The sequence below is a fragment of the Schistosoma mansoni genome, chromosome 1 (assembly GCF_000237925.1).
Source record: "Schistosoma mansoni strain Puerto Rico chromosome 1, complete genome".
NCBI classification, from domain to species: domain Eukaryota; kingdom Metazoa; phylum Platyhelminthes; class Trematoda; order Strigeidida; family Schistosomatidae; genus Schistosoma; species Schistosoma mansoni.
This window is the reverse complement of record NC_031495.1, coordinates 44,334,833-44,406,921: the sequence shown is the minus strand read 5'-3', so window position 1 is coordinate 44,406,921 and position 72,089 is coordinate 44,334,833. Positions and strand designations below refer to the sequence as shown.

The 72,089-nt window shown below is 36.4% G+C and overlaps 3 protein-coding genes across 4 annotated transcripts in view; 2 read left to right on the top strand and 1 right to left on the bottom strand.

Moving 5' to 3' along the window:
* Positions 1-5,716, bottom strand: part of Smp_176380 (hypothetical protein) — an 18,866-nt gene extending 13,150 nt beyond the window's left edge. The window contains exons 1-2 of the mRNA XM_018794547.1: positions 5,692-5,716; positions 330-410 (exon numbers count right to left, since the gene is read on the bottom strand). The gene's annotated coding sequence lies outside the window, so the exon portion shown is untranslated. The remainder of the gene's footprint in view (positions 1-329; positions 411-5,691) is intronic.
* A 14,281-nt stretch (positions 5,717-19,997) lies between these two features.
* Smp_173050.1 (hypothetical protein) lies at positions 19,998-52,168 on the top strand (the record flags this gene model as incomplete). Of its 2 annotated transcripts, XM_018794545.1 has the most annotated exons (13): positions 19,998-20,033; positions 20,120-20,221; positions 20,265-20,661; positions 20,706-20,888; positions 31,012-31,118; positions 32,446-32,647; positions 33,694-33,917; positions 39,701-40,042; positions 40,887-41,078; positions 42,898-43,299; positions 46,130-46,151; positions 48,662-48,779; positions 51,562-52,168. In XM_018794545.1, 13 exons carry the CDS (start codon positions 19,998-20,000, stop codon positions 51,575-51,577), a joined length of 2,343 nt encoding a protein of 780 aa, XP_018648947.1. In that variant the 3' UTR covers positions 51,578-52,168. The 2 variants fall into 2 exon arrangements, with proteins under 2 accessions (XP_018648947.1, XP_018648948.1); XM_018794546.1 differs by lacking the exon at positions 51,562-52,168 and having other exon boundaries at positions 48,662-49,438.
* Positions 52,169-53,300: 1,132 nt separating this feature from the next.
* Smp_092990 (hypothetical protein) lies at positions 53,301-59,568 on the top strand. Its single transcript, XM_018794544.1, has 5 exons — positions 53,301-53,361; positions 55,155-55,227; positions 57,025-57,095; positions 58,685-58,772; positions 59,342-59,568. Exons 1-5 carry the CDS (start codon positions 53,338-53,340, stop codon positions 59,401-59,403), a joined length of 318 nt encoding a protein of 105 aa, XP_018648946.1. The 5' UTR covers positions 53,301-53,337; the 3' UTR covers positions 59,404-59,568.
* The last annotated feature ends 12,521 nt before the right edge of the window (positions 59,569-72,089 follow it).

The following is a 72,089-nucleotide window of genomic DNA, read 5'->3' as shown; positions in this document are numbered from 1 at the left end:
TTCAAATAAATAAATAATAACTGAATTACGGTAAGAAACAATCTGAATGATTTTATTTCGATAGTAGCTATAAGTATCCCCTAAATGATAGCATTCTTTGCTTCATATAAACTACACCACTACAGGTGTCAATCTCCCTATGACCAGATCTTTCGAGCTGGCCTCCTTGACATAAACTAAGATCTTTCACCAGTACCATGTTAATTTCTTTTGTTTTTGTTATTGAATATTGTCACTGAACATTTTAAAAACACTGATAAACCTTAGTCGTAGTTTCTCCTAGAAATCGGACTGTCAAGTCAAATATATGAAAAACCGACGACACTCACCAGCGAAACGAACAAGATGCATCTCAACTGTTTTTTTCTACAACAATCCGGAAGACACCAAACTCGTTTCAAGAATTGTACCTATAAGAGAGGTAGAAAGAATAAATATTTCTAAGTACGTAGAGATCTAACCCTAATAAAACAGACTTGATGAGTAACGCATTTATCTTCCTGATGGTAAAAATTGGATATTTCAAGGTTACGAATTTTAGCCGGAATAATTTCAACTTGCGAGAAAGCGTTCGGAAAAAAAGTAGAAAACCAACCGATGAGGAAAAACGACTTGTGGAAAGCTCTTGCAGTTTTATTCCGGTTATTTTCGATACTGAAATGTTTTAGTTTCTCCGAGTTCATAAAGGAACTTATAAAACCAGATAGTCAGCATTCACATGATTTTCCTGAGGTTGATGCTTTTATTGAGCTCCAAAAATTGTTGGAGAATACTGTTTCCATGCTTTAAACGAAGCGACATGAAGCTGTGGAAAATGGGACAAAAGCTCTAGCTATGAAACTGACCAAAACAAGCCCTCTGATTAGCCAGCTACATTTCGGTTCAATATAGGCTATTTACGCAGTTAGCAAAAGGTTTAAGACGGTGAGAAATTAAGAAATTGGAACCGATTTCTACTGCTGATACGAGCACCTATGTTGTTAAAACGGCACTTACGTCAAACACCTTTTATGTTGATTTGCAGTAGTTAACACATTTGCGATTCAGGAACAATATTTATCGATGCCATGTTTTTAGATCTAAGAAAATTCAATCACGTTAGCGGGCGCAGTTTGAGGAACTCATCGCCTTGCAGGGCATATAGAGGGGAAATAATGGCTTGTAACTTGAGATTTCTGAATCGACCCCCTTAGATACATTGGGCTGGCATGAGCCACTACCCATAAATCTTCCGGACAGACCAATTTATTTATTCTTCTTGAGACACATCTTGACCTAATCAATTATTCGGTTGTTAACCCTGACTTCATTATATGTGCAAACTATATTTGAAATAATCTCAGCGATTAAAATTTAAATAATTCCAACGTATCAGCCATCTAACTTGTCTGGACTTCTTTAAGGTAATAATCAAAATCATCAAAGAATTATATGGTGCCTTTTTAACAATCATATCAAAATCTATACTATGTTAAACCAATCATATTTGGATGTTGAAAAGAGTAAATAAGATAATATAAGTCAGTTGAATGAAAATCATGTGACAACTTCACGATGTGAAATAAATTATTTCAAATATAATTTTCACATATAATGACTTCTCTATACTCGGCGCCTAATTTTTGTCAAGCTATTCGTTCTAAACTTGACGAATATTCGTATAAATTAACCGTTTTTAAATGTGCGTATTGCTTACCCGTCACCACATGACTTTGATTTATTTTGTCTGACTATCAATCGAGGTGAGATGTTTGCCTTCCCCAATCTGCTTCGCCGCTTCGGTCCCCTAATAGTCTGTCTGGATTAACGATTTTATGAAATATATGCATTCAAATTTCATTTTCGCATTTGACTTATTGTATTCCACTATTCTCCAATGCGAATCAAGTAGATAATTATATACGAGGGTTGACAGCATGTATAATTCGTTAACATCATCATAAGATTAAACCGGAGTTAGATCAACGGGCCACAGAACTACACTTGGAAGCCAATAGAGGAGCGCTTTCTTTAAAGATGATAAGGTGAGTTAAATTTGAGCTATCGAATGCTTTTTGGATAGCAACGCTTCGCGGTTTATCAATCCAATACTTAAGTTTATTTCTGATGATCCTAGTGTGCTTGTGTGAAAATTATCGACAACGATGGATACAAAGAAACTGAGAACCCTTGAAAGCACTGTTCAGCTAGAACTCCTATCAGTGTCGCTGACAAGTGATTCATTCGGTCTCGACCAGAGATTCGTGAATGAATGAAAAATAGCATGGGTATTTTTGCCTCAATACGAATGAATCGACAAAGTACTTGGTAAGAACTTTTCTGTGGTGAATAAAGTCTAGAAAGGACTGTGACAACAACTTTTTGACTTGCATCTAATGGTGTGACTATATTCTTTTTGCAGTCGACAAATGTTGGGTAGCGAAAGCAAGAGAGGTGGAAAAGGCAGCGGCAACAAGCAACAGCAGACAACTGTTCAGACTTGTTAAGGAAACCGGTATTAAGAAACCAACTGTCAGCGAAACTATCTCGGAAGAAGATGGACATACAATTCATTCTCAATCCAGGAGATTGGATCGATTGACGGAAAACCTTAACAATCAGTTCGACTGGCCTTCAGCCACACTTCGGTTTCCCACTATTCCTAGTCGCCCTGAATGGCAAGTTAAAGTAAATCCTCCAACTCTTTACGAGGTTGAAAAAGCTATGGGAAATCTGAAGCGTGGGAGAGCAGCACGCCCTAATAGGTTTAACCCTGAGATGTTTAAGGATCGCGGTCCAGTACTAGCAGCGAATCTGGGAACTAGACGTAATCCCATCTGACTGGTCCCAATCACTGATTGTACCAGTCTATAAGAAAGGACAAAAGTCCTCTTGTAACAATCACAGAGGAATCTGTTTGACTAATATAGTGTCTAAAATATTAGCATCAATAACACTTCGACGCCGAACTAAAGCTCGTGAAGCTGATTTTCGATCAGGACGTGGTTTTATAGATCATATATCCACTCTATATCAGGTCCTAGAACATAGAAACACATTCAGACGTCCCACAATCGTAGTATTTCTGTGGCAGTTTTTGTCACTGAAAGGAGTACCAAAGAAGTAAATCAACCTTATAAAGGCTCTCTACTCGAACACAACTGGTCGAGTTAGAGCTTATGGCGAACTGTCATCAGAAGTGATTACCTCAAGCGGTGTTCGTCAGGGTTGTCCACTCTCTCCATTCTTGCTTAACTTTGTCGTCGACATGCTTTTAGAGATAACACTTTCATCATCTCAATCTCCACAAGTTCAACTTTTACTGGGAGACTCACTTGTTGACTTGGAATACGCCGATGAAATAGTGTTTCTTTGGTGAAGATGCTGACAAAATTCAAAATCTTCTGACCACTATTAGCAACAATGCAGGCATGTTCAGGATGCGATTCCCCCCCACTCGAAATGCGAAATGTTACTTCAGGATTGGGTTGCATCGACACCTGAACTAATGATAGGAAGTGAAGTAGTTGGGCGTGTTGACCACTCCACTTATCTTGGGAGTCTCATCAGCCCTTCTGGTCTGTTGTGTGACGAAATCTCAGCACGGATACAGAAGGCTCATCTAGCTTTCACCAACTTGCGTCATTTACGGCGTTGGCGATATATCTGTCTACCAACCAATGGACGGATTTACTGAGCAATAGTTCGTTCCGTCCTACTTTATGGTAGTGAAACATGGCCAGTAAGAGTAGAGGATATTCGTAGGCTACTAGTTTTCGATCATAGGTATCTTCAAAGCATTGCCCGTATATCCTGGGACCACTGAGTAAGTAATGCAGTTGTTAGGAAACGGGTATTAGGTAAGGATGGCAAATCGATTGATGAAGTAGTGAAACTTCATCAATTGAGATGGCTGGGACACGTGTTACGTATGCCCAACCACCGACTGCCCCGATGTGCAATGTTTTATGGTGTAAGAGTAGGTTGGAAGAAAGCTAGGGACAGCCAGACCAAAACATAGCACAAATCAATGAAGTCATTGACAAGTGGACTGAGTCATGTTGGTAGGTGTAGACTACCTGGTTGCGATCCGCGAGATGGTAGCAAAGGATGGTTGGAGACCTTGAATGACAGGGCTCAAAATTGTTTGCAATGGCGAAGGTGCATCTACTGTTTGTGTTCTGCCGAATTCCAATCTTCTGAATTCTTTATGTCCCTTCCGTTTTTCTCTTTCCAAATTTGTTTCACTAGAATATATACTTCTTAAACAACATCTTCAAACCCTAGTCTTTCCGATTACTACATATACTTTTACTACCTTCACCACTATAGGATTTGTATCAACAATTGAATCTCTGTAATAATATGGTATGGCAACTCGAACTTATGTACGTACGTGTGAAGTTCTGCGTTGTTGCTGAATGACTGACTGACTGAAATCTTTTGCTCAGTGACAAGACGTCACCTGAGTAATGCAATTTAAAAAAAATTATTTGAAACAACTTGTGAAGAACTGGCTAGCTGATATTACTTATGATCTCAGTTTATCTTGATAAGCCCAAGTTATAAGCCTGAATAATCTTTGGAGTATTTACTTAGATCCCAGTCACGTTCAAGAGGGGTTTTTACTTTTCCTTCATATACTCTAGTTCATCCAGAATCAAGACACTGACAGTGGTTCTACAAGTTGGTTATGAAGTAGAGAATTCTGTCGCCGAAGTTCGCCCTCAGTACTGTCTATAAATAGTCGATGTACCGACTTAGCTCCTACAACTAACCATCAAAGATAAGAGAATACTTTCCAACTCTCCTACTCTTTGATTAAATGTTTCGAAACATACAGGAGATTAACTTAACGCGATTAAGTACTATTGAGCTAAATTACTATCCCCATATGGTTACTTTAATCTAAAACCGTAAGGCATAGGTGATGAAAAATTATTCTCTTGGTCTAATACTCACTTTAGGAAGGACAGTGATTGACAGTTCTCCCATTTCGTTGCTGATTCTAGTGATGCTTAGTAAAGTCAGAATATACCATTGAGACTTCAGTTATGTTTGATATATTCATAGTACTTAGGATAGATCATTAAACACTGAGATGCTCATCACCTTAAAGAGTGCAATGAGCAACGTGGACGATGTGTAAATCCAATTTGGTGGGTCAGCAAGCATGATTACTCACTAGTGCTGTTTGTATTCTCTCTTCCCAATGTCCTACTAATTCGACTCTCCTGGAAGCTGTCCGGATTATTACACTGTACTTAGGAACCAAGATAGCCTGGTTCGATGTGGCATCCGCGTAAGTAATGCAAATACTTAGTGCCCCGCAACTCTAGTAAGCGGTAATCAATTAACAGGTGGTAATTATATGATAGTCACGGCCGTTACAAGTCTACAGCAGTATACTTTCAAACACCTGAAGTAATCTTAGCTTTTGTCCTCAAGTTCGAAAAGGTTCATTTACAAATTGTTGTTGATCCGGCCAAGAAAATACCCGAGATTATTTGATAACGCCAACATTACAACATTGATTTAACATGGGCAGGATACAGGCTCATCATTATACTTGTTTCTATGAAAGCGTACACATTTTAAGGTGAACTTGTGTAAATTACCCGTGAAATCTAAATACAACTGTCATAAAAATCGAATGCAAGTACAAGAAAATGTTTCTTTATATTCAGGTATACAATACATCTATTAGCTTACTTAAAATGATGAAGAACGGTGACCTTGACCTCCAATCCAAAGTTCCCGCGGCGACGTGAGCTAAACAATAACTTCAATACACATTGAAAGACACCTCAGATTTGGAACAGTTAGATTTCATGATAAGGTATTTTGATCAACTATTCTGTTTGGATGGTTCAAGTGGCTGTGAACGGATAAAAATGTTTGCTCGAAGAGTGTTTGTTCAACACCATTAACTAACCAATGTTTTCGGGTATGGATGCATGGAAAGAGTACATATACAAAAGTTTTCAGTTGAAAAATATCAGGTTCCTTCTCAAAGGACTCCAAAAACGTTACTTAAGGACCTTCAGACTGTAGGGTATTTGAAGACCCAACTATACTTAAGGAATAAAATACATGCCTACTATTTCACACTTTTATCTTGAGAGTGCTTACTCAATAGTTGGGGTTTTAATCTAAGTCACCAGAACATCATCTCTAAGACTCTCATATTCCAAGCTTGAAAGATTCAGAGTATTTGTGTACTTTAAACCTCAATATGGTTTTAAGTCACAATTGTAGAGGTAAATAAATCCCTAAAATCAATAGCCCTGTAAGTCTTCGACATTGGATGCTGATCACATTAGTTTTAGAGGACTCACCTAGCTGTAGTAGCTCGGTCATGCATCCGCACCAGATCAGGAGTGTAAACGCCATGCTCAACGTACCCTGCATTCGCTAGCCAGGTTAGACCAGTCGATCCACGATATACTGATAACCTATCAAATATATTTTCGAACCTCCTCGCTGCTGTCCTTGGATTACACTTGGTGGGTGCGGTTCATAATGGTAAATGTTACTGGTTAAAGCGTTGTCAAACCTAGAATATCTAAGGCATTCTTCACTGGTGAGCCTAACATGATTTGGTACACCAATTTACAAACTGTGAGTCTGTTCCTTTATGGAATTTCATAAATAATTACTTTTGAAGATACCACCAGTATTGTAGTTTGACAACTATTAACCAGTAACACCTATATTCGAATCATCCCCCGCTTGATTAAAATCAGAAGTCAGAAGCGAAGAGGTTGAAAGATATATTTGATGCGTTATCAATATATCGAGAAGCGGTTGCTCTAATCTGGCTAGTGAATGTAGGAGATGTTTCCCACGCTGAATCGTAACGTGATCTGGTGCGGACGCATGACCGAACGCCTTCAGCTAGACCAGTCCATTTAAAACAATGTGGTCAGCATCCAATGTCGAACACTTAAAAAGCTATTGATTTTAGGGAATTATTTACAGATACAGATCACTCCCCCCTAGCGAGGTAGTGATGACCCTAAGACGTGACCAACCAGAAGTTTAAACCCAACGAGTTTGTCGTTGGCAAGCACTCTTCTGATAGCTTGTTATGTTTAGCAGCGTCTGATCGTATTTCCTTACACTAAGGGACCATAATTACAACGTAGTAATAAGGAAACAAAGTACGATGAAATTTTCGGTTCCTTGTGAAACTTCGTCGTTCTTTTCCAGCCGTCCTGGAAAAGAGGAAAAATAGAACGTGTGAGTGCGTGTCCAAAATACACTTGTACTTGCGTAAGGACACAAGATGAGAGGGAAAAAATAAATAAATTAATACACTTGCGACAGCGTAAAAGCGATTGGAAAAAGAATTGGGTTTTTTTACAATTATATATATATACGCTCATAAGTAAAAAAATTGTTTCTTTTAAATAAATGTATAAAAGACGAGCATATTAAAAAATTCTTATCTCTATAATAAGTAATACAAAGGGGAATTCGAGATAAAGTTTGTGTCCTACGTGCGATAGTCGTTTAAGTGTTCTGGAAATCTTACTCTTCTTCCAGAAAGTGTTGTCTTATGTTTATTTTCTGACGTTGACGAAGTATCGAGGTGTGTGTCGACTGTCGTGTGGGGTATTTCGAGTGTGGGAGCCATGTCATTCGAGTGTGCTGAAGGAAATTCGATGTAGCTAGGGTTTCCTTCTAAATACGCTGCTTTTGGGCGATCGATACTGATGCTATCGTTAGTGCCGTTCTTATCGACTACATAGTACTTAGGTTCACGTTGAAGAACTTTGAAGGGTCCTTCGTATGCTGATTCGACAGGTCGTCGATGTGAGTCTCGACGAACGAAGACGTGTGTACTATGTCGCAAGTCAGGTTGAACGAAAACACCAGTTGATTGTGGTCGAGTGTGAGAAGGTTTAAGTGAACGCATTGCGTTAGTAAGCCTGCTCGTGTAAGAGTTTAGATCCATGTTCAATGAAGAAGCTGAAGGATCCACGAAATCTCCTGCAAGTCGGAGTGTCGTTCCGTAAACGAGTTGAGATGCCGTGTATCAAATGTCAGCTTTCACTGCATTGCGGATACCTAGCAAGACGAGTGGAAGAGCATCTGTCCACTGTGAAACGTTTGTAGCTGATGGTGAAGCTTTAAGTTGTCGATGAAAACTTTCTACCAACACGTCTGCTTGTGGGTGGTAGGCGGTCGTTCGGAAGCGCGTGATTCCTAATAGTGAGGTCAGACAACGGAAAAGTCCAGATTCGAACTGGCATTCACGGTCTGTAGTGATGGTTGAAGGGCAGCCGAAATTTGCTACCCATCGCTCGACGAAAGCGCGAGCCACTGTTTCAGCAGTAATGTCTTTAATAGGTACTGCTTCTGGCCATCGAGTAAAACGGTCTACGCATGTTAAGAGATATGAGTATCCGTTTGAATCGGGTAAGGGTCCTACCAAATCTAGATGAACGTGGTCGAAACGAGCATCAGGGGTTTTGAGAGAGCCTAAGGAACATTTGTTGTGTCTGATTACCTTAGATTTCTGGCAGCTTACACAGGAACGTGCCCACTCCCTCACGTCTTTATTCATGCCAGGCCAGCAAAACCGGCTATAAGCTTGATTGATGCACGAACACCTGAATGAGAAAGATCGTGCAACGTATTGAAGACGTTGCGTCGATAATGTTTTGGTACTATTGGACGATCCCTGCCTGTGGATGTGTCACAAAGTAGGGTTTCCTTACCTGTTCCCATCTGCTTAATACGTAGTTAAAGAGTTGTCGAGGATAACTCATGCTGTAGATCAATGTCTTCTTTTTGAAGCTGAGCGAGTTTAAGAAGGTCGATTCCTTGGAAACTGTTCAAGGAACTTATTCGAGACAAGGCGTCTGCGACTACATTGTTTGCTCCAGAAATGTGTTGTATATCTGAAGTAAACTGCGAAATGTAGTCGAGTTGTCGAGACTCGCCGGGTGAGTACTTATCTGAAGAGAAGGTAAGTGGTTTATGGTCGGTAAAAAGCGTGAATTCTCTTCCTTCGATGGAATGTTGGAAATGCCGTACAGCACAATACATAGCTAGGAGTTCCCTACCGAACGTGCTGTACCTAGATTCCGTGTCTAGCAACCGTCTCGAGAAAAATCCTAAAGGTTGCCAAGAGTTGTTAACCCATTATTGTAAGACTCCTCCGATTGCTGAGTCGGATGCGTCTACGGCGATACTAATTGGTGCTTGAGTGTCTTGATGCGCAAGCAGGGTTGCCTTAGAGATATGTTCCTTAACTGTGGAAAATGCTTTTCGAGCAGTGTCGTCTAGACTAGTTGATTTTGCATTTCCACGAAGCTGGTCGGTTAACGGTTTCATAAGGGATGCGCATTTGGGTATGAACCGTTTGTAGAAACTTACAAGGCCGTTGAAAGTGCGCAACTGCTTGATCGTGGTCGGTTCTGGGTAATCCAGTATGGCCGCCACTTTGCTTCTAAGGGGTCGGATGCCTTGGGCATCAATGGTGTGTCCTAAGAAGTCTAAGGAGTTGGTTCCGATTTGGCATTTCTGAATGTTTACAGTAATGCCATGCCTTTGGAGTCGATCGAAAACAATGTCCAGATGATGGAGATGTGATTCTCTGTCCGGACTTGCCTTGAGACAGTCATCAACATACGCATGTACGAAGTTGAGACCTCGAAAGACGTCGTCTATAAACCTTTGGAAGGTTTGAGCGGCATTTCTTAGTCAGCAAGGCACTCGTGAGAATTCGTAGAGGCCGAAAGGAGTGATGATGGCGGTTTTAGGAATGTCGTCGGTTGCCATCGGTATTTGGTTATAGGCCTTAACTAAGTCGATTTTCGAAAAGACAGTTGTACCTTTCAAGGTAGCTGTCAAATCGTGAATGTGAGGCAACGGGTAACGATCGGGAATGGTTTTAGCATTCAGACGCCGATAATCACCAGTTGGCCGCCAATCATTGCTGTCCTTTTTAGGGACCATGTGCAAGGGAGATGACCAAGGACTATTTGACGGTCGAATTATTCCTAAGTCTATCACATGGTGGAATTCGTTTTTAGCTAACCTTAGCTTTTCGGGAGCCAATCGGCGTGCTTTAGAGAATACAGTTGATCATGTAGTCGAGATGTGATGTGTAGCATTGCTGGTTACACAGGGCAATTTCGGTTGTGGTTGATATATCCCGGAGTATTTATCGCGTAATGGTTGATATAAGGGGTCTTTGGCGTGCTTAATTGTGACTGGAAATAAGCTGGAACCAGAAAAAGGAGTTACGCAAACAGATAACTTAGTGTTTTTGTCTATTAACCTTCGTGAGCGTGTGTCGATAAGTAGATTGTGGTATTGTAACAGGTCAATATCAATGATTGGCATAGAAATATCTGCAACCCACGTTAGGATAAACGTACCTTTCCCCATAGTGGCGATCGGTTTTCCGTTTGCCGCCTGTAAACTTAAAACAGATTCGTGAAGTCTGTCGTTGTAGTTTGCCAGAAGAACGCTAACTTCTGCGCCAGTGTCGACGAGGTAGAGAACTTTCGTAGTCACATCAGTGACGTATGGCAGACAGCTATGTTCGCCGGCCACGGTCGCCGTTAACGTGTGCCAACTGGGAAGTTTCCCGAGTTGTTTTTCGTGTCGTTCGATTTCGGGTTCGGGTAATTGCAGGGTTTCCTGCAATTTCTAGAAGACTTGCCATACTGGTTATGATACCAGCACCAGTCGGGATTATCTGTCTCTCGTGGTCGAAAGACAGATCGCCTATGAGAATTGCTCCTTCGCGGGGTTTGTGACCGTCTACAGTCACTACGAAATCGAAGGTAGCGTGTGAGTGTGTGACATAGTTCGACTATGTCAGTCGAGGTCGTTTGAGGTTTTTCTTTGACGGAAAAGACCTCAGAGTTATTGGATTTAGTAATTTTTAAAATGCGATCAGCAGATGCAGCCAGTTCGTCTGCGGCGTTGTTTTGAAACGAGACGAGAACTGCTCGCACCTGTTTCGGGAGTTCAGATAAGAAGAGCTGTTTAAATAGGCCATCATCGAACGTTCGTTGTCCTATCACTTCTCTCATCCTTAACAACATGTCCGTCGCGGAACCATGTTGCAGGTCGATATTATTTAGGGGTTGATCTCACCTTTGCCGATCGGTTAGATCTCCACGTTTAAGAATCGCTCGTTTCAGGGTTTCATAAGGTTCCGAAACATCACTAGTAAACACACTAGGTGTGACGTACCTGTTGAATTCGCGCGGTAGTGCCTTAACCACCACGAGGGATTGTGTACGCGAGTGCATGATGCCGTGGCCGTTAAGGTCGGCTTCTGTGTAACAGAACCAGGCTTCGATATTATCACGCCAAAAGGGGGTTGACTGAATCGATGGTGGGGGAGTAGTCTTTAATTTAAATACCTTGGGTGTCTGTTCAGTCATTGTTAAAAATCAGGTTTGATAAAGAAGGAGAAATAAATTATTAAAGTATATACAAAAACTCGAAAAAATATCACATTTATAAAAGTCAAATAAAGCACTGCAATGATTGATGAAGTTCCAAAAAGGAATAGACTCACAGTTAATACGTTTGGTGTACCAGATCACGTCCGGCTCACCACTAGTTCTAGTTTGACAACTATTAACCAGTAACACCTATATTCGAATCATCCCCCGCTTGATTAAAATCAGAAGTCAGAAGCGAAGAGGTTGAAAGATATATTTGATGCGTTATCAATATATCGAGAAGCGGTTGCTCTAATCTGGCTAGTGAATGTAGGAGATGTTTCCCACGCTGAATCGTAACGTGATCTGGTGCGGACGCATGACCGAACGCCTTCAGCTAGACCAGTCCATTTAAAACAATGTGGTCAGCATCCAATGTCGAACACTTAAAAAGCTATTGATTTTAGGGAATTATTTACAGATACAGATCACTCCCCCCTAGTGAGGTAGTGATGACCCTAAGACGTGACCAACCAGAAGTTTAAACCCAACGAGTTTGTCGTTGGCAAGCACTCTTCTGATAGCTTGTTATGTTTAGCAGCGTCTGATCGTATTTCCTTACACTAAGGGACCATAATTACAACGTAGTAATAAGGAAACAAAGTACGATGAAATTTTCGGTTCCTTGTGAAACTTCGTCGTTCTTTTCCAGCCGTCCTGGAAAAGAGGAAAAATAGAACGTGTGAGTGCGTGTCCAAAATACACTTGTACTTGCGTAAGGACACAAGATGAGAGGGAAAAAATAAATAAACTAATACACTTGCGACAGCGTAAAAGCGATTGGAAAAAGAATTGGGTTTTTTTACAATTATATATATATACGCTCATAAGTAAAAAAATTGTTTCTTTTAAATAAATGTATAAAAGACGAGCATATTAAAAAATTCTTATCTCTATAATAAGTAATACAAAGGGGAATTCGAGATAAAGTTTGTGTCCTACGTGCGATAGTCGTTTAAGTGTTCTGGAAATCTTACTCTTCTTCCAGAAAGTGTTGTCTTATGTTTATTTTCTGACGTTGACGAAGTATCGAGGTGTGTGTCGACTGTCGTGTGGGGTATTTCGAGTGTGGGAGCCATGTCATTCGAGTGTGCTGAAGGAAATTCGATGTAGCTAGGGTTTCCTTCTAAATACGCTGCTTTTGGGCGATCGATACTGATGCTATCGTTAGTGCCGTTCTTATCGACTACATAGTACTTAGGTTCACGTTGAAGAACTTTGAAGGGTCCTTCGTATGCTGATTCGACAGGTCGTCGATGTGAGTCTCGACGAACGAAGACGTGTGTACTATGTCGCAAGTCAGGTTGAACGAAAACACCAGTTGATTGTGGTCGAGTGTGAGAAGGTTTAAGTGAACGCATTGCGTTAGTAAGCCTGCTCGTGTAAGAGTTTAGATCCATGTTCAATGAAGAAGCTGAAGGATCCACGAAATCTCCTGCAAGTCGGAGTGTCGTTCCGTAAACGAGTTGAGATGCCGTGTATCAAATGTCAGCTTTCACTGCATTGCGGATACCTAGCAAGACGAGTGGAAGAGCATCTGTCCACTGTGAAACGTTTGTAGCTGATGGTGAAGCTTTAAGTTGTCGATGAAAACTTTCTACCAACACGTCTGCTTGTGGGTGGTAGGCGGTCGTTCGGAAGCGCGTGATTCCTAATAGTGAGGTCAGACAACGGAAAAGTCCAGATTCGAACTGGCATTCACGGTCTGTAGTGATGGTTGAAGGGCAGCCGAAATTTGCTACCCATCGCTCGACGAAAGCGCGAGCCACTGTTTCAGCAGTAATGTCCTTAATAGGTACTGCTTCTGGCCATCGAGTAAAACGGTCTACGCATGTTAAGAGATATGAGTATCCGTTTGAATCGGGTAAGGGTCCTACCAAATCTAGATGAACGTGGTCGAAACGAGCATCAGGGGTTTTGAGAGAGCCTAAGGAACATTTGTTGTGTCTGATTACCTTAGATTTCTGGCAGCTTACACAGGAACGTGCCCACTCCCTCACGTCTTTATTCATGCCAGGCCAGCAAAACCGGCTATAAGCTTGATTGATGCACGAACACCTGAATGAGAAAGATCGTGCAACGTATTGAAGACGTTGCGTCGATAATGTTTTGGTACTATTGGACGATCCCTGCCTGTGGATGTGTCACAAAGTAGGGTTTCCTTACCTGTTCCCATCTGCTTAATACGTAGTTAAAGAGTTGTCGAGGATAACTCATGCTGTAGATCAATGTCTTCTTTTTGAAGCTGAGCGAGTTTAAGAAGGTCGATTCCTTGGAAACTGTTCAAGGAACTTATTCGAGACAAGGCGTCTGCGACTACATTGTTTGCTCCAGAAATGTGTTGTATATCTGAAGTAAACTGCGAAATGTAGTCGAGTTGTCGAGACTCGCCGGGTGAGTACTTATCTGAAGAGAAGGTAAGTGGTTTATGGTCGGTAAAAAGCGTGAATTCTCTTCCTTCGATGGAATGTTGGAAATGCCGTACAGCACAATACATAGCTAGGAGTTCCCTACCGAACGTGCTGTACCTAGATTCCGTGTCTAGCAACCGTCTCGAGAAAAATCCTAAAGGTTGCCAAGAGTTGTTAACCCATTATTGTAAGACTCCTCCGATTGCTGAGTCGGATGCGTCTACGGCGATACTAATTGGTGCTTGAGTGTCTTGATGCGCAAGCAGGGTTGCCTTAGAGATATGTTCCTTAACTGTGGAAAATGCTTTTCGAGCAGTGTCGTCTAGACTAGTTGATTTTGCATTTCCACGAAGCTGGTCGGTTAACGGTTTCATAAGGGATGCGCATTTGGGTATGAACCGTTTGTAGAAACTTACAAGGCCGTTGAAAGTGCGCAACTGCTTGATCGTGGTCGGTTCTGGGTAATCCAGTATGGCCGCCACTTTGCTTCTAAGGGGTCGGATGCCTTGGGCATCAATGGTGTGTCCTAAGAAGTCTAAGGAGTTGGTTCCGATTTGGCATTTCTGAATGTTTACAGTAATGCCATGCCTTTGGAGTCGATCGAAAACAATGTCCAGATGATGGAGATGTGATTCTCTGTCCGGACTTGCCTTGAGACAGTCATCAACATACGCATGTACGAAGTTGAGACCTCGAAAGACGTCGTCTATAAACCTTTGGAAGGTTTGAGCGGCATTTCTTAGTCAGCAAGGCACTCGTGAGAATTCGTAGAGGCCGAAAGGAGTGATGATGGCGGTTTTAGGAATGTCGTCGGTTGCCATCGGTATTTGGTTATAGGCCTTAACTAAGTCGATTTTCGAAAAGACAGTTGTACCTTTCAAGGTAGCTGTCAAATCGTGAATGTGAGGCAACGGGTAACGATCGGGAATGGTTTTAGCATTCAGACGCCGATAATCACCAGTTGGCCGCCAATCATTGCTGTCCTTTTTAGGGACCATGTGCAAGGGAGATGACCAAGGACTATTTGACGGTCGAATTATTCCTAAGTCTATCACATGGTGGAATTCGTTTTTAGCTAACCTTAGCTTTTCGGGAGCCAATCGGCGTGCTTTAGAGAATACAGTTGATCATGTAGTCGAGATGTGATGTGTAGCATTGCTGGTTACACAGGGCAATTTCGGTTGTGGTTGATATATCCCGGAGTATTTATCGCGTAATGGTTGATATAAGGGGTCTTTGGCGTGCTTAATTGTGACTGGAAATAAGCTGGAACCAGAAAAAGGAGTTACGCAAACAGATAACTTAGTGTTTTTGTCTATTAACCTTCGTGAGCGTGTGTCGATAAGTAGATTGTGGTATTGTAACAGGTCAATATCAATGATTGGCATAGAAATATCTGCAACCCACGTTAGGATAAACGTACCTTTCCCCATAGTGGCGATCGGTTTTCCGTTTGCCGCCTGTAAACTTAAAACAGATTCGTGAAGTCTGTCGTTGTAGTTTGCCAGAAGAACGCTAACTTCTGCGCCAGTGTCGACGAGGTAGAGAACTTTCGTAGTCACATCAGTGACGTATGGCAGACAGCTATGTTCGCCGGCCACGGTCGCCGTTAACGTGTGCCAACTGGGAAGTTTCCCGAGTTGTTTTTCGTGTCGTTCGATTTCGGGTTCGGGTAATTGCAGGGTTTCCTGCAATTTCTAGAAGACTTGCCATACTGGTTATGATACCAGCACCAGTCGGGATTATCTGTCTCTCGTGGTCGAAAGACAGATCGCCTATGAGAATTGCTCCTTCGCGGGGTTTGTGACCGTCTACAGTCACTACGAAATCGAAGGTAGCGTGTGAGTGTGTGACATAGTTCGACTATGTCAGTCGAGGTCGTTTGAGGTTTTTCTTTGACGGAAAAGACCTCAGAGTTATTGGATTTAGTAATTTTTAAAATGCGATCAGCAGATGCAGCCAGTTCGTCTGCGGCGTTGTTTTGAAACGAGACGAGAACTGCTCGCACCTGTTTCGGGAGTTCAGATAAGAAGAGCTGTTTAAATAGGCCATCATCGAACGTTCGTTGTCCTATCACTTCTCTCATCCTTAACAACATGTCCGTCGCGGAACCATGTTGCAGGTCGATATTATTTAGGGGTTGATCTCACCTTTGCCGATCGGTTAGATCTCCACGTTTAAGAATCGCTCGTTTCAGGGTTTCATAAGGTTCCGAAACATCACTAGTAAACACACTAGGTGTGACGTACCTGTTGAATTCGCGCGGTAGTGCCTTAACCACCACGAGGGATTGTGTACGCGAGTGCATGATGCCGTGGCCGTTAAGGTCGGCTTCTGTGTAACAGAACCAGGCTTCGATATTATCACGCCAAAAGGGGGTTGACTGAATCGATGGTGGGGGAGTAGTCTTTAATTTAAATACCTTGGGTGTCTGTTCAGTCATTGTTAAAAATCAGGTTTGATAAAGAAGGAGAAATAAATTATTAAAGTATATACAAAAACTCGAAAAAATATCACATTTATAAAAGTCAAATAAAGCACTGCAATGATTGATGAAGTTCCAAAAAGGAATAGACTCACAGTTAATACGTTTGGTGTACCAGATCACGTCCGGCTCACCACTAGTTCTAGTTTGACAACTATTAACCAGTAACACCTATATTCGAATCATCCCCCGCTTGATTAAAATCAGAAGTCAGAAGCGAAGAGGTTGAAAGATATATTTGATGCGTTATCAATATATCGAGAAGCGGTTGCTCTAATCTGGCTAGTGAATGTAGGAGATGTTTCCCACGCTGAATCGTAACGTGATCTGGTGCGGACGCATGACCGAACGCCTTCAGCTAGACCAGTCCATTTAAAACAATGTGGTCAGCATCCAATGTCGAACACTTAAAAAGCTATTGATTTTAGGGAATTATTTACAGATACAGTTTCAATAGGCACACCCTTGTTGAAGGCGTTCAGTTATGTATCCACATCAGATCATGAGTCGAAATGCGAATCCTTTGATACCACCGGCCAGCTTGTATCAAACACTTATTGATATATTTGTGACTTTCCAAATATATCTTTGAACCCCTTCATTTCCCAGTTCTGAATTGACTGGGTCTGTATCCTCCGATTATGAAGGTGTTACGAGTAAAGGCGTTACCAAACACCAAATACCCGTGACATCTTTAGTATTGTTCGACCGAGTTTAAAGTGCATATACATCGTATCAATCCCTTAAGAAGGATAAAAATACTTCCAAACTTATCAATAGGCTAACTAAAAAATCAGTTCACGGGCTCACAGTCAAATCGTGAGAAGAGAACATTAACTTACCGGATCTTTGCTGACTATGTGATAGGGGACTCAGGAGCTATTTTTTAGTGAACTTAAGCACTTTAAACACTCATGGACATGTAAAATACCTACTTAAGCTGAATCCGAACTTAAAGAGCGACATCTATAAACTAGGGATAGAATACGGGAAAATGGACTGTGGGCACGCCTTTTACTCGTCTCGAAAATTCAAGTCCTGGAAATCGCTATTAGTTGTGGTGGTTAAGGAAGTTTTTTAGAAGTCCTCCAAGAAGACACCTGATATATTATCAAGGACATGAATGTGAGACATACGTGCTGAAGACCACAATTTTCTATGAAAACAATGGAGTTGATATGAAGACAAAAATAACTCAATAATCAAGTGCTGTTTGAGTTATGAAAGTCTGTTCTAAAGTTAGGATGTATCATGTAACTGTGTTCCAGTACAAGACACTACAGCATTAATGGAAAGCGACGCACGTTCCAAACTCCCTTGCTACGAATAGAACGTTGATTTATATAGAACCGCGTGAGACCACTTTTATTCATGTTATTTTCTAACACAGATATAATAGTTGAAATCATCAGTCAATTGAAGCTAGACCACGATGGAAAACCTGGAAACACTGGTCGGCCGTTTCGTCCTAGTGTGTCACTCCTCAGCAGTACGCATCAACGATCCCGCCCCTCGAGATTCGAACCCAGGACCTATCGGTCTCGTACTTCCAGTTTTTTCACGGTGGTCAAGCCCCAATTGACTTATGATTTCAACTTTAAAATTACCAAGATCTCCACAAAACCTACTTCTGACAGATGTAATAAATTCTTCAATAAAACTAGTCAAACTGTTTTTCTGAAAAAACTGAAGGAGCGACAACTAAGCTGAAATTTACGCTGAAAGGGACAAAAAATATAGTTTGTGTTACTAGGAATGAATGTTGTGATTTCCAGACATCTGCAGACTATGGAAATATCTAAACTCAAGCCCCTTAACTGAGTGATGCCCGCTGTTAGTCAGGAGTCTTTAGATCATGGATGAGAAAGCGAATAACTACGAAGGTGCTTTACTTTTCTACTGTGCCATACTCGGTCGACTGTGAACAATTTAACAGTCTCGTATAGTACTCAGATGAGAAAGGGTCAGCGATGTATTTGGATTATCGAACATTGATAGGGCCAGATTCAACTACTATGGGAACATGTAAACCTGTGGTATTTTCGTCTTGCACTCCTTATTTGTCTAAAAGCTTGCTAAAGGGTTGTACGATATTTGCGAAGCAAATGGGAATTGTCATACAAAATCATCAGTAAATACTTAAACGAAGTTGAAATTTTTAAAATCGCACTAATACTTATCATCACAGCTGACAGTTAGATTTTATTATCCTCCAAGGACCTGTATATGAGACTACCTAATAACATAATAAGGTTTATTAGACCAAACAATATGCAGTCACAGCCTGTTAACAAATTCCCAAGGTGTATTAACTGTGCAGATCGACTCTCTGGTAGATTTATCCCAATATCCCTTTTATTGGTAAATTTTGGAGTTTTCCCCAAGGTTTGGGGAAATTTTTAGGAAAAGCCCCAAAGTGTTATAGGATTCTGGGGAAATAGCGGGGAAAACCCGAACATTTTGGAGACTTCCCCAAAACTTTTGGGATTTCCCCCAGACCTGGGGAAATTTTGGGGTTTTGTGCCATCTCCTCAAAGTTTTCTATTGCGGCTTTCTCAAAATTTACCGGAGACGGTCAAAAATTTTCCCCAAAATAAGTAGATTGGGATGAAGGGACTAACAAGGTTCTATAGTGTTTTGCTTTTTCAAAAGGGACTGTTCGTATCATCATAGACATTTCCAGCCACACATGTATATTAGTCAATGTTGTCCAAGTTAACCTTGGGCCGTTCGTTTAGATTGTTTTACGAGCTATAGAAAAGTCTTGAGGTTGCTAACTTTTAACTCTCTCAGATAATCTGTCCTTAAGGTTAACGTCGCTGGTTCCATTGTATGCTGTCTTGAGATGTAAGGTAATACAAATGCCCTGGTACGGCCGAGGGTAGGAAAAGTCCGCTCTTCCTCCCGAAATGCTCTCACATGGCCATGTGTATATAGCCACTGACAGGGAAGTCCTACTCACTCCCTCTCGTGTTGTTTACGAAATTGAGAGGACGAAAAGCGAATGTCCGACGCTTTAACCGGGTATGTAGGTACGGAAAATTCACCTAAGGGGGTTGGAAAACCCTGATTTCAAACCGATGGTGCACATGGGCTCCAGAATCCTGGGGAAATGAAAGGCTTATGAACCTATTGTTGGTCACCGGCTACCATGGGACTGCACCTCTTAACATTGCTCAACTTCCTTGTGGATTAGACCTTTAAGTCAAAGGCTCCGGATGTGGCCTTCTGAGAAAACCGCCTGCTTCGGTCTGGGCACCTGGGCAGTTTCATAGTCCACACACAAATTAATGATAACTGCTACTGGTCTCATTGTTATTGTGTGGTGCATATGTGTTTGTTGCCCCCTTGTACCAATGTTTATGTGTTCAAAGTAATGAATAATAATAATAATCATACAAAATTCCGAAATGAATGTAATAGCTTTAAAATTACTCAAATTTTTTTAGGTGAGCGGTCAAATATTACGAAATATATGTCGGTTCATATTGACCACCAAATCTAAAATAGATATATAGTTACTACGGTTGATTTATCCACTATACTGGACCTTGCTGTGGTCTATTAGGATTAAAGATCTAAAATTCATTTCTCACTAATCATTCCTGTTTATCAATTCTAGGCTCATGTTGAATATGTAATGCAATGGATTCATTTTTACGTCATTCAGCCGAAGCCCTTGTGAGTTATTCTTTATTTGTATTGTTGAACACGATAATGAGATTTCGATTTAATTTAAGATGACTATTATTGTTCGATATTTTTAGCGTTCAAGTTGTAAAAGTAAATGGATTCTTGTTGTTGGAAATGAAGCATGTGATCTAGATAGTACAGCATGTGCACTTGCCTATGGATTTTATAAACAAATAGTAAGTCGAATTACTTATTCCTTTCTTATATAGATTTATGTAGAAACTTGGAAATGAGTTCATTGTTATACCTGTATGTAGTATCAATAGAGAAGATATGGTTCTGCGCACTGAAGTTACCTTCTGGCTTACTCAATGTGGTCTCAAATGGGATGACTTGATTTATCTGGATGATGTTTTTAATGAAACCTATTCAAAAGTGAATGAAAATGAATTATCTTTGGTTCTAGTTGATCATCATTTACCAACGAAAAAGTTTAATGAATGGCCAATCATTGAAATAATTGATCATCATCAGTTAGTTGATAATGAAACCGTTGAGAGTTGTCCTTTTAAGCAAATTGATCTTGTCGGATCCTGTGCCACTCTGGTCACATTCGAAATTTTGAAAGGGATGGATGGTAATTGTTTACCAGGCAATGTATGGAAGTTGCTTTATGGTACTTTAAAAAATGTATGTATACTTAATATTATATTTTTGTAGGTGCCATACTTATTGATACAATCGGACTTTCTAATGCTGGTCAAATGGCTGGACGTTTAACGGAATTAGATCTTCGCATGGCTAATCGTATCGAAGATATTATTTACAATCAGATTTTCACGCCGAATATTTCAAGAAATTCCTTATTTACTCGACTGGAAGTAGCAAAATTTAATGTTAATGGTAATATTATATTATTAGATACACAGCTTATTCATTAATCTAATCATTTGATGCAAAGTATTCAGAAAAAATTGATTAGTGTATCATATAATTAACTAAATAGTATACTTAGCTCTTAGCGGTTAAGTGGACACATGACTGTTTACACTATCGTTGTATGGGTTTGTAAATTGTGATAATGATGATGCCATTAATGTGGTTGCCTAAGTTCATTAGCCGACCGGGATATTTTTAACTCATTATGATGGGCTTGTGTAATTCTTGATTGCAAGAGTTTAGTGCTTAAATATAACAGTCAGTCAGCTACAACGTAGGACCAGGCACACATATGCATCGGTCCAAGTTGCCATACCTCGTTAGCACAACAAGATGGACACCGGATTCATTGAAATAGTTAATTTAGTGGTGGTAGTATATAAAAGATAGGTTGTATATAAGGATATAGTATAGGAAGGAAGAATGTTATGAAGCAATTTTAATCTTAAGGTTTAAGGGAAGATAAAGAGTGTATACACCTACGCCATTGTGATCGATTCTGAGCCATGTCACACAGAGTCTCCAACCATTGGTTACGATAGTCACGCGGACCCCAACCAAGTAGTCTGCATCTGCCAACATGGCTCAGACTAGAAGTTAGTGACTTCAAGCACTGATGCCATGTTTTGGTTTGGCCGCCCCTAACTCTTTTCCAACCATCCCTACACTAGTCAGCATAGCGCGTCGTGGTGATCGGTGTTCAGGCATACGTAACACGTGGCCCAACCATCTCAGTCGATGAAGATTCATCACCTCACCAACTTATTTACCGTCATTTCTTAGTCAAACAGAGGGATCAGTTTGACTAATATAGTGTCTAAAATATTAGCTTCAATAATACTAGGTCGCCTAACCAAAGCTCGTGAAGAGCAGACTAGAGAAAACCAAGCTGGTTTTCGACCTGGACGTGGTTGCATAGACCAGATATTCACCCTACGTCAGGTCCTAGAACATAGACACAAATTCAGACGTCCCACAATAGTAGTATTTCTTGACCTTAAGGCGGCATTTGACTCTGTTGATCGTGAGGTTCTATGGCAATGTTTGTCACTGAAAGGAGTACCAAAGAAGTACATTAACCTCATAAAGGCTCTCTACTCGAGCACAACTGGTCGAGTTAGAGCCTATGGCGAACTGTCATCAGAACTGATTACCACAAGTGGCGTTCGTCAGGGCTGTCCACTCTCCCCATTCTTGTTTAACTTTGTCATTGACTTACTTTTAGAGATAGCACTTTCATCAGCTAAACCTCCAGGAGTTGAACTTTTACCAGGAGACTCACTTGTCGACTTAGAATACGCCGACGACATAGTTTTACTCGGTGAAGACGCTGACAACATGCAGAGTCTTCTGACCACTATAAGCAACTATGCAGGCATGTTCGGAATGCGATTCTCTCCCTCGAAGTGCAAAATGTTACTTCAGGATTGGGTTGCATCGACACCTGAACTAATGATAGGGAGTGAAGTAGTTGAGCGTGTAGACCACTTCACTTATCTTGGAAGTCTCATCAGCCCTTGTGGTCTGGTATGTGACGAAATCTCAGCACGGATACAGAAGGCTCGTCTAGCTTTCGCCAACTTGCGTCATTTATGGCGTAGGCGAGATATCCGTCTAGCAACCAAAGGACGGGTTTACTGTGCAGCAGTTCGCTCCGTCCTACTCTATGGCAGTGAAACATGGCCAATAAGAGTAGAGGATATTCGTAGGCTACTAGTGTTCGATCATAGGTGTCTTCGAAGCATTGCTCGTATATCCTGGGACCACCGGGTAAGTAATGCAGTTGTTAGGAAACGAGTACTAGGTAGGGATGGCAAATCGATTGATGAAGTAGTGAAACTTCATCAGTTGAGATGGCTGGGACATGTGTTACGTATGCCCGACCACCGACTGCCCCGACGTGCAATGTTTCATGGTGTAGGAGTAGGTTGGAAGAAAGCTAGGGGTGGCCAGACCAAAACGTGGCACAAATCAATGAAGTCACTGACAAGTGGACTGGGCCATGTTGGTAGGTGTAGACTACCTGGTTGGGATTCGCGAGATGACAGCAACCGATGGTTAGAGACCTTGAATGACATGGCTCAAAATCGTTTGCAATGGCGAAGATGCATCCACTCTTTGTGTTCTACCAAATTCTAATCTTCTGAATTCCTCATGTCTTTATCTTTTTCTCTTTCCAAATTTATTTCACTGTACTATACTCCTTCAATAATTTCTTGAAACCCCTAATCTTTTGGATTTCTGATTATACTCCTACTACTTCTACCACTATGGGATTTGAATCGACAACTGCATCTCTGTGCTAATGTGGTATGGCAACTCGAACTGATGTACGTACGTACGAAGTTCTACGTTGTGACTGACTGACTGACATTTCTTAATACCCTGTGTCTAACCTCACTATTACTTACCCGGTGATCCCAGCAGATGCGAGCAATATTTCTAAGGCATCTGTGGTCAAACACTAGTAACTTGCGAGTATCTTCTACTCTTAATGACCATGTTTCACAGCCGTAAATTAGAACAGAGTGAACTGCTGGGCAGTATACTCGTCCCGTAATTGATGGACGAATATCTCGCCTACGCCATAATTGACTCAAGTTGGCGAAAGCTAGACGAGCCTTCTGTTTCCGTGCTGAGATTTTGTCAGACACAATCCTATTAGGGCTGATCAAACTTCCAAGATAGGTGAAGTTGTCGAAGCGTTCGACTACTTCACTTCCTATCCTTAGTTCAGGTGTTGACGCAGGCCAGTCCTGGAGTAACAATTTACATTTAGGTGGGGAGAAACGCATCCCAAACATCCTGGCATTATTACTCAGTTCTAACAGAAGACTCTGCACTTTGTCAGCGTCTTCACCAAACAGGACTATGTCATCTGCGTGTTCTAAGTCGATTAGTGAACCCCCTGGTAGGAGGTTAATTCCTAAAAATTCAGTCGAAGAGTGTTATTTCCAGCAATAGGTCTATAATGAAGTTAAACAAAAATGGGGATAGTGGACGACCTTGTCGGACACCACTTGAGGTTGTAAAATCAGATGACAGTTCTCCATAAGCTCTCACTTGACTGGTAATGTTTGAGTACAGAGCCTTCACAAGGTTTATGTACTTCTCAGGTACACCTTTCAATGACAGACACTGCCACAGAACCTTTCGGTCTACAGAGTCAAATGCTGCTTTTAAGTCAAGAAAAACCATGATTGTCGGACGCCGATAAGCATGTCTGTGTTATAAAATCTGACGAATAGTAAATATGTGGTCGGTGCAACCATGATCAGGTCTGAAGCCAGCCTGATTTTCTCGTGTTTGCAATTCACGAGTCTTAATTAAGCGCCCGATAATTATTGAGGCTAGTATTTTAGATGCTATATTAGTCAGACTAATCCCTATATGGTTATCACAGGACGCTTTTGGCCCCTTATATATTGGGACAATCAGTGATTGTGACCAGTCGGACGGGATTACGTCCGTCTCCCAGATTTTAGCCAGGATATTAGTCAACCTAGTCGCTAAAATTGGACCACCATATTTAAAGACCTCTGAAGCCAATCCATCAGGACCAGCTGCTCTTCCTCGTTTCAGATTAGTTATAGCCTTTTGAACTTCAGGTAGGGTCGGGGGGCCTACTTCAATGTTCCATTCAGGTTTTCTGGGAATAGTGGGTAGTTGTGCAGTAGCTGAAGGCCAGCTAAACTGCTCCTTAAAGTGTTCCGCCCATCGTTCTAAACGTCTGGGCTGAGAGCAGATAAGGGTTCCGTCTCTTTCCGAGATCGTTTCACTTACACTTGACTTATTAATTCCGGCTTCTTTTATTAGTCTGAAGAGTTGCCTGGTGTTGCCTACAGCCGCTGCCTTTTCCATCTTTTGCTTTCGTTGCCCATCACTGCTCACGATCGTTCCTTAAACTTTTAGTCAACCTAGATCTGATTTGTTTACGCTCTTCGTCGTGATCAGAGCCTGAAGGGGTGAGTTTACGCGAATTCATCAGTGAAATAGACTTGAAGGAAATCCATTGGTTTTTTGGAACCCTATGGTTTAAATAACTAATAGATGTGACTGCTGTTTCCACAGCTGTTCGTATGTCTTTCCAAGCAGCATCTGGGTCAGTCTCGTTTACGGAACTGTCTAGATGTGAACTCAGTTGTTCCTGGAATTTACATTTGGATTTCTCGTCCTCCAGTTCAATCCTAATGGGTCTTCGTAGTGTACTTTTCCTGCGTCCAGTGAGGCGCAGACAAATGCGTGCTCGTATTAAAATGTGATCAGAGTCTAAACAAGTATTCCAATACGAGCGACAATCTTCTATCGAGCCCTTCTATTGAGTCCATCGTTGGTTTGGTGCAGGTGGTCGCCATGTTAGACGATGTCTCTCCTTATGCTTAAAATTAGTGCTTGCTAAAAATAAACGATTGTCTGAGCATAGTTGCAACAGATGATCACCATTATCTGTTCGTTGAGCCGGAATACTAAAACACCCACCTAAATGTCTTTCTGTTTGATTTAAGCTGCCTACCTGGGCATTAAAGTCACCCGCTACGACTACTATGTCTGAGCACTTAGCTTTCTGAAGAAGCTCAGAGAGCTTTCTGTAAAAGTCATCTTTCACTTCGTCATGGCTGCAGTCAGTGGGAGCGTAGGCAGAAACGACGGAAAGGCAACGACGTGTGTCCCTATCGTTCCGAGTTCTTACGGAGCCATTTAGCCGGTCAGCACACAGGCGACTGTTAACGGGGATCCATTCTAGTAGTGCTTGTTCTGCCCTTGTACTAAGTGCTATGCCTACACCTGCAAGTCCACGAGAACTAGCCAACGGGTCGCCAGATACACGGAGGGTGTATTTCGTTGGCTGTCCATTTTGGCGAGGTGAGGTCAAGTGAGTGACCACACTGGGATCCTGTATGCGTGTTTCGGAGACACAGCATATATCAATGGCACGAGATTCTGGGGTCTTAGCCAAGGAGGTCTGTTGACCGATTTGACTTAGGGTACGTACGTTGAAGGCTCCAATGTGTAGTTTGGAGCGAGGTTTTAGTAGACCTGGGACAGTTTCGCGCACTAGAATCGTTGGCCATGGTGACACTTGAGGAGGAAACCGAGAGAGGAAGTTTAGTGTTGAAAGTCAAGGTAGAAGGAATAGTAGGAATTGAAGAAGGAGATTGATTATGAATACAGTGGTTTTGAGTGCTGTTAGAGGTTTGAGGGCAGTTATCACTTCCCGGTTACCCACACCGTGGAAGGGTTCTTTTAGAGGTACCTGAAAAGGAAATTGGGTTAGAGGTGGTCTTAATGGCCTGAGAGCGTGACCGCGGTGCCCAAGGGACAACTGCTTGAGGTCGGTCACACACGACCTTTTTGTGTTAACTCCGTGTGCATTTTTAGGGTCGACCTTTTCCAATCCCACCCCTCCTTGTGGGAAGGCAGCATCGCTGTCATGCTGGTTGTCTGAAGGAAACACCTTACTGCTGTCACACCTCTGTACAGTCAGCACTACGACTTCGCCTTCAGACCTTGGGTTTGCTGCTTTTAGTCTTACCGCTCTTCAACCGACCTGTCTGGCATGGTAGGACCTTGAGGAACTATTGTTCCAGCCAGTATAGCCCGATTGGTTCATCACGATAGGCAAGCCCGACCACCACGTCAAGGTAGCAGCAACGGTAGGGATATAACAATCAGATATTGTTTTTGAACTTTTCGAAAGAATCAAACTTTTTCTATAGTTCTTGAAATATCAAATAATTTCGAAAAAGTTAAGTTAACAAATGTTATTTATGAAAGGAATCTCATGGAGTTAATCTTTTAGATTTTAGACGGTAATTTATTGTTAGTTTTTTGAATACATATTCCACAGTTGGAAGGTTTAAACAACTTATTATAATTTCTTGATACTTAGTTGATAAAGACAAACTCGATTTGCAATCAGAAAATATGATCAAAATACGATGCAATCAGCACATTTATCTTGTTATTATACCCTTTATTCGACATATTCTAAATGTTAGATCGAGGGATGTAAATAGATGTCTTGTGTTGACCAAGTTCAATATTTAAGGCTTTCTAGTGCATCAGTTTACTGATGTTAATTATGATCGGCTTATTCAGTACTATATAAATGTTACGATAAGGTATTCTCATCACACTGTACAAAATACTGGAACGAATTTTTATGCATTTACATCTTGATTTCAGTAATCGTGTGAGTATATATATATATATATATATATATATATATATATATATATGGGAATGAATTCTAGTGTACTTGTGTCGTCTTACTCTAGACGATAGACTATAGAATAGTTGTGAATAAAGCAGATGGCTTTTTGTTGATGTAGTATTAGTTGTTAATTGGTGGCAACATTTCAAAGGTTGTTTCATGACATTTACTAAGGTCGAAAGGTTCATCACTAATAGGTCATATATAGGAATTGACAAATTTGAAAAGTGAATGTTGGGTAAACTGAGAGCCATCCTCTTTATAGTAATACTTAAACGGTAACATTTCTTTCATATTGGTAGACATAAAAAGACGATGAGAAATCAAAAGAAAATCTAAGATCAAAATAATTAGTTGTGAATATAACTTTTGTCAGAAAGTCCTCAATTGTACGGAAGTCACGCAACACTAACGCGTTTCTCATTTTCATTTTATTCATAAAACTACAATTAACAGTGTTACATTCCAAGCAATAGAATATAAGGTCATTGAAAGGAGATTATAAGTATCCACCTGCTCGTCTCAACACTGGCAAAAGCTGATATATAGGCAGTAAGATAATTCGCATATTTAGCATTTTATTTTATTTATTTGAACACATAAATATTGATGCAAAGGGTCACCAAATATATATGCCCCATACAATAACAATGAGAATATGAAGAGATAGAGAATGTTTATTTTGTTTATTTATTTATTTTAACACATAAATATTGGTACAAGGAAGCACCAGATACATATGCGCCGCACAAATCTCATTCGATTTGTGTGAGGGCTGTGATACTGCCCAGGTGCCCAAACTGAAGCAGGTGGTTTTCCTAGGGGGCCACACCCGGAGCCTTTGACCTAAAGGTCTGATCCATAAGGCAGTGGAGCTTTGTAAGGAGATGCAGTCCCATGGTAGCCGGTAACCAACGATTGATTCATACGCCATTTGTTCCATTAGGATACTGAAGCCCATGCACACCATTGGTTTGGAATCAGGGTTTTCCAACTCCCCTAGGTGAACTTTCCATGTTCACCAACTCGGTTAAAGCACCGGCCGTTCGCTTTTCGTTCTCTCAATTTCGTAAACAACACCCCCGCCATGAGAAGGCAGCGAGTAGGACTTCCCTGACAGAGGCTGTATACGCGTAGCCATGTGAGAGCATTTCTAGAGGGAGGGCGGACTTTCCCCACTCTCAGCCGTACCAGGGCATTTGGGGGCGATAGAGAATGTAAAGTGCGTATAAGAAAAAGGGGAACAATAACAACAGTATGATAGTGAAATAATAATAATGGGAGAAGCAGTTCAGTTAGCAAAGGTACAACCAGAAGGAATTCCTTCAGTTAGAGAAATTACGTCCGTTTTTTATGACGACAGTAAAATAAAGTTACAGCAGGATCGTCACTAGCTTCTATTCTGAGCCATATCTGATAACGTCTCTAGCCATCTCTAGGACCCCAACTGGGGAGTCATGAAGGTCCAACAGAAGCCAGCCCTGTACAACTTTCTTTCATACGATACCGTATCATACACAGATAGTCTCTCCGCTTTTTCCAACCAGTCCCAACGTCAGAGAATCATGCACGACATGGAATTCTCTGGAACGACATTCGTGGAACATGTCCAATCCACCGAAAGTCGATGTTTCAAGATGATGACACCAATTGGATTATCGTCTCTGCACCCGGACACACGATGCCGAACCTGTGTATTACTAACATGATGTTGTTACTGGGTGTTAGTATTCCTACGGAGACAACGATGATCAAACACCGGAAGTCGTCTAACATCCTCAACTCGGAGAGGTCAGGTTTGAAAAGCATAGAGCAAAACTGCTTTCACCGACGCGCTGTAGATCTGACCTTTTACAGTCAGACTAACATCACGAAGGCGCCAAAGATGACCCAGATTGGCATAAGCCACTCTAGCTTTCACTGTACGTGCATCGATCTCATCACTCATGCCACCACCTGCACTTATGCAGTTACCAAGAGTGAGTGCAAGATCAGGATCCTGCCAGTGGTGTAAAAGTACTTTGCACTTTTAAGGTGCAAAGCACATACCATACCTACGGACATTAATTACCAACTGATTAAGTGCGGATTGCATGGCTTTGGCATTATCGCACAGTAAGACAATATCATCTGCATACTGAAGGTCGAGAAGTCTTTCTCCAGGCAACAGATTCACATGACCATTACCTGCATCCATCAAAGCTGTTTCCTGAACGTCATCGATGGCAAGGTTGAAGAGAAGTGGTGAGATTACGTGACCATGTCTAACCCCACTGCTTGAATTGAACAGTGGAGAGGTGTTTGTATATACGGCTTTTCAGTTGTTAATACACTTCTCAGGCACACCGTTCTTTGATAGACAATCCCAGAGAACATTCCTTTTGAACGAATCGAAGGTAGGCGTAATGTCAAGAAACACTACGATTGTTGACCTGTGATAAATATGACGGTGTTCTAACATTTGGCAGAGGGTGAAGCTATGATCAATACATCCTCGGTCAGAACGAAAACCAGCCTACTCTTCGTGAGTCAATCTTTCTCGGGTTTTGAACAACCTACCAAATGTGACAGTAGCCAATAGTTTGGACGCAATCGGAAGTAGACTTATCCCCCAATAGTTGTTACAGGAACGACGTGAACCCTTTTTAAAGGTAGGGACAACTATCTACTCATTCCATGATGTTGGAACACTCTGACTGCTAAACGTTTGTAAACGACGTTGTCAGTTCCTTAATCATAAAGTCATGAGCATCTTTAAAAGGAGCCGGAGGTAAGTCATCTGGGTCTGTTGATTTGTAGCGCTCCAAGAGTCGGAGTTCCTTGGGGACTTCCGCCTCATTCGGCGGATCAGCCATCACAGGCCATGGAGGTCAGGATAGTCTGGTCGATGTTGCCGGAGCAGCAGGCCGGTTGAACTGCCCTTCAAAGAATCCTGCTCATCGTCCAAGACGTCGATGGATGTTAGTGACTGGCATGCTGTCATCTTCGCAGATTGTTTCGCTCACATGTGAATTCTTGCTGCTAGTGGCTCGGATAAGTTGAAAGAGCTTCCGGCAGTTACCAGATGCAGCTGCTGCTTCCAGCTCATTAGCACTCTCTGACTACCAGGCTTCTCTGTCCTTACGCAAGGTTTACCTAATTTCATTATGTAGCAGCCTTTGTTTGTGGTCAAATTCACGGTCACCTGGAGTAGACCGTCGGGCTTCAATGAGTTGTAAGGAGCTTGAAGAAACCCAGTGCTTATAAGCGAGACGTTTGGCGAAGCCGCAAGCGAGTTTACTCACCATTTTCATGGCGTCATGCAATTGCAACCAATGCTCATCAATACTTTTCGGTGGGATGGTAGCTAACCTAGAAGGTAGCTCGGTTTGATATTTAGTTGCAACAAAAGTTGAAACCAATTTACTAACATTGATCCGTTTAGGACGATGAATTTGTTGGCCACTGAAACGTAAGATTAGTTCAAGCAAGGGCATAATAAGAGTCCAGATAGGTAGTCAAAAAGTAGTTGAAGTCTTGTGTACAACCGCGCCAGCGGTAGCTGATCGCGATATGATTAATCTTAGTCCAGGCTTGAGATGCAGATGGAGGACGCCAGGTGGCACATCGGCGATGACTATGCCGGAAGTTAGTACTAGCCAGAAACAGGTTGTGGTCTGCCCACGGTTGCTACATTATTATCCGTAAAGTTTATAAGGTCTAGCGTTAATTATATGTTGGTGCAATAAAAGTTCATAACAACACTTTATTCGATAAAAATTAAAACGACTTTTAAATAAATTTAGGAAAATCCTACAATTTCCCTACATATAAGCAGTACTTACGATTAATTCTAAAATTGTTCATTAGTATTTATGAATTATTTTTGTACAGGGCTGTCTACATGGGATTTATTACGTCGTGATATGAAAATTGTTTCTAGTCCAAATAAAGATGCGTTTCAATTTGTGTGCTCTACTGTATCTGGAGTTGATTTTACGGTAAGCTGTGAGTTGTATGACGGTGTTTATTAGTGCCAACTGGAAGTTGTCTATCGGTTTAAGCTTTTTTATAGGTTTACATTCAAAACTGTTACAAAGTATTTTTATCATTTGATTGATAAACAATAAGCAGTAAATCTATTTGGTTGATGTAAAACATATTTTCCATTGGTTTCCACCACTCACGAACATCAGTTACAAAATCATTGGAAATTAAGAAATGATACTGGACAGATACTTTTTTCTTGTTTGGAACTCGGTATTAGTCACTTAAAATCATGTCAGGAAGTAAACTGAGGACTTATACGTTTTTCGATAAGCGCAATACGTTTGGGTCCTGTCGTTTTGAGTTCACTGATCTACATTTTTAACTCCATTCATTTCACAACATTTTATAACCATCTGTCTGGATTCTGATACAGTGATTAAGCTCAGTTGACTCAGTCAATCACAGTTTTCTTTTAAAACTTCGAGAATACATCTTAAAGCTGGGCCATTATTCGGAACACATCTTAGCAACATAAACGATTTGTGGAGGTTGTTCATTTCAGAGTTAGTTTTCATCCTGGTCTGGATAAGGACTAGATATGGAATCCCATACTAAGATTAAACATCTAGCCGGTATTTTTTGGTTTTCAATGGTTCACCAATTGATGTCAGTCTGTTTACTTGTTAAAGTCCATTTTACTCATTTATTCTTTGGATTGAATTATAGATTTTAATTAAGGGTGGGAGAATTCATAAATCATGTTTCGTGGATTAATTACAGCACATTAAAAATCGTCCACAATTGTTTGTGCTCAATAAGGTTTGCTTAAAGTTTGTTAAGTCTCCAAGATTTCTGAATACTATTTTAAAAGCAGTTTTTTCCTAAATTCTGGAAAAATGTCACTAGTGGTAAAATCAAAACATTTCTGGGTATAAAATGTTTGCAAAATGACCAAGGATAAATGAGGAAGTATACAACTAAGTTGGTTCAGTTTCTATCTATATGTTAGACTTTCATATAAACAAGAAAGTGCTAAAAGAAACTTGGAGATATATGATATTAGTATCACTTTGGGACTCAATAAATAAGAATAATACTTTGATGTTCAAGTCATTTGACTTCCTACCACTGATTTGGATGTTCGAAACATTCTCTGCCTATTTCGATTCGGACAGATAAAGGTTACGCTATTTTTCTAGACATTACGTCAGTGATACTTTCAAATAAACTCATTCTATTCGTGAAATTTTCTGCTTCATTAATCATAGTTTTTTTATCTGAATTCACCATTGTAAAGCTAAATTTTAGGCTGTTCTCCGAATTATTTTCTTTCATTAGATGTTAATCAATTCTCCTGACTTTACTGAAGCAGCCAATCGGATTTGTGCTAAATATAATGCCAATTTACTTGTTTGTCTTACTGTTGGTTATCCCCTATCGGAAAGTTTATCGATACCTTCATCGGAGTTGACAACTTTTCGAAGAAGAGCTCTGATTTTGTATAATATGAATTTTCCTGCTGGACGTTATAGTGATGCAAGTATTTACATTTAGTTTCATCTCATTGATTCTCGTCTGGGTTTATTTGTGGAACTATGTATATGGAGTTTGTACTCAATGCAATTTATTTTAAGCTTACTAAATATAACACTTTAAGTCGATAGTAGAAAACATTTCTCATCAGTACTAGGATTACCTGTCACATTCCTACATACTGTTCTGTTTCATAGGTTTTATAGTCATATATCTATTTTTTTACTTTCTACAGAGAGTCCTTGTGAAAATCAATTATTATTGTTGACTGATTTTCACAGGACTTTTCAACCTTAATACTGAAAATCGGCAAGATAAATGTTTTCAGCTGTTTGCAACAGTTTTTATACTCAATAGTTTGAGGTGTTTAAAGTATTGCCTTCCCTCTACTTTGTTTCAAAGTACTTATTTAAAAAAAGAATGGAAATAATTAGTGAGTTACTTCTCACCTTTGAAATTTAGTTCACTTTCGTTTTTCAAAGTTTAATTCTGTAGATCATTATTTATACAATGCATGTCAGTCAATAATGTACTGAGATTTTCCTATAATAAAACCTATTCGAGTTATAAAGTTCTTAATGCATTAACATAATTTGCTGTTCAAGTTTCTACAACCGAATGTCATAGACTGCTAAACGATTCTTATTCTCAATTACCACACTACATTACTACAATTTCTATCACTTCCATTTATTGTTTAGTTTCTGCGGTTAATGATTAAGTTCATTTAAAAATCTAAGGTTAGCTGTCAGTTCAAATTTATTTCTGAAGTGTAGGGTGCGTAGCCATTTCAAGCTGCTAATTTCAGTAATTCATTGATTCATTGTGTACAAAAGTACGAAGAGGCTATTAAATGATCATCACCAGTAAAATAACGATAAAGGTTAATTGCTTTTGAATTGTCAAATCAAACTTTAGTCTTTTGCACTTAACCTCACTTTTATTCATTATTTATTTTTTCCTATTTATTATAGCTGATTAAATTTCTCCTGGATCCGAAGCTTAATCTAGAATTAATTCCTCAGTCTATCCCTAATTTCAATCGTTTTATAGCAGTTGTGAATAATGTCAAAATGACACGTAAAATTCTACTACCTTTATTGGTACAGTTTATTCAGCAATTGGGGTCTCCAAGTGATACTGGCACTTCTGATAACAATCCCAAGAATGATATCGACAGTAATGATTGTAACAATGTTGTTATGAAGTCGGACACAAGCATCAATATCTCTTCAACAAACACTAAAAGTTCACATTCACTTGATACAAGTCCCAAGGTGGGTCTGTTTTTGGTGTAGCCGAATAAACAATTAGTACCCAACTTAATCTTTCCGAAAAAAAACCCTGAAGAAGTCTTTTGCCTTCGTATTTCAACTTACAGAAATATTCATTCATTTATCGTGATGATTTAATGTATAGTGATTCAATGGTTTGATAAAAAGTCTTGTTTTTGTACTGGCTTTTATCCTCTATCAGTCTGTTGAGAGCTATTTATCAAGAAATAAATATATTAAACTGCATAACCAAATATGTTAACTAATATTTTTATTCATGATCTTAAATGATGTGATCTGATTAGTCTGTAAGAACTATTATAGAGGGCTTAGTTGTGTATTTTTTTTCTAACTTAAGTTTTTCTGGACATTGTTTGAGTACATAAAATTAAGCAACTTATTATTCACATGCGAAATCATACAACTAACTGAAAACCTTATAAAGTCAGGAACAACGATCTTAATAGAGCAATACTAATTGATTAATTTTGTGGATTTTTTCACCTGCTTACAATCTGGAAATAGTAGTATAAATTATTAAAGTCAAAATAAGTATACATACTTTATATAAGAAAATTTTTGATTAAATCTGGATTGTAAACAATAATTGTAAAAGAATGAAAAATTGTTTAAATAATTATTTGCACATAAGCTAAATATATGAGTATAGTTTAGGCAAGAAAACTGAGAAGAGAATAAAAACAGAATTTTTTCAAACGAAAAATTTATGTCATAGTCTATAAATTATAGTTAACATAAATTCTGACAAATGTTACGTTAATCATCCAAAAAATATTATCTTTCGATCGAGTGAGGAAATAATGAATCAGTATTGATTTGAGAACATCATGGTCTCCAGATAACACAAATTTCCTGTAAATGATATAAATGCACGATTGCGAACTAAATCAATCATAGTTATGTATGATTAGTGTTGGGGGGAAACACTTCTGGTACTATTGTCGCATTTCTTCATCAAATAAGCTTTCATTTTGTTAATCAGGGTTTTCATTAAAGTTGAGACAAATTCACTTTGTATACTTCCTCTCTCTCATTTCATAGTTTTTTTAAAATAAAATGTATTTAAATCTCACAATTATTTTAAGATTGTTAAATACATTAAGCTTCTTTAACATTTATTGGGGAAATTTTATTTTTAGATTTGCAGAAATAAGATAACATGTGGCTTGTGAGTGTAAGGTTACTTCTGAACTAGGGTTAATTAGAAATAGCTTTTACCAAATGATTCCACGACAATATTCAAAATCAGTGACATATCTTTTACCGAGTTTCATTCACCTAACCGTCCCAGTACACTTTGTGTAATGTATTTATTGCACAACAAATCAGTCTAAGTTTTTTTTGCAGAGCATCGATTAAGCTCTTATGCTCAGTCATTTCAAATGCACTAACAAAAGTTTTATATATCTATCACAAGATCTGTCAAGTAATCTTTCCGTTTGTAACTTTAGATGTGGGTCAGTTGTCAGTTTTCTTCAACAATAACTAATATGATGTATACTTTATAAACAGTATTGATCGTACAGTCAGTCATTCAGCAACAACGCAGAACTTCACACGTACGTACATAAGTTCGAGTTGCCATACCATATTATTACAGAGATTCAATTGTTGATACAAATCTTATAGTGGTGAAGGTAGTAAAAGTATATGTAGTAATCGGAAAGACTAGGGTTTGAAGATGTTGTTTAAGAAGTATATATTCTAGTGAAACAGATTTGGAAAGAGAAAAAAGGAAGGGACATAAAGAGTTCAGAAGATTGGAATTCGGCAGAACACAAACAGTAGATGCACCTTCGCCATTGCAAACAATTTTGAGCCCTGTCATTCAAGGTCTCCAACCAACCTTTGCTACCATCTCGCGGATCGCAACCAGGTAGTCTACACCTACCAACATGACTCAGTCCACTTGTCAATGACTTCATTGATTTGTGCTATGTTTTGGTCTGGCTGTCCCTAGCTTTCTTCCAACCTACTCTTACACCATAAAACATTGCACATCGGGGCAGTCGGTGGTTGGGCATACGTAACACGTGTCCCAGCCATCTCAATTGATGAAGTTTCACTACTTCATCAATCGATTTGCCATCCTTACCTAATACCCGTTTCCTAACAACTGCATTACTTACTCAGTGGTCCCAGGATATACGGGCAATGCTTTGAAGATACCTATGATCGAAAACTAGTAGCCTACGAATATCCTCTACTCTTATTGGCCATGTTTCACTACCATAAAGTAGGACGGAACGAACTATTGCGCAGTAAATCCGTCCATTGGTTGGTAGACAGATATATCGCCAACGCCGTAAATGACGCAAGTTGGTGAAAGCTAGATGAGCCTTCTGTATCCGTGCTGAGATTTCGTCACACAACAGACCAGAAGGGCTGATGAGACTCCCAAGATAAGTGGAGTGGTCAACACGCTCAACTACTTCACTTCCTATCATTAGTTCAGGTGTCGATGCAACCCAATCCTGAAGTAACATTTTGCATTTCGAGGGGGAGAATCGCATCCCGAATGTGCCTGCATTGTTGCTTACTGTGGTCAGAAGATTTTGAATTTTGTCAGCATCTTCACCAAAGAAACACTATTTCATCGGCGTATTCCAAGTCAACAAGTGAGTCTCCCAGTAAAAGTTGAACTTGTGGAGATTGAGATGATGAAAGTGTTATCTCTAAAAGCATGTCGACGACAAAGTTAAGCAAGAATGGAGAGAGTGGACAACCCTGATGAACATCACTTGAGGTAACCAATTCTGATGACAGTTCACCATAGGCTCTAACTCGACCAGTTGTGTTCGAGTAGAGAGCCTTTATAAGGTTGATGTACTTCTTTGGTACTCCTTTCAGTGACAAAAACTGCCACAGAAATACTACGATTGTGGGACGTCTGAATGTGTTTCTATGTTCTAGGACCTGATATAGAGTGAATATCTGGTCTATACAACCACGTCCAGGTCGGAAACCAGCTTAGTTTTCTCTTGTCTGCTCTTCACGAGCTTTGGTTAGTCGTCGAAGTGTTATTGAAGCTAATATTTCATACACTATATTAGTCAAACTGATCCCTCTGTGATTGTCACACGAGGACTTTTGTCCTTTCTTATAGACTGGCACAATCAGTGATTGGGACCAGTCAGATGGGATTACGTCCAGTTCCCAGATTCTACCTAAGACCTCAGTCGATCTCGCTGCTAGTACTGGACCACCATCCTTAAACATCTCAGGAGTAAACCTTTCAGGGCCTGCTGCTCACCCTCGCTTTTGATTTCCTATAGCTTTTTCAACCTCGTGGAGAGTTGGAGGACTTAAATTAACTTGCCATTCAGGTCGACTGAGGATCGTGGGTAACTGAAGTGTGGCTGAAGGCCAGTCGAACTGATTGTTAAGGTTTTCCGTCAATCGATCCAATCTCCTGGATTGAGAATGAATTGTATGTCCATCTTCTTCCGAGATAGTTTCGCTGACAGTTGGGTTCCTAATACCGGTTTCCTTAACAAGTCTGAACAGTTGTCTGCTGTTGCTTGTTGCCGCTGCCTTTTCCACCTCTCTTGCTTTCGTTACCCACCGTTGTTCGCGATCATTGCGTAGGCTTCTTATTAACCTGCGCTTAAGTTGACTCGGCTCTTCGTCATGTTCAGAGCCAGATGGGATGAGTTTTCGAGCATCTATCGATACGGTGGATGCTGCTGAGATCCAGTGTTTCTCCCTAACCTTGTGGTTTACCGTACTAGCAGATATCACTGCTGTTTCCGCAGCTTTTCGGATGTCATTCGACACTGCCTCGGGGTGGGCACAACTTACATGGCTAGCTAACTGTTTTTCTAATTGTTCCTGAAATACATTCTTAGCTTGGCTATCAATAATTAGAACCCTAAGAGCTTTCCTTGCAGCGTCTTTTCTACGTCCAGTAAGGCGCAGACAGATATGTGCTCGCACTAGAGCATGATCTGAATCTAAACATATGCTCCAGAATGAGCGACAGTCTTCTATCGAGCCCCCCCATCGGTGGCTGATGGCGATGTGATTTAGTTGGGTCCAACGTTGGGACAAATTCGGGGGTGGCCATTTCAAAAGATGTTTCCTTTTGTGCTTAAGGTTAGTATTTGCAAGAAACCTAAAGATGACAATCAGTAACATTGCTAACGACTATCAGAGGTTAGTAGATCTTGAGTATCTATCAATAAAGCTCATAAAAAGTTTGACCTGTCTTTAGTTAGCGAGGAGTAAGAACGTAGTGGGAACCAGTCTTATTCATCACCGCTGAAGTTGAAGTTACAAACTGTTAATTTAGTGCACAAACGTATTGTTTTAAAATGATTTGGGAATATATTTTTACAAAATGAAAATATTTTTATTGATGTAAACATTTTATTTGATTAACAAGGTGGTTTTACCACTGGTTTTCAAAGTTGGCGTAATGGATTCTGTTGATGATTCAGTGATGGGAATTGCGTTCCTTAAGTCTTTTGTCTTTCGACGTATATATATATATATATATGTATATATATATATATATATATCGAATATGCTATTGTGTTTTTATCGTACATGTTGTCAATATGCAAATGATTCAAAGTAAAGGGCTGTAAAATTCATGACACTTCTTGAGAGGTGGAAATCCTCTCCAGATTATCTTTATGAAGTTTTTTGAAGTTCAAAATATTAATTACATTTTCGACGAGACTATAATTTATGGACGGACCAATCAGATTTAGGATAACACGTCTTGGATTTCGGTGCGAAATTTACTCATCCATTTGGCCAAATAGCGTCTTGGCATTTTAGCTGATGTCAGTTTGTGATGAAAAACCATAAATCTGTTTCTTAACCCTAATCGTCAGCTGTGAATCATAATCCTTATTCTTCAGACTGCTTTATAACTCTCATTTAGCCCTAGTAAGTAGGTAGACACTCTCAAGGTCACTTTGGCGTCGCTCAAAGGTCGTCCATAAATTATAGCCTCACCACATTTTCTTTAGAACAGTTCACTAAGCAAGTTTTCATCTTAATTCCATTTAGTTGAAGTTCAGCTATATGCGGAACTACTAATAAAAACAGGTATTTTTTTGTCTGACACTTTTAAGACATTAAAGTTTTGGTTATCTGTATTGCGTGTGAACTCAGTATTTGATAGTCAACACGATGGTTATAAATCACACATTTTTAGGATAGATTGTGAAACAGGGTCTTACAATTTACATTTCACATCACTCATTTTTTTCTATAACCATTTCAGGAAGGTCTACTGGAAAGGATAATAACCTACAATCAGTAATGAGATGTTAGACTGTACTTCAGTAGATGGCTGCGTATGAATTTTTATGGAGGTTTAAGCTACTTTTAAATGGAATATGTTTTTGAGTTAATATAATTTAGTGATTCTCCATCTAAATTACCAGAAGTGGCTGATAAATGAAGATTTGTGTCATCTGAAGTCTATAATTCTATTCCAATATCGGTTGTGTTTTTTCCTTGATTCTTTGAAATGCGGAATAGTCTCTTGGAAGATAAATATATCTTTCATGCCTCCATTGTTAGGTGTTTGTTGAATGATACTTGCAATTGTGTTATCCCCTTATATCCATTGGACAAGTTAACGTGTAATTATTCATGTCCTACTTTTATTAAAAGAAAGTCTTTTTGCCAATAATAAATCAAAAATCAATAAATACCTTGCAACATAATTTTGCTCTTAACAATATAGGTTTATTTTCACCACATTCTACAAATCTCATGTTTATTACTTTGTTTTTTCTAATTCTCAGTGTTCATCGGATCTGAAAGATAAGGCGAGGAATGCTACTAAATTTGCTCTAAAAGATGTCATTCCTTCTCTGAAGAAGTGGCTTTTACCTTTGCCTTCTCATGAGCGATATGAATTTCTGAGATCCTTTTGTCAAAGCTCTCTAAAAGAAAATGATAGTCCATCATTGGATTTACTAAATAGTTTATGGACCAGTATTTGGTGTGAAACTAGAAAAACTTCTAAAACTGTTAAATCTGCCGTTGGTACACAAACACCTCTACCGAAATTAATGTGGTTGAAGTCACACCATACCCGACGTGTTGCGAGTATGGTTCAAGGTAATAGTTCAGCAATGAGAGCAGTAAGTTAATTTAATTTACACATTAAATTCACCCGTAAAATCTATCAAACTGACATTGTTTCTGAGTCTATTATTTTTAATTCCACCAAATGTCATATCCATCAGCTATGTCTTGTAGATACTTATGTACAATCCTAATGATAATAATTTCTTTTTAAATACAAATTGGATGATCAGTTACTGTTATACAGTTAACTAATGTGAATGATCAAGAAACTAATATTTTTTGACATTTATTTCTTTGGAGCGAGTGTATTTGTATTCATAGTTAATCGTCCTTAGATTTAATTCTGTACAATATTCCTATAAAGTTACATCTTTGTAATTCCAACCATGCGTGATTACCCTAACATTTTGAATCATTTTGATTGTCTACATCTTCTAGTCGGGTCATATAGAATAGTATTCTTTTCCCTTTAGCGAAAAACATTTTGTTACATAAAATCAAATGAACGTAAAGGATTTTATAGTGATCAGAAATAAATTTTATAAAGTTTATAGAGCAGTCTTGCTTTCTTCTTCCATAAAATTTCAACCGACCATCAACTTCTTAAGGAAAACCCAGAACCTTTTAAGTACCTAGTTTTATATTCATCAAGCTAGTTTATTGATTTTTTCAGTATTGTTTTCTTATTCGATGTACTAAAGTACTGTGGTCACTTCCATGGAACTAGAAAGATGTATTTGTTGTTAATGCATTACGTTCAAATTAAAAATATATTAATTACTATTCTTTATTTGGTGACTCGATACCACACAAATTCGTCTTTGGACAATAAAATATATATTCTTTGCTGAGATATTCAATCTACGTAACATACTCATAACAGTCATATGTTTTTAGATTTCAGGTAAAATGGGGGGTTTCAAATCTACTCGGCGTTTTAGCTTATCAGATACCAAAGATCTTACACTGTATAGTGAAAACATATCTAAAGGTCGATTGGATCTCTCATCATCACGTTTTATCCATCGTATATCTGATGAAAATTTATGTATTTCCGATTCTGAAAATACTAAACCCAGTTGGTTAGAGGTAAAGCCAAGTTCACTTATTATTATGTTGAAGCATTATATCTATAACCTATTCTTTTTGACAAGGTATTATTTTCTGAATATTTGACACATAGAAATTCGTTGCATAAATTTGTATTTGAGGAATGGTATTTTTATAGTTTTTATATTGAGTTTTACATAGTTATCTTTCGTATAGTAAATTGTACTTAAAAAACAAGGGATAACTGTATTGACCCTTGTAAATTTAAAGAATTGGTATTGAATACGAATATGTGGTGTTATTCAATGAGCTAATTTGATTAGTTAATATTAATAAACTGATATATTGTGATTACTTACAGATTTATGGTCTTACACTAGGTAATATTCTTCCAGAAAGTCGAACCAGTCTCATGTAGTGCCTTACTTATAAATATTTATTGTATTTTTATGAAATGGATGGATTTTTCGTTAGCAGGACAATCTAGGACGTACGTTTCTTTCCATTTGGAACTGGTAACCTGGATGTATTCAACGTATCCTAGTGTCGATGTTCACTCCGAGACTCGAACCTCGTGTCTTTCGCTTCAGATGCCCAACACGTTATCCACTGGGATATTCACTCTAGATAACCATCCACTTGTGGAACAGATATGACATATCGTTATTAAAAAAGACTTGAGTAATCCTCTTCTTAATAATTCATCGCTAGTGAAAAATCCATCTATTTTATATAAACTTGTGATAAATGGCTATATCGAGTTAATCCGTAAAAAAAGATCAAAATTCACTTAAGTTTATAAACAACGGGATAATTAGAATCTTTTTTAATAATGATATATTTATTCTATTATTTATCTATTCAAACATAAAGAAGCCAAAAAATGAGATGACGGTGTTAAGAATGATGGTATTAGAGAATATTGCTCAGATAAAAACTCAATATAGGTAATGCTTTTATCTATCACTCGTATGCCTTATAGTTTACTCCAAACACAAAACAAAACCCCTTCAAAATAACCTCATTCGGGAGCCTGTACAACCTAGTTCAACACTCAATCTACATTCCACGGTATCGCACAATAAATTGGTTGCCTCTTCTTTTTGTACTGAGAGCTAATAATACTCTCTATGGAAACTAGTGAGGTACCTCAAGTAAAAATTGTTCAAGCCATCCAAATATGTATTTCACGATAACTTAAATTATTGTGGTCACTAGTTGCCGAATGTGAGAGTTGTTTAGACGGTGTTACTACTGAATACCGGCTGTTATCAGAAAACAACACTGTTCGAACACAAAGCCGTTAAACATTTTAATGCTCAGATTATACTTCTTAGTGATCTGTTTTCCTTTTTCTCTATGTCCACCTGTTTAAAGTCTTCTACTGTCATGATCGTTTAAATGTAGTCGAACAACAACCTTATATTTTTTACGATCCTGCATGTAAATTTCCACAATGTGACAGCAGCTGTTTCAAAGTAGCCGACTTTCTTTTTAAAGTGATTATATCGTAAACAACCCACAACCAAAATAGGTTCTGTGAAAAGTATAGTGTCATTATGAAATCAAGGTAGCAGTTATCTAGGTGCGGGAAACTTTTTTCCGGAATATAATTTACTGTTTACATTTATAATCCCCTGTCTTAAGCTTAAAAAAGTTCCTGTTATTAATTTTAAGGGATTTATTTTATCCTTCTTTTTAGTTCATTAGACTTTCTGTCTAAGCAAAGTTTTATGACATGTTTACGTTTAATAGACTAAAATACAGCAACACTTTTATTCTTTATTTTTTAGTGCTAATAATTTATAATATTCTCTTTGCTAACTTGTATTTCTCTTGTTATATTCCTTTAATTCAGACTGAATATTTAACTCGCATTCCTGCCTGGTTACCGTCTACTTTTACATCAACTTCCTTAGATTCAGCTGAAGCAATCAGTTATAGACTTTATCGTCGTTTGTCAGGAATGCCGTCGTCCAAGGATTACGAAGATGAAGTGTCTTACGACCATACATCGTTTCAAAGAGATAATCATGATGTTCACATCATACATAATAAAGATCAGGACAATGATTATAATAAACTTGAAGATGATGAATTAGCTTTACTCCGAACATCTTTTACAGATTGTCGACAATTATTCTTAGATAAACAAACATCAACATCTAATTTATCCAACTATACTAGCTGGCTTTCTAGTCATCCGGATCATATCACCGAACAAGGTCTTAAGTTTCTTAAATTAGGCTTCGATCTTCAGGTTAGTTAGTTATTTTACATTTTTAAAAAATTAATAATGACAATATTAATTGGCGAGGATGTAGTAGATTAATAAAAATGATATAATCGAGGTTCAAAAAAGTACTCCCTAAACTATCTATCCTACAAATACTACGTACTTAACATTTTCTGCCAAATATTATAAGTGTACTATACTCTCTCTTGGAATCAGTTAATCATAAGCAACGTAGAACGTAGGACTTGTGCATCGGTTCAGTTTGCCACACCGTATTAACATAGATAAAACTATCAAGAGAAATCCCAGAGTAGTAGAAGTAATAATAATAATATCAATGGTAGTGGAAAACATTAAGTATAGACAATATGATTTGAGAAAGAATTAATTTGCGGAATAGAAAGATATACGGTAATTTTAAAACTCAAGATCTAAGGGAGAATGAAGAATGAGTGCATCTGTGTCATTGGGACCAGTTCTTAGCCATATCTCCTACAATTAATCACGATAATTACGCGTTCTCCAATTACCTAAACCGCTCAAACCAACAACTAGTGACTTCTTGAAGTGATGCCTTGTCTCGATTTAAAATGTTTCTGATTATGTTGCTAATTGTTTGTCTTCTGTGTTTGTCCTTATAAGTAGGAAGTCATCATTTTTTCTACTATGGAATCGTAACATACACTATTTTAGCAAAATTTTCTCACTTGGTACTTTTGGTTTCTCAGTAGTACTCAGATAAGTGTAAACTTCTGTACGATCAAATGCACTGTTTAATACTGTTTTTTGGTGATGAATGCGAAATAATATAGTGTGTTGCTGTTACATAGTAAGCTACACTTATGCAACCATGTTATTTCATTCTAAATGACAACAATAAATGCAAGTCGTAATACGAAAACAATCTGTATCTATGCCCCTTGGAAAATAGTTGTAAAATTGTTTCAACATCAAAGTATCGTTTTTCCTTCCAATTTTGACCAGTCATTTATTTGTTTATTGACACATTCAAGTTTCTTTAATTTATCTTTGTAAGTGCAAGGTTTATTTTCCATTGATAGTTGATGATAATCATTTACTTTTTACATAGTATGTGATCATCTCTAAGGCTCTTGGTACTTGTGTAGTTTTGTCACAGGATTAAGCTGTGTTGATAGAGATGTAATGAACATGAACGGCATCTAGTTCTTTTGTAAACCAGTGTAAGATTACTCTTTAGCAGTGTATATTTATAGTTGTGAATGGTTTCTCTAGCTTAGTGGTAGAATGTTCACTTTTCACTCGGGCTCGATTCCCAGCCAATACACACCTTGTGTAGAGTGGTGAATCAGTGGTTAATTCGCTCGACTCTCAACCACTAGGTCTCAAGTTTAAGTCCCGACATAATTACTTCGCTTAAGAAGGCCGGTTAGTCACTATTACCTCTCAAATATAAAGCCTGACAAAGAACAGTACACGAATCTAAACCTGATGAACTGTATCAGCTGATCATCATAAAACTAGTGCTTAAAATATAAAATTGCAATTCTTAAAACCATATTTTGGAAAATGTATAAATATCAATTGTGATGCTTTTATAACGGAGAGATATAGTAGGTTTAATGCCTCATATACAGTGAATTTTCTGAGTTGATATGAATTGGTCAATTGCAGTCCTAAATAACATTGAAAATATACAAGTAAACAACAAGTGAATTTGACTTTTGTATTGCTCAATTTCATCCTACTAATTTTAGTTGTATCGAATTCATTCCTGAAATATACTGTATCTCTGTAGATTCTGGCGAATCTGTTAACAGTAAAGTAATCCTTTTTTTAATGGAATATATTTCATTTTTTGACAGTATCACAGCAATCTTTGTAGACACTGTAACAATATTATTATGAACACTGTGTACTCCACATGAACACAAATATTTCCCAACAAAATAATAAAGGAAATTAGCTACTCAACTTAAAAAAGATTAGTTGAGTCTTTGTTGTAAAATCATTTTATTTTTTATCCATTCAAACTGATAATTTGATTATTATATGCAAGTCAAGCAACATAATTTATAATGCATCATCATTCAGTCATCATAACTTTAGTTTGTATTTAAACAAAAAGAAGCAGTGAAAAATCAGATCACTGTGTTAATAGCCAAGTTACTTTAAAGTTGTCATCCAATCATATAGTATGTATCAGAATGTATCGGTTGTGTATAATACATATATTAAAAAGTGTAGATTTTTTCACAGATTTTTCTGAATGTAGATAAAGATATGATGTTGATTTATTTGGAAATAATAGCAATACAAGTCTTATAAAAATAGACTACTCGGTTATTTGAAAAATAGTATCGACTTAATCGTACATGTCATGAAATTGTAAATATTCTATTTAACTTTTGTACTTTTAATAGTTCCTTTTTGATTGAGATCATGAACCAATTGATGTTAAACCATAATTAGAAACCTGGAAGCACTAGACGGCCGTCTCGTTCTACTGTGGGACTCCTCAACAGTGCGCATCCACGATCCCGCCCTCCGAGTTCGAACCAGTGGAGTTAACTCTTGTCGGGTAGAGACAAGTATCTACCCCAGTACAATGAAAGATGGTCGCGCAATTCCATGGATTGGTTGAAGTTAGACATTAACACCGTTGGATGCCGGCTCAGTGGTCCTGAGGTTGAGCGTTCGCGTGCGAGACCAAAGGCCCTGTGTTCGCATCCCGCGAGCGGGATCGTGGATGCGCACTGTTGATAGAACTGTTAATAGAACAATTTTCTAAAGTTTTCTTTGGTCGGTATTATACAAGTTTTCTAATTTGAAATACCTGTCTTTCGCTTTCTTTTTTAAACATTTCATATTACAGCCTGCGAAAACTGAAGATATAGGTAAGCACTTTTTTATCCATTTTGTCTGAGTATTTTTATTCATCTTTACCGTTATTTTTTCTTCAAATGATATACAGAAACTTGAAACAGTAGATCCTTTCCCAAAATTTAATGCACTCTTAGTTAATAAAACCTAAAATTCATTCATTTTGCAATAAAGCCTAGTAAATCTCGTTGACCAGTCAGTATCCTTGTTCTCGGACTTATTCACTACAAGTTTTCTGTTATTGATTTTAGTTGTATCACGGACTCCAATATCCTACAGTCACTATCATGTATTAAGAGTGGAGATTGTGTATTATTAATAAAATGTGCTTCAATTACGTTAATTGGTTAAAAAATTCACCATGATCAATTAGCCTATCTCCCTTATCAAAATACTCTAATAACTTTATAAAAGCGTCGTTGGTTTTTAAATTAACCTTAGATTTAGTAATCTACTGACTAATGACAGTCGGTGGTTTTACGTACTAAGTTATAGTTTCAGTCATTTCTCTGACTAATTTAGTTTTGGCGATCGAGCACTATCTCCTATCGTCATGCAACAACATGTGTAGGTGAAAAACGTTTTCACGAAACTGTGGGTATTCAATTATTGATAGTGAAATTTATTATTTGCATCTTAAACAGTTAATCACTGAGTAGTAGTAACTAATTGAATGTTTATTTTTTTAGTCATTATTGTTGATTGAATTACATTGTGGTCAGCTCTTTAAGTGATGCTACGGTACTTGTGTCCCCCATCTTTTATCAATATCTGTGCTACCAGATTAATTTTATGGAAAAAAGATTAATTTATATAAGAAATGTTTGTCATTTTACATTTGGTGTGAATTGATCTATAAACGAACTGTTTGTTAGTAATTTCATATTTTTATTCATTGGATTGCCAGTGAAAGGTAGCATTTTATTAGAAATATCCTATTCGTCGTGAATAATTGAAGTACTTTGCATAGTCTGCTATATCACTAAATATAAATTCTATCAGAATGTTTAATAATCGTTAAAGGTCAGTTATTTAGAGAACTGGTGTTATAAGTCTCAATTATATCTATTTTGGATCTAGATGAGTATTTATATTTCCTGACGGGTAAAAAATTGGAATTGAACAACCTTACTTTTTTACTCTCTTTGGTACTTTTAAGGAAAATATAAATAAAACTCGTAATTTTTCATTAGGAATATCTAATTGTTAATCTTCTAGATTTCCTTTTCGTTATGTGATTTTTAAAACCTTATCTTCTCATTATTCTTTTTGACTCGTTGCTTTTGTGTTGCTTTTCTTTTACGATGCTTCAATTGGTCCTATTTTGACCTTTTATGGCATTATTATTCTTTTCGTTTATGAGCATCAGTTGGCAATTTTTATGTTAAATAACACGCTGTTTATGGAAGACTGATATAAATAGTCTAGTGAATATCTATTTTCTGTTCTGTGTTAGATTCTTAGTTGGGAGATATGTTGATCATTCAACTTTCTCTTTGGTTTATACTTGTTTCATTTTAACATATGAACTTATTTCTTATTATTAGTTTGTAAATGTTCATCGAGTTACACATAATTACCAACAGTTCACCGTGACACATTACATCTTTTAACTGATGGTTAGGTATTTTAAGTTGTTTACATGAGAATTTCTGTTGGTAGCTCCGATTTGTCATATTTTTAACATTTATTTGTTGGTTATTAACCCATTTCGCTTTAATTCTTGCTACCGTTTGTGTTATTTCTCCCGGATATTATTATTTTATACATTCATTGCACTGCACATAATTGTACTACTAAACTGTTATTTCATGCTCTATGTTCTCAAGTAATTTGTGAATTCGACCATAATTCCGGTTACTGCTTAACGAGACTGGGTTTATTCTGTACATGTTTTGTAATGTCAATTAACCCAGGAATGAGCGATTGCTTAATGAATAAACTCACGTCATTAATTCCTCCCACTTAAAACAAAAACCAATCAGCAATATCTTATAAGCATGAGCAAATATATGAGATGGCTAATACTGAGGTTAGCGAAAGTATAAATCACAATTCATATATCCCTGTTCTACTGTCTTCAACCGTTAACTAATCATCGTTTACTTACGCCGACGCAACAATAGGTAGGCACTTTTTTCACACTGGGTGCAACAATTAGTTTTTTAATAGTGAGGTATCTGCTAGAATGGTGGTCTATTTTTAATCTGTACTCTTAGGTGTACAAATATGTATTGATCCACTCAAGGCTTTGTTACAAAAACCATCCAAATAATAGAGCTACAAATTTATATTCTTTCAGAATCAACTATACAATGGGGTTTTCATTCAAATATTTTCATTTTATTCAGTATGTATGACTAGGTGCATTTGAAGTTTTTACTTAATTGCTACGTTATAGAAACTACTAGACACCCTATGTATCAAAGCTTTTTTCTAAATATGGTGTTCTCATTGATTATTTTCAGTAATTATTCTCTTAAAATATATTTGTGTAAATGATATTCTCTGTTATTACTTCAAGATATGACACTAAAAATGAATAAATCAATACTTACTAACGAACAACAAAGTCACCAATCTTTTCATGTTACATTTGATCTTGGCTGTACAGAAAATTCCAAATTAATGATATCAGGCGAGTAAGTTTTGATTAAATATATCATTGGAATTAAGTATTAAATCATTTATTCGTTTATATTGGTGTTTTCCAGCTGTCTACATCTTATTTTAATGTTCTATCCAAAGAGATAATGTAATATTTCACGGTTTTGCTCCGTGTATTGGGTACATTACTTTTTCCGAGTATTTTAATTATAGACTAATAAACAGATAGTCGATTGTGAATTTACAACTGTTTTACACCGCTTTTATGTGAGAAATTGAGAAACTAAGCAAAGTTTTAGGGTGAAATAAATTGAATATTTATCTTTTTATTTTGGGACTTTGTCAAATAACCTAATCTATCTATTGGTCAGTGGTTTGTTTTTAACAATTAGGTCTTTAGTTCATATCTTTTTACCCATACTTTGATTAGAATATGGATGTAATATCTCTAGTTGTCTTACTTTTAACCACAGTTATTTTAAGTAGACATATAGATCGCACCAAAAGACTAGAGTATAGAGTCGATACAGTCAATCAAATGTCGGACAACTTGGTAGAGGAAGTACTGTTGAACAAATAGGGGAATTATTGAGATTAGGATCAGGTCTTTCTGACTTAGGGGAGACGAATTGACTGCCCACTTTAACAATCTTATTGTCTTGTTCCGTGTCAGTAAATACAGTGATTGTAAATAATATTCATCTTGGCGTTCTTGTTGATGGTGAAACAAATCAACAAGGCCAGCCACCTAAAATAGTCCTTCATACGGTGGTTATAACGGCTTATGAAGAGGGTCAATATAGACAAAGATAAAGTCTCAAATTATGTACTTGTGGTTCGAAACCACCTCACCTAGCTTGTATGATGCCACTAGTTGTCCCATGGATCTCAGGAATTGGGACTATGTCCTGCCGCGTAAGGTACAGGCAGTTAACAACTGTGATCGCTTCTCACCCGAGTTCAAGGTGTGTTGTATAGCTGTTGTTCCTCAAAGGGTGTCTCTTCGAGAACATGGTCTACTAGGTTTCCCATCTGTACCACTATATTGATGTTGGGGATGCTAGATCCCCACAAATCACTTGGTAAAAGTTTTATTTCTGTAACTATTTTGGAAATTTGAATTTCTCTTTTTCACGCCAAAAGCTCCCATTTTTACTTTCAGATTGTATTTCCTACTTGAAAAAGACTCTAAATATCATTGGTTGGTTGCCTCCTTTAATATGCTGTTTTGTGACGTTTCTCAAGCACATTTTCATGTTTTATATATACGCTTGAGTTGTGTGCTTGTTGTTCTTGTTTCTGGCTGCTTGTGGAATATTCCTTTCCCTCATCTAAACCAGGTCTTTTCCCTCTAGTTAACTGGGCTGAGACGCATCGGAATAGTTATCTTGTTTTGTCGTTGTGTCACTGGTCCTACTTTCCGTTCGCCGATTTAGGTGATTTCGTAAACTCTTCAAACATGGCAATCGGTCAGCAGCACATCAACCAAAGGTTCCCAACGTGAAGTTTGCGGTCGAATAGCATAGATTAAGAACTGCTTGAACCTATACGAACCACGTATGGACGTTATTGGGATCGTTTGTAGATAGTTTTAATTTTCCACTGGTGTCCGGTAAAGCACGTCGTATGCTTTTATCTTGAGGAATGTCTAATGATAGCGATAGTAATGTGGATTTATCATGTTCCATAGCGAATTGGAAACATTATTACGTACAGGAATATGACAACAATATCATGTATATAAAATGCGGCCGAAAATAGAACAAGTTTAGGTTATAATACCAAACGTTACAAACTTGGAGTTATCACAAAAGTTTCGGTAAATGAATTAATTTCATTAAACACGTGATTTATCTTAACCTTTTAGTCATTCTGTTATTTATGTGCCTAACTTTGGGTTTATGTGTATGATAGAACTTGTGTCAGTATACCTGTATCTCTTCCATGCTTGTAAATACTGAGCTACTCATCATTCATTGAGTAGACACGTTTACCTTCTCCGTTTTTCATCTTTCATTGGTTGTCTACACTGAAAGATGTATGGAATACATATATCCATAAGCACTTTCGTATTTGACTTGTTTTATTCCGATGTATACAATAAAGCGATGTGGTCAACGAAAGAGAAGAAAGTTAGTTAACGAACTATATTTTATCTTTCCTTATCGATATCAAACACAGTTAGCCACAGACACAACCGAATCAAACGGAAAATGTCACAAAACATATATTATCATATATGGAAATATGTTAAAAGTTAGTTTTAGAATAATCTTGAAATAGTTACAATACTTAATTAAATGCTTGCTCAGAATTTAAATAAAGACGATTAAACAGAGAAGTGACCGTTTTGTTGTCTCTTCTAAGAAGTTATCATTTGACTTCATTATTGATTATTGAATATCATCAAACACATTATTCTTCGCATTGCTTGTAAGCTCAATAGAGGTGTTAGTGAAAATTTATATTACAGGTAAATGTATATTATTCTTTATTAAGTTTACTGAAGATATGTATCATGTATCAATAATGTTCTATATTTCATTTAGGCCTTAATTATCAATTTATTAAATCATTTCTTTCTAAAATAATTAATTACTCATATGTATTTGTGTATGTATACCTGATTCGGTTTGGGCACCTGGGCAATATCACAGCCCTCACACCAATCAAATGAGATTGGTGTGGCGAATATATATATCTGGTGCCTTCTTGTACCAATATTTATGTGTTTAAATAAATAAATAATAATAATTTGTGTGTGTGTAAGTGTACTTTTTTTTTCTCTCTCTCTCTCTCTCAATTTTTCTACTTTAGGCCAATGGATGAATAATTTCATAAAACCAAATATTATTCAATTATTATCAGTTCATCGAAAATCGAATATTGATTATAACATGAATTGGTTAAAACAATTTCTTTCAAATTACCCACATGTTATTCGTTTTAATTTTTCAAAATTTACTTTAGATTTCTTTTCAAAAATATAATCATTTCCCTTATTGTAGTTTTGTTCGTTTGTTTTTTTTTTGTTTACCTTTCTGAATATGTTAAATGTTTCAATATATTTGGTTAGTTTATACTAATACTCTTCTAATTAGATACACTATTTTATTATATAATCATTAGAGTTATTTCATGCTTTTCATGTTGTTTATAATTTCACTTATCTCTTGAATTCTTTTGTTGTTGTTCTCTTTTTTTTTAATTTCTTTTCCTTCTTTCTCCTTAGTCATTTCACAAATGTTTTTTGTCAATTAGATCTATATTTGTTTTGACAATTGTTGTTTATATTTTCAAGTCAATAATTTTAGTTTCCTTTTGTTTACTTTAGTTGTTTATATTTTTATGTTTATATCTAGAATATTTATGTTTCATATTCATTGTTAACAACAGTAATAATAATAAAAAATTCGATGTTATTAATTTCTTGATTATGTTCTTTCATATTTTAATTTTATTTTTTAAAAAATGTATCACATTGAATCACTATCATTGACCTAATTTAAAAGTTACATGGATGAAGTTTGAGTATAGTGTTATATTCATTGATAAAGTTCATGATTGTTTTATCTCTTGTTCGAATAATATTGAGTTCATGTTTACATATTTCATGATCGATAATATTAGCATAATTAAGGATATTGATGTTGTTTTAGGAATTATCAGTGATCTAATTGTTAATGCATTTATATTTTAAGTAATAAGTTGCAAAGTTCGGACCTTTCACCATGTACTTCATTTCGGACAACAGGGTATCAATGCTAATCATCACACAAACATTGTGACTAGAAGTAAGATAAATAAACCGATAACTGGCAAATCAACCACATTATACGCTAACAAGATATCTGATCTCATGTCATCGTATAATCGGTTTCCTATTGTTTCCTTTTCCACTTATGTTTTGATGTATGTTTATAGTTGTGACAACATAACTTAATATCTCATTTTAGTAATGGCAATGTAAATAATCAATATTACTTTTTTGGCATGTTTATACAAGAACACATTACATACGTCTTTTGGTTTAGTGTTTGGAAGTATATATGATGATAGTGCGCAAATACCTAAATGCACTAACTGGAACAATAAACATACTAGAAGATATCCAAATATTATCTCGAAAATGGGATAGAAAATTCATAGATGCTTCCAAACTAAAAGCATAATTGTTTAGTAATCCCATCAACATTCCTGGGAATTGTATTTTTCCATATGGTTTCCTCCAATTTTAAACTTTTTCATCACCAAAACCAATTTTTCGCATGACACTGACCCAGTTTGAATTTATGTCTTCGGCTTAGATCTTAAGTTTGATTGTATGGAAACTGTTGACATTGCCTGACCTGACAAGTCAAAGTCAATAAAATAGTTCGAGTCCAATGCTCTCAAAATAATTGTGCAGTTATTTTCATGCTACTAATCTACACCGTGAACTAGTGGTCACCTACTGGAATTCCTCTCTTATTTCTTTACTGTGAAGTAATAAAATCATCATTCATTAATTATCATAATTATCTAGTTCGAATTGATTAGTTTTTTGCTAATATAACTGTACTGTTTACATTTTTTCTAGATGTCATCTTATATATGATTGTAATGCAACGTGCACGAGTAAGTTTTGAATTTTTGTGATAAGTGAATAAATAATAATTGTTGGGTAATATATTATAAACGTTAGTGCCCTGATTATGTCAGATTTACATATTTCACTGATTTATGAATTATCCGTTATCAAAATAAATATACCAGATTGTTTAGTCACTTAGTTTACTGACTACATTAATAACATAACTGGTATGATTTAGTTACTTATAAATAGTGTATGTGATTGTCGCTTTTCCCAACGGTTGACTGATAAAGCTTTCATGTTTTTTGATATTATAGACCGATTTGTTACAGCGAATTCTACTCTCCGCTACTATTTGCTTTTTTTGTTTAGTTTACATAATCAAAATTATATTACTTAGCTCCGAAAAGTGTCTCTTATCTCTTCAACTGACAAGGTCTATTTACACATATATGATGAAAACAGATAACCTTATGTTTATCGCACATGCTTGTTTTGTATAATCTATCAGCCACTATTTTTGTAATATATTAAATGACTGTTTAGTTTTTGGTCAAATACTCAATTTAACCAAACTGAATCTGTATATTTGCAAAAGTGTTAGTGTTGTTTAACTTCACTGAAGTTAACATATACATGTACATTCAGTCTTGTTTAAATATGTATCTTAGATAACATTATAAATAATAGGTTAACTAGATTTTAAGAATTAGTATTAAGACAACTTTTTTAAAAACAGGTTTCTTGTATCTCAGCTTGTTATAACAAGTACTAGATGTTATTTAGGTTCATCTTGTAATACTAACTGTTTTACTTATTTATTTATTTAAACACATAAATATTGGTACAAAAAAGCACCAGATAAATATGCGACTCACAAATCTCATTTGATTTGTGTGAGGGCTGTGATACTGCCCAGGTGCCCAGACTGAAGCAGGTGGTTTTCTCAGGGGGCTACACCCCGAGCCTTTGACCTAAAGGTCTGATCCACAAGGCAGTGGAGCATCGTGATGAGATGCAGTCCCATGGTAGACGGTGACCAACAATAGGTTCATACGCCATTCGTTCCATCAGGATCCTGGAGCCCATATTCACCATTGGTTTGGAATGAGGGTTTCTCAACTCTCCTAGGTGGACCCTCCATGTCCACCGACCCAGTTAAAGCGCCGGACATTCACTTTTTGTCCTCTCAATTTCGTAAACAACACCCCTGCCACGAGAAGGTAGTGAGTAGGACTTCCCTGACAGAAGCTATATATTCGCGTGGCCATGTGAGAGCATTTCGAGAGGGAGAGCGGACTCTTCCCACTCTCGGCCGTACCAGGGCATTTAGGGGCAAACCGCTGAGCCCGACGTGATCCGAACACGCAGCCTCCTGATCTGGAGTCAGACGCGCTACCGTTGCGCCACGAGTTGTTTGGCGTGCTTCAAACTTCATTTACAACTGCAACCTATTAGTTTTTATTTCAAATAATCTGATTTTACACTGGAATGTGCTAATAAACCTTTCTTAGTTAACTAATAATCTTGACTGAAAAATAAATGGTTCTCTTTGATCGTTATGACTCTTTCTTCTGTGTGTTAAATAACTTCCAGATAACAGCAGAAATTTCAATGTGATAGTTTATCATCTTTTATAGAAGTAATTATCTAGAGTATGGTTTACTTTTAGTGTAGGATAGTTAGTAACAAGTTTCAAGTATTTTTTTTTCATAGCCTTTTCTGTTTATTTTTGTTGGTCAGTGCATAAAAGACATATATTTGATTATTCCATTAATTTATCCTTTTATTTTTGGTATTTACAGAATGCTAAACTAATTTTCTTTTTATGATTTAGGCCTTGAATATATTTAAAAAACTTCACCGTACATGTGAAAATGTATTTAAAGATGATATCGAAACATTACAAAGTAAATTCCAATATTTATATGGTTGGTTTGTGAGTTTATTCACGTATATATATAAGTTTAGACTAGTTTACAACTATCATGTTGAGTTAATATTTTAGGTTAAAGTATCAGGGAAAACACATAGCTTTTTATTCCAAATTTTTACTTTCTTTATGTCAATGTTTATCAAAAAGTCAGCGGAAGTTAATGTTCCGTATATTCTGATTACCTCTGAAAATCTGATATCCAACTGTTTATGGACGATTTTGTTTTACTAATTTCACTGTCATTTAAACTATTGTTGGAAAGAAGGGGTTTTTGTGGAGATTTAATATATTCATAGTTGAAAGCGTGAGTCAATTGAAGCTAGTCCCACAATATTGTTGGAAAGAAAAAGAACTTTTGAACACCGTTATCATACAAATTTATTTGACTAAGGATATATATTGATAATGAATAAATGGATGGATAGGTTAGTTGAATTTCCTACAAACCTATGAATTGATGACTAAGTAGAAATTCTTTTTATCAATCTTTTCAAATGAAATAGGGCACAGCTCCCTTTATTTTCTATCGCCATTTAAATCTTTATTCAATTATTATTTACAGCTTTCCATTATTCGATTATATTTGTTCCTTTTCTGAACTATATTCCTCATGTTTATGTTTTCATTAATTTCGGAAAAATTTCCCATCCTATGTTTCTCATCTTGTTTATTTCTCCTCTTATTGTTCTGAAGTTAAATATGACAACGTAGACTGACGCACACTCTCCAAGTTGTGCATTAACATAAACTGACTGACTGGTTGATTGAAAAGCTGCTGAAAGACCATAATAAAAGTAAAATATATACTTTCCACAGTTGTGAACTTAAAGTGTAAAATTCTGTGATGGTTTACACACTCTGAATCTAATACTTCAAGTATCTTAGTGACAAGTTGAATTTTATCTTTTGAACACCACAACGTGTTTTCCTTCTCTGTGAGACTTTAATCTGTGGAAGACCTTTGAGTGATACTTAAGTAGCCTTGAGGAACTCCAACCATTCACTAGGGTCAAAGTAGGTTTATGAATTAATGCAAGAAATTAATGTTAGGAGTTAAGTTTGGAACGAGAGTTGGGGTTTTCATTGCAAACTGACATCCTCTACAGTGCTAGTATCGTGTTTAGGCAATCGTATGAATGAGTTTTGCAGGAAATTTCAAGAGGCATTTTCGTCGATCTAATTTGTTTATCCATGAATTATAGTGCCGCCGATTTTGGGTGGTGACATGGTTCGGAGTTGGTCACAGTAGCGTAAATGCTTTTGCTACCTGTATTCTGCCACATCTCAAGCTTCTTAATTACCTTAAGTATTTGTTTTTTATGACATTAATCTATATTTTCGTTCTGAATTATTTCTTATCTGTCCAATATTTTTTACTATAATTTATGCTGTTAATATATCTGCTACTATGCGTTCTCTATGCTATTGTGTTGTGGCAGCTCGAACCGATTTACATATTTGCCGGGATCTATGTTAGGTATGATATATGATGTTTATTGTAAATCATGTATGATTACAAATATTGAAGGTGACATCATTGACTTCTCTGGAGTAGTTAGTATATAATGCCATACTGAGAAACTAGTTGAAAATAAAGTTCTTCAGTCTTTTTGTCTTTTATTCTAAATATCTAAGTAGGAACTTTTGATATGAATAATCTAGTTTATTATTAATCATTCATATGTATTTTATATGTCAGGTATAAATTTTGTCTTGCTTATTTATAAAAACATTTGTGCCTATGTGTGTGCTTATGGATGTTTTTGTCTAGACGCCAGAGAAAAGATTAATTCGGAGTTTCGAGCTAATCGAAATGAAACTGATGCAGAAAAAATAAACGAAGTGAGTCATTTGGTATCAATTATGGATCACATTCATGGTGATTATTTTTTCGGTTATTTTTATTTCTAATGGTTTAAAGTGACATGATCTTATTGCTTTCAGTCTAAGTGTTAACTGAATGACAATCGGCATGTTAAGTGATTTTTTTCCATTTTTTAAAAATCTATATTTTAATCACTGAACACTTGCTTTTTATCTTCAACATAACTGAAACTATTTATTTACATTGTTCAATCAATGAACAGTGACCAATGTCATAATTGCCTAGTTTTCTATCGATCAAGATGCGATGTAGTCACTAGTCTAAGTGACCCGAAATCGCCAGTACTATGTTGGAGGTAGTCAACAGAAAACCCTGCAACTTGATCTTTGGTATTCGATCAACATTAAGATTTAGAAAAAAATAACGTTGACTACTACTCAGTGACCAGTCGATGTAAATATTTCAGTCCTACAAGAGATAAGACTATGGGACTGGATGATACGGGTTTTAACCCACCAGGGAGCATCAGTTGTCTCAAGATTGCAGGTACGCTATGCTAACGACTGCCAGCTATCGAGAGACGAATATTCAGGGCATCTTGTTGACTACCTTCAACTTACGTACATTAAGATGTATATTATGTTGAGCCGTAATTTGGTGGTCAAGATACATAAATCTGCACCATTAAGTTAAAGGTCAAAACTTACTTTAATACAACTAGGTAGTATAAATAACCCTTATGGACGAAAAATGCAGCTCAAAACAGTAAAAAACTTGAAGTTGGCTGCTTAATTTCATTTGTTATGATAAACATTATGAAACTGTAAAATTTAATCCTTTTCAGTATACAGCCACACTGCCAGGGAAGTCCTACTCACTGCCTTTTCCCCGGCAGGGTTGTTGTCTACGCAATTGAGAGGATAAAAGGCGAATGTTCAGCTCTTTAATTGGATTGGTGGATATGGAGGACTCACTTAGGGGATTGGAAAACCCTGATTCCAAACCAATGGTACACATGGGCTCCAGGATCCTGAGGGGAAAATGGCGTATAAACCTATTGTTGGTTACCGGCCACCATGGGACTAGATCTCCTTACGTCGCTTCACTTCCTTATGGGTTAGGTCTTTAGGTCAAAGGCTCGAGATGTGCCCCCTAAGAAAACCACCTGCCTCGGTTTGGACGCCCAGATAGTATTCTGGCCCTCACAATAATCGAATGATTTATGTGGCACATATATATTTGGTGTCTCCTTGTGCCAATATTTGTGTTCAAAGACATAATTATTTATAAGTCCTTTGATCAAACTGCAATTCATTATTTCTTACTTCCTAATGTAGTTGATTATTTCTACGTTTATTTCGTTATAATAAACAGTCTTCGTATTATGTAGTTGAAGATAACTGACAGGAAGTTCCGTAAGAGTTGTCACCCTTCAGTATTTACGAAGGAACTGAGGTTTTATGGTTGGATCTGAACCACCGTTATTCAATAACAAATTTAGAGATATTTTCGCCTTGGTTATTCTGTACATAATTGGTCTCTTAGACTAATATTTTTACACTGTACATATATACATTTTTGTTGTTTTATCCTACATTTTGTATAGTTATTGGTAAAAGCAGAAGATTGTGAAATACTAATCAGAACAACAGTTATTCAAATGGAACTCATCGATGCTGAGAAAAATGTGTATAGTAAGTGGTGTCATAATAATATCTTCATATGATGGTATCATTCAGATAGTCAAAAGTGATCTGTGCCCTCAAATGCCTTGGTATGGCCGATAGTGAGGAGAGTCCGCTCTTCCTTCCGAAATGCTCTTACATGTTCATGCGTACACAGCCACTGTCAGGGAATTCCAACTTACTGACTTCTGGTGGAGGGGGGGTGCTGTTTACTAAACTTTTGTTAGTTCTTAGAATGAAACAATAATCCTTGATGAAATGGTATTGAACTACGACTGAATAGTTATAGTCAAGTACAAAGAATATCTATCCATTTGTTCCCTGATTCTAAATGTTTTTTTAGCTGAAATCAGCCTTTCATGAAAATGATGTTATACGAATCATTTCAGTTGGACTTTAATATTTATGTCATTTTCACTAATGGTTTTCTTTCTGACCTTCATGAAATGAAATGTAACCTTAATGTAAAACTAAGATTTTGATACAACAACTAATTTGTACATGAACTTTTTTGTGGTTTATTTTTGAATTAACTTTCCATTTTTCCTTATAAACAAAATTTTTTTTCTTTTCTACAGGAATGAATCTACGTGACGATTTAGCATATCAAGATAATGAACATTGTATCAAAGATAAATAATAAAAAAGAAAAACATGAAAGAAAAGTGTAGCAACTCAATGCCAGTAAAACCAAAGCGGTTTATTAGAATTTTGTTTTATCCATATATTTTCAAAGAAAAGTTTGAACCATTTTAATAATCTATTTATTATTGGATCTATTAAGTAAAATAAAGTGGATTTATTAAAGAAATTATTGATTGAAAGCTTTATATCTTCTCTTATTCTAATATATTAATTCATGTTTTGTATTATATCTAGTTCATTAGTATTTATTCTTATGTAACAAGGTAGTTGAAACAGTTTGATAGATAAATAATTGAGTGCAGTTGTTATTAAACACATTTATTCAGTGTAAGTAACAGCGTTGAACATGGCTTATCCATCTTTGGATAATATTAATTAGCTTTACTCAAACAGTTTGGTCTGAAGCTAAGTCGATAAACGTGTATTAGGTAAATGGGTTATATTCATACAAAGTAGTGATGTTCCCTAAAGTTGTTATATCGCATTGTTACAAAACAGAACGGTCTAATAAGATTGTTCACTAATTTGTTTTCGGTTTTATGATGCTTTTCAATCTAAATGAACTACGCATTTTGATGTTACTGCATCTATGGGTGCCTGTGACTTTGAATAGACTCCAAACGTTACAATTAGATATTGAGTGATTTGCAGTTTCCGACTTGATTTGTTTTTAGAATGATGGTTCTTCAAAATGTTTCTGATATCTGTTGTTCATTACTCAAATATATTAATCATGTTTCGAATGGTTTTACTGTTTCTAATACTTTAATTATTCTGAACATCAAACAAATAACTACCCTGGCTTTCTTTAGACGAAGATCATTGTTATTGACCAAACTACCACTAAGTAATACAATAAATATTTTCTCAAATATTCCCCACTGATCATCATAGAATATAATCTTTTATCATATATATTTTATATTATCTGTTAAAAACCATGGTACAAAACACACACTGTTCACCATCGTCTTAATAAACAATTTTTACCAACGCCAATCACTTTCGTTAAGGCAGTTTGACGAGTGTGATCACAGGCAAATGAAAGAGGAACGGTTGAGTAAGGCAAGTCTGTGTAATCTAAATTATAGATTATAAATTATTGTTGATGAACCTTGTGAGAATAATTTCCGAGAAAATGTGTATTTAATTCCGGCTAAATGATCTAGTGATTATGTGCTTGCGTGCGAGATCTTGGTTGTGAGATCGATTTTTGCTTGGGGGGTCGTGGATGCTCCCTGCTGAGGAGTCCCGTAATAAGACGAAATAGCTTTCCAGGTTATCAATGGTTGTCTAACTCTGACCGGTTCGTGATTACAGTGAACCTCAATAGTCTCCACCACCCATAGTGAGAGATCATCTTGAGGGGCCAGTTTCTGAAATGACTCTTTTCTATTAGATTCTACTAATATTAACATGGGCGATACAACTTCATGACGAACTGCTTTTAGTACATGGTAATTGGAAGCAGTTATTCGAAAGCTTAGTAGAAAGGTTAAATACGAGAATAAAATTGTCAATGGATTTGTTACTTGCCAGTTAGATGTACCTGGAACCATGTTGATGTTAATGATTCTCAAACATCATACCTATTGATTTATATTTCGCAGTTGTATATATTAAACTACTGATTTTTCTTACTTATACTTTATTCAACAAGTGAATATAACGGATTATGTACACTGGTTTTGCTTTGTTGTGTATACTATAGCTGTAGCGTAGTGTCAAAAAGAGTTTTTAGTATTCAATAATGTTTTAAAGAAAATAGTCACGAATGTGAAGATCCTTCCGATGAGAAATTTATTTGAATCATAATAAAAATGGTGATACATAGCTAAGCGAAAGAATAATAATCAAAATGCATAGTTAAATAAGTCTACTTAGGTTCTCTTCTCTGTAAGATTAGAATCCATGAATGAGAAACAAAGGTTTAAGGCAAATGGAAGTTAAAATTAATTAGCAGGGTTTATTAATGGGTATGTGACTAATCAAAAACATGGATAGGACGATTTATTTTTTCATGTAAATAAAATTTTCATAACAAACGCCTCAGCTTATGTATGTCAGATCGTTCCAAATACAAGTAACACTATGAAAAATTGAACAAAAATCTTATTACAGTATTCCGAGTGAATAAAACATTTTTCGACAACTGATTTTCCATGAAAGTATTTTCACAGGGCATGAGGCTGATATTATGTAACACTGGAGGTATCATAAATATCTGAAATGAGAGATTACTAGGACACTAATTCTCTATCTGTGGTTAGAAAAATAGTAGCATGAATTTCTAACAGGATCATTGCATTAAACGAGAGATTATTCATGAACACTGGTTACACACAGCAAACTCTTCAAAAGTTTTCATTGACGGTGACTAATAATTTTAATTCAAATTACTAAACTGGGAACACGGGATGTAAAGTAGTATATAGTTGTAAAGAAGATAACTAGGTTGGTGAATCCGAGTCACCACTGTGATGTCTGGGGTGTCTTCTCTGTTATGTACTTATCGACTCTGTTAGCTCCACAGCTTTATGCCTTATTCCACGATGAGAAAGGAGGATCGGATGCAAACGTAAAGGCGAGGATCGGCAAAGCAATGTCCGCATAACTATAATTGGACAACATATAGAACTCAAAACAACTGTCACCAATATCAAAATCAGAATCTCCAATACGAACGTCAAGACAGTTCAACTTTATGGATCTGAAACGCGGAGAACTACTTCAACCATCGTCAAGAACGTATAAGTATTTCTAAACAATTGTCTAAGCAAAATACTCACTATCCATTGACCGGGTACCATCAGCAACAACCTGCTGTGGGAAAGAACAAACCAGCTGAAGAGGAAATTAGGAGAAGACGTTGGAAGTGGATAGGACATACACTGAGGAAATCACCAAACTGCATCACGAGGCAAGCCCTAACATGGAATCCGGAAGGGAAGCGGAAAAGAGGAAGGCCAAAGAACACATTACACCGAGAAGTAGAAGCAGATATGAAAAGGATGAATGTTAACTGGAAAGGATTGCCCAGGACAGGGTTGAATGGATAGTACAGATAGGCGGCCTATGCTCCTCGACGAGATGTAACAAGCGTAAACAGACAAACAATTCCACGATGCTACTGCATACACTCGGAGATATGAGCCTTTGTAAATTCGATGAACCGAAGTAACAGCACGAAAGACTGGTTCAATGAAGAGTTATTGGCTTTTAAAAAGTACGTCCTAACAATAAACGTAGTCATTAGATTAAAATACAATTCTTTATATACTAATTTCTATACGTAGTAATATTGTGGTGAACAAGAACACGAGTGGGGACAATCGAATGTATTTGCCACGAAAATTACAAACTATCTCAATAAAATCTGACAACCATACAGTAAATAATTAATTGCAAACTATCAATCAATTGTCTCAATCTTGACCATTCCTTCTGCAAATATAAGTCCATAGTCTTCGATTATTATTGTACATGTATTTTCATACCAATTGCGTTCCGTTTCCGTTCTTTCTTTATCCATCTTCTACTGAAATACATTCAATGCCCGACCATCGTTATGTTTAAGTAGCCCACACCACAACATCACATATAAGGGAAGATTCAAGGAGATACTGTAAATGGACTCTGAATACAGCTCACCTGAACTGATACAGGAAATTTAATTATCACACTGAACGAAGTTCACATCCATCGCCCTGACAGAAATTGATAGTGAGTTGATACAAAAAATATTGACATAAATCATGTCATCCTTTCGTTCTGTCATATCACAGGATATCTAAGCTTACATTTAAACGTAACTGTTTAACAACTGAATAGTAATTTGAGAGATTCGACTACTTTATTGGGATTTTGTTGTCGAAATTAATAGAATTCAACAGTAAATTCGTGACTGCTATTATGCAAGTCGGAATTGTTGGAATAGGTTATACACTAAGCGACAACAAGGAATTTCTCATTGATAAATAAACCAATGTTCTTAATTTATTCTTCAATAACCAGAAGTTAAAATGCTCAAATAACTTACATTCATAATATTTAAGTTATAGCAATAAAAAAGCAGTTATTTTCATTCCGTATAGAATTGGAAATTTCTCATTAGAGAATTTCAAACAATATTATCATTTATGCATACATTATCAGTGACCTGAATCAGAACCGATTCGAACAATGTAGTGTTTCCTTAACACCATCATAATCATTCCGACACAATATTAGCATACAGAGACAAGTGATGAAATGATATTCAAACAACAAATATCATTAACCATTAATGCAGAAACAATTGTCTGTATATCCTCAATCTGACCTAATCATGACAAGCGATATGTGTTGTGTTCTGTTGCATTAAGTGTGATATTCATAATCCGTGAATATGGGACAATTAGCTTTTCAACTCTTCATTACTGGTCAAATAAACATTTCACAATTTGTCAATTATAAATGTACATCAGTGAATAAAATTTTCAATCAATTAGAGAAATTCACAGCAATATCCTTATGAAATATGTTCACCAATAATTAGAGCATGTTAATATGGTAACTACTGAGTTAGAACATTGAAATTCCTTTTGGTATGTAAGCGGAAGGATTTCCATGTTTCAGAAAAGACTCTCCCTTTCTACAACAGTGAATTTAAGATTACTGAGAATTTAGTGTTTTCAGTTTGTTTGACTTCGAATTAAGTTAAAAATTTGAATACATTATACAGATATCACTTGCTTTAATTTAAAGAGAACTCTCATGACGACAAATTTATAGAAGTGGAGAAACAGAAGACGGAGTTTTCTTCGTAAACGTTTCAGTCAGCAGGACAAAGACAAGAAGTGCGGAAATACAATTATACAGGAAACCAAGTCACTCGAATTAACTATTAAACAACGACAGTAACAATCCAATCATGTACTAAAACCGTGATGTCAAGACATCAATCAGAAGATCTGAAACCACAACAGGACTCTCACACTACAAACGATTCAAGAAGCTCATTTTCGGTCCGTATTCCACGAGATTGTCAATCCCGATAAATTCATCAAAAGATGACCAACGAATAAATATACAGGTAAAAAATCAACTCAAGAAACCAGGAAACAGATCGTCTTATAGTGAGAAATGACTCAGAAACCCGTATAAGGATTCTGTGGTCCTTTTAAATTAAAATGCATTAAAAATCCTTACAATCACACCACTCCATCATATCCAAACTAAAAAGTAGCACAAAAAAGATAAACCCAATATCATCTACAAAATAAATTTCAACAGCTGCAAGAAATGTTACATTGAAGAGAGAGGACTCCTTAATGCACCTAGGCATTCATGAACACAGATTAACAGTGAGGCCACACGATACCAATATATACAGATGACTATGCCTAAGAATTCGATTGAATAACATCTAAATTCTGAATCGGTGAAGTTAAGAACCATAGAGATTTTAAGAGGTATAACATTCAAACCATTCAGCAGTCAACGGGCAAACAAACATAGACAGTCTACGAATGCATTATGAAGAAGATAATTAGTCATAAGTCTAGAGAACAATAGTCAGTATAAACCCAAAAACAAATGAAGACAACAAAATCTACCAATAAAGCAAATCACAAGCTAGGCCATCAGAACGAACTGATATAATACTTGTAGTGTAGTGAACAAAACACTGGTTGGGGACAATCGAATGTATTTAAGCAAAAATTACAGACTATCTCAGTAAATTCTGATAACCAAACAATGAACAGTCAATTTGCAAATTAACAACCAATTGTTTCAATCTTCTCTGTTTCTTCTCTAATTTCATTGCTCATGCATTTTCCAAACGATTGCGCTTCATTTCAGTTCTTTGCACATCGGTCTTCTGGCAAAATACATTCTATGTCTGACCAACACCATATACTACTTATATAGATATAAGTAGACCACATCACAGTAGGATATCTGACAAGTTTAACTCTACATAAATTGGAGACTGAAGTTGTCCGGGATGAAAATATACTCTCATCAATTAAAACTATTTAGCTCAGATGACATATTAAACTCAAAAGCAGAATATATTTGTGTATGCACAGCTGAAATATATGCACAGATAAAATCGACAAAAACAATGTCTTCGTACAATCACTGTTAATATACGTCTGTGTCCATTTCTCGTTCAACTATTCTGTTAATTCATTTAGGCTACTCATGAGTAACACGTCTTAGAAAGAATGGATTTTAGTGAAATAACACTTATAATACTTATAATTACAAAAGAACGAAGAGGTAAGTAAGAAAAATCTCGAATCAGTGTGAAACACTTATTATATATTTCATTCTATCCCTTTGCCTAAAATATTAATGGTTGTTGAAATTGAAGTTCAACTTTTTTCATAGATCTTTCATTCATTTACAAGTGGTTATTCTTTGATTAGCCGACTGAGTAAGTAATAAATAAAACCTACTCATTGTAATGCTAACATTTATTTGTAAAAATGTAATATCTTATGTAATCAACTTTGGCATATTTTAAAAATCCCTATAGAGCATTGAAATATAAAGAATATTTAGGCGAACAATAATTTTCAATAACTTCATCATCAGGCACTACAGTCCATAATTATTGTGATATTTTACAATGACCAAAATAGGGCAGCCATTATTGAATTTGACGATGTGACATGTTAGAAATAGTGAACGTTTGCATCTGTTACGAAATAATTATTTCAAAATTGTGTTATATGTAAATGAGGAAGGTCATTTAATGAAGGTCAGGATAATTTGTAGTAAAGTGTCAAGACCTAATCAATATAATAGTTATATAATAGAATAAAAATCTTCTGAACAAAATGCATAGTTGGAGATTTTCGTCTTGTTGATCGAGATAAAAATAGTAATATTGTGTGAATATACCACATAATAAGAGAGGTAATATCAAGGTAATTACGATGAAAAAAATCATGTTAATTGGGAAACATTTGGGTGTGAGTTACTTATATCCACATATGTAGTAAATAACGATGGTTGGGTATTGAATATATTTCAATAGAAGATGGATAAAGAAAGAACGGAAACGGAACGCAATTGGTATGAAAATACATGTACAATAATAATCGAAGACTATGGACTTATATTTGCAGAAGGAATGGTCAAGATTGAGACAATTGATTGATAGTTTGCAAATTAACTATTTACTGTATGGTTGTCAGATTTTATTGAGATAGTTTGTAATTTTCGTGGCAAATACATTCGCTTGTACTCACCCGTGTTGTATCCACTACAACATGAATGTGTAGATTAAGGCAGATTGCAAAAGCAATAAAGAGAGGGGATAAGTTTAAGTATCTGGTGGACCAAGCATTACATAGAAGCTGGTTATAGCTCTTCTGAACACATTAGTCCAGTTTTCTGGAGTTGATCCAGATTGCTTTAGGACTATCGAGTAGCCGTAATCTAGCTCCTTTAGGTCGATTGTTTGGAACTTGATATAAAACAGAGGAAGCTTCATATTGTTTAATATGATATTCATTATCTACCAAGTGAGGAAGAATGGCACTAAAAATCGATTTAAAGACTCTTCACAATCATGCTGGTATATGTTATCGAACACCTTTATACCATTATACAAATTGAAAATTCATAATGTCTCGTGCGACAATATTTGTAAGACTATTTAGATTGTAGCTAGATATTTTTGGAGATATATAAAAGCATACATAAATAGCTGAATGGTTTGATTGACTGAAATTCAATGAATTCACACATGCAATTGAATTGTTAAATTTTTTCTTCTAATTGATTGAAAATTTTATTCACTGATGTACATTTATAATTGACAAATTGTGAAATGTTTATTTGACCAGTAATGAAGAGTTGAAAAGCTAATTGTCCCATATTCACGGATTATGAATATCACACTTAATGCAACAGAACACAACACATATCGCTTGTCATGATTAGGTCAGATTGAGGATATACAGACAATTGTTTCTGCATTAATGGTTAATGATATTTGTTGTTTGAATATCATTTCATCACTTGTCTCTGTATGCTAATATTGTGTCGGAATGATTATGATGGTGTTAAGGAAACACTACATTGTTCGAATCGGTTCTGATTCAGGTCACTGATAATGTATGCATAAATGATAATATTGTTTGAAATTCTCTAATGAGAAATTTCCAATTCTATACGCAGTTCATCCATTCTTAGTTTTGGATTGCAAGTAACACTGAATGCCATACTTAGGAGTTACTAGTTAATTGAACCTCCATTTTAGTTTTGATCGTTTAACTGATAGCTATAAATGACACTATGATACACATTGAGTGTTCCAAGATTCCTAATTTACTGAACTATTGTCACGAATCCCATTGTTATAATAACTTAAAGATTGATATTGTTTATGTCTAGACAATCCTGAATATCATCCACGTATGTTGGTGAATAAAATGGCAACTTTGAACAGTGGTCTATTTCTCAGTAAGATACTCCAGATCTTATAGATTACTATTCAATGAAATTCACACCGTGTTTGTCGGTACACCTTTTTTTTCAGAAAATCTTGAATATCGTGTCCAGGGATTATATCCTACATTATATCTTACATTTATTATAACATTACCACGGTTTTGTAAATGTTGTTTGAGTTTTGAAAATCATTATATATGCTTGAATCATATATTCCTTAACAGATCAAGTTCTTTTATGTCACTGAAATTTTGGGGGCAGATATGAGTATAGTTCATTGTCTTAGGTCTAAAAAACTACCAGTAATTCACTGATAATATCAGAAATTTTGCACAACTCATTAGTCTGTAACACCAAGGATGCTTTCATAGTATTGTGTTTCCTATTTTTTTTAAAAAAATGAACAATATTTGAGCGAACAATTGTTTTCAATAACTTCATCATCAGGCTCTACAGTTATAAGTCCATAATTATTATGGTATTTTACAAAGGCCAAAATGAGGCATGTATTAATGAATTTGACAATGTTATATGTTAAAAAATGGTGAACGTTTGCATCGGTTACAACATATATACTTCAAAATTGTGTTATTTGTAAATTACAAAGGTCATTTAATAAAGGTCCAAAATGATTTGTACTCAAGTGTCCAGTCACAATCGATATAATAGTAATTTAGAAAAAATGAAAATGCAAAAAATTGTGTGAATAAAATGCATAGTAGGAGAATTTCATCTTGTCAATTGAGATGATAAAGATAAATAGTAATAATAATAAGATTGTTGTGTGAATATAATACGTAATAAAAGGGGTGTTATCAAGGTAAAGGAATTGGGAATGATGGATGTGAAGATTAAGATAGAGGTTATCAACAAAACAAGAAAGAGAAAAGGGGGGAGGTTTATAATATTTAGTTTAGGAATCCGGTGATCCAGTCGTAGGCCAAGGTAAAAATAGTGGCTAGATATACTTTTTCTGGATGCATAAGTTTGGTTTTCTGGAGTTGATCCAGATGGCTTCGGCTATGTAAAGTAATCGTAATCTACCTCTTTGAGGTAGAGTTTTCGGAACTTGATATAAATTAGAGGAGGCTTCCTCTATTTTGATATGATGTTCACTGTCTACCAAGTGAGAAAGGATGGTGCTGTTAATGGATTTAGTGATTCCTTTTCCCAACCATGCTGGTTGGGAACGAACGAATCTACTTATATTTTTGTTCTTAATCTTATTGTTAGAATGAATGTTTAAGAATACTATCTATTAACATGTATGCAATCTCCTGTTTTCTGAAATCTAGTTTAATATTTCTTATATATAAGTAATGTCATTTTTTCACTGCCAGATACTATCTAACTTAACCTAAATATTTATGATTTAATGGTATTGTAGTGAACGAGAACACATGTGAGGACAATCGGATTTATTCTAGTACAAAATTACAGAACATCTTAATAAAATCTTACAACCAAACAGTAAAAATACTTTATTTGCAAAGTATCGATAAATTGTCTTAACTCGACTGTTCCTTTTACAAACACCAGTCAATCGTCTCAGACTTCACTGTTCCTGCATTTCCATATCATCTGCTTTCTGTTCACATTCTTTCCTTCTCAATCTTCTTGAGCTTCTACTGGTAGATATTCTATTCCTGACTATCATTATATACTACTTATGTTATTATAAGTAACACACACCACAGTATTAATCGATGCAATCCGGTTACAATACACATATACCAGTAACGATTGATTGATTAATTGAAGTCTTTAACGTTAATGTCTGAAATAATTAAGTCGTTACAATATTCAATTACGACGATTATCAAATTTTATTTAAACTTCTAATGAAATAGATGGATCCAAATATTTTTCAAATAAGTTTATTTATTTAAGGTGATTAGATTTTTTGAATAATATATATGTATATGATAACAATATATGATAATAATCTAATAGTGATTCATATTTACTGTTCTGTATAAGTAATTATTAATATATAATAAAACGATGTGAATATTATTAAACTATACAAAATGTCAATTGGGATAAATTATTCCATCGATATATCTAACATTAAATAAGCATGGAGATACAATTAAAATAAAATGTGACCATTATTATTATTATTATTATTATTATTACTCTTAGTAATGTGACATTTTATTATGGCTTGTCCAATATATCCATATTGAAGGTTTTCAATTCAATGTTTTTATAATAGTTAAATGTAGTATACATGAATAATTGAAATTAGAATGAAGTTATCATTATCAGTAGATGATTAGAATAACCTTTCATTATTTATTCATAACATTATATAATTTGTATAATGATTTTAAGTTTTCATATATTAATTAATTTTATATAAAATTTTTTTAAAAACAATCTTAAGAGAATATTGTTTAGTGGTTAAAGGATTGAAATTTGAAAATTTTGATGATATATATTACTTACTCACGCCTGTTACTCCCAAAGGAACATAGGCCACCGGCCAACCCACTCTGTTTTGGACCTTCCTTTCTTGTTTTATCCATTATTATTTTTTTCTTTTTTCCCATGTCTGTCTCCATTTTTCGGCGTAATATGTTCTTTGGTCTTCCTCTTCTCCTTTAGTCTTCATGATTCCATATGATGGCTTGGGTTGTGACGTGGTTGGATGATCCCCTCAATGTATGTGATATATATAGATAGCTATATGCATAGTTGTACATCTATTCCATTCGTAAATTTATCATATACGAAATTAAGCAACCATTCATCAATGTCTTCAGTGAGTTGATATCTCCCAACAAACCTGGTTGAACTCCATTGGTTACTGCTTCTCACTAGAACTCCGGGAAATACCTCATAGAGCCAGTCACTAGTGAACATATGATCATTATTAGAAGGGGGGTTTTGTGGAGATTTTAGTAATTTTTTATATAGTTGAGATCATGAGTCAATTGAAGCTAGACCACCATGGAAAACCTCGAAGCACTGGATGACCGTTTCATCATATTATGGAACTCCTCGGCAGTGCGCATCCACGATCCCGCCTCGCGAGATTCCAACCCAGGACCTATCATAAGTAAATAAATAAAAATGATTTATAATAAGTTGAATAGTACGATTACTGAACAGTTATTACTAACATAGATATCGTATTCTGATTTTAAGTTCAATTATTATATTTTAATTCATATTAGGTTAATTAAAAATATAATTTGATTGCTATCTAAATATATTAGTATAAGTGAAAATACAGTTTTACACTTTTCAATATTATTAATGAATTATAATTATATTTTATGATTTTTCAGATAGAAACATTCATTACTTTCATCATTGTTCATTCACTCTAGCGGAAAAAAAAATTAAGTCAGATGGTTATTCTTTTAGTAATAAAAGCACTTACGACACAAATCTAGTAACTACTAAGTATCAAATGATTACATTATTTTGACCGTTTGATTCTATCATTTTATGTGGTAGATTTTAAACTGTTGCAATTCACAGCTTGCATTTTATTTTATACAGCTTTCGTATGTTGAATGTGCCCCGTATCGTTTTTGTATTGTTCATAACGTTTAATTTAAAGAATTCATTACTTTGAATATTAAGCTGTTATCCCCCTTGATTACTGTAAAGAATTTTAGTGATATTGAACAAATTAGCACTTATTATAATTTGGAAGCCTAGTAAATAAAGTTTTGGTATTGGAAGCACGATTGTCAATCATTATTGTTAATAAATAACTACCTTGATTAACTCTATAAGCCACGATGATTTATGTAGAACGATGCAAAACTCATTCGAAAACTGTTCATAAGTGAATTTAGGATTTCTGTTCAGTTCACTAATTGCTTACTTACCGACTGATAGATCTTTTTCAGCCTATAACTGATTAAGTGCAACACAAGCTGGCATGAAACATGTTCTGCGTAGTCCTAGATATATGATAGAAAAATATAATTATTCTCAACTATAACAACTGAATTGAAAATCTTTATTCAAAATGATTTTTTTAAGATCGTTTATTTAGATGTTTGAAAAACAGAAAAGTATCATGTGGGACTCATAATATTTATATTACACTGTGTTCTAATGTAGTTTAATCCTAGCCGAAATCAGTTTGTTTAATTTAATAGAAATCAATTTAGTTTATGTGTTTTGTTTGTTATTATTCATTCTGATTTAATGTTAATAAATTTAAAGCCATTTAAATTAGAACGATTATTCACTTTCTCAACTTTC

What these genes read in the sequence shown, in the direction of transcription:
- Smp_092990 (XM_018794544.1), top strand. Translation starts at nt 53,338, where the DNA reads ATGATTGTAATGCAACGTGCACGA. An exon ending in TTGTAATGCAACGTGCACGA is followed by an intron (nt 53,362 to 55,154) that starts GTAAGTTTTGAA and finishes TTTATGATTTAG; the next exon opens with GCCTTGAATATATTTAAAAA. An exon ending in ATGCAGAAAAAATAAACGAA is followed by an intron (nt 57,096 to 58,684) that starts GTGAGTCATTTG and finishes CATTTTGTATAG; the next exon opens with TTATTGGTAAAAGCAGAAGA.